Source organism: Cervus elaphus, chromosome 19 (assembly GCF_910594005.1).
Source record: "Cervus elaphus chromosome 19, mCerEla1.1, whole genome shotgun sequence".
NCBI classification, from domain to species: domain Eukaryota; kingdom Metazoa; phylum Chordata; class Mammalia; order Artiodactyla; family Cervidae; genus Cervus; species Cervus elaphus.
This window is the reverse complement of record NC_057833.1, coordinates 96,360,519-96,431,229: the sequence shown is the minus strand read 5'-3', so window position 1 is coordinate 96,431,229 and position 70,711 is coordinate 96,360,519.

Below are 70,711 nucleotides of genomic sequence, written 5' to 3'. Positions count from 1 at the left end.
CTAACCTCTCATCTCGAGCTGATTTTTGGTCCACGGAGCTCTTTCGTGTTGCTACAGTGACTTCAGGATCCCTCTAGCCTTGAAACAGTGTTCTTGGGTTTTCTCTGGAGTGCCATCAAGGAAATCAAGGCTCCTTTCATGTGTGATGTGCAACACGGAATTGCTTTGCACGCAGTGCAGGGGAATCGGGCCTCATCTCGCGGCGAGGGGGAAGTCTCATGCTTTTTCTCGAGTTGCGGCGGGAACCTGGGGTATATTCTCGAGTTACGACGGGGATGGCCCTTACACACACGTGTTTATTCAGCGACGGCAGGACTCCTGCCTAGTTGCGAGGGACAACTCGGGATTCTCCTCGAGGCTTGGCAGGGCAATTTGGACGCCTCTCCAGCTGAGGCGGGAGACCAAGGGTCCCTTTCCACGTGCCACAGGAATCCTGGGACTCCTATCAAGTTTCACGAGGAGTCAGGCATCGTCTCCTTTGGATGCACTGATCTCCGCGTACCTCTGGAGTTTTCAAAGGATATGAGGCCTCCGGTCGCCATGAGGTGCGGAACTAGGTCTTTCTCTGTGGTCTCCACAGGGGATTCAGACATCCTTTCATCTTGGGAGAATCAAGAAGAGCCTGCATTCAAGTCACTGCAGGGATATCCGGCCTTATTTCACGACAGTGCATCGCGGTGTCCATTCCACTTGAGGCCGCAAACTCAGGGTCCCTCTCACATACCTAGAGCTGAGAGAAGCCTCCTCTTGAGGTGCTTGTGGTAAGGTGGTATTCCTCTGGAGTCGAAGCCAGGGACTAACCTCTCATCTCGAGTTGATTTTTGGTCCACGGAGCTCTTTCGTGTTGCTACATTGACCTCAGGATCCCTCTAGCCTTGAAACAGTGTTCTTGGGGTTTCTCTGGAGTGCCATCAAGGAAATCAAGGCTCCTTTCATGTGTGAGGTGCAAGACGGAATTGCTCTGCACGCAGTGCAGGGGAATCGGGCCTCATCTCGCGGCGAGGGGGAGGTCTCATGGTTTTTCTCGACTTGCGGAGGGAACCTGGGGTATATTCTCGAGTTACGACGGGGATGGCCCTTCCACACACGTGTTTCTTCAGCGACGTCAGGACTCCTGCCTAGTTGCGAGGGACAACTCGGGATTCTCCTCGAGGCTTGGCAGGGCAATTGGGACGCCTCTCCAGCTGAGGCGGGAGACCAAGGGTCCCTTTCCACGTGCCACAGGAATCCTGGGACTCCTTTCAAGTTTCACGAGGAGTCAGGCATCGTCTCCTTTGGAGGCACTGATCTCCGCGTACCTCTGGAGTTTTCAAAGGATGTGAGGCCTCCGGTCGCGATGAGGTGGGGAACTAGGTCTTTCTCTGTGGTCTCCACAGGGGATTCAGACATCCTTTCGTCTTGGGAGATGCAAGACGAGCCTGCATTCAAGTCACTGCAGGGATATCCGGCCTTATTTCGCGTCAGGGCAGCGCGGTGTCCATTCCACTTGAGGCCGCAAACTCAGGGTCCCTCTCACATACCTAGAGCTGAGAGAAGGCTCCTCTTGAGGTGCTTGTGGTAAGGTGGTATTCCTCTGGAGTCGAAGCCAGGGACTAACCTCCCATCTCGAGTTGATTCTTGGTCCACGGAGCTCTTCGTGTTGCTACAGTGACCTCAGGATCCCTCTAGACTTGAAACAGTGTTCTTGGGGTTTCTCTGGAGTGCCATCAAGGATCTCAAGGCTCCTTTCATGTGTGATGTGCAACACGGAATTGCTCTGCACGCAGTGCAGGGGAATCGGGCCTCATCTCGCAGCGAGGGGGAAGTCTCATGGTTTTTCTCAAGTTGCGGCGGGAACCTGGGGTATATTCTCGAGTTAAGACGGGGATGGCCCTTCGAGCCACGTGTTTATTCAGCGACGTCAGGACTCCTGCCTAGTTGCGAGGGACAACTCGGGATTCTCCTCGAGGCTTGGCAGGGCAATTGGGACGCCTCTCCAGCTGAGGCGGGAGACCAAGTGTCCCTTTCCACGTGCCACAGGAATCCTGGGGCTCCTATCAAGTTTCACGAGGAGTCAGGCATCGTCTCCTTTGAAGGCACTGATCTCCGCGTACCTCTGGAGTTTTCAAAGGATGTGAGGCCTCCGGTCGCCATGAGGTGGGGAACTAGGTCTTTCTCTGTGGTCTCCACAGGGGATTCAGACATCCTTTCGTCTTGGGAGATGCAAGACGAGCCTGCATTCAAGTCACTGCAGGGATATCCGGCCTTATTTCGAGTCAGGGCATTGCGGTGTCCATTCCACTTGAGGCCGCAAAATCAGGGTCCCTCTCACATACCTAGAGCTGAGAGAAGCCTCCTCTTGAGGTGCTTGTGGTAAGGTGGTATTCCTCTGGAGTCGAAGCCAGGGACTAACCTCTCATCTCGAGTTGATTTTTGGTCCACGGAGCTCTTTCGTGTTGCTACATTGACCTCAGGTTCCCTCTAGCCTTGAAACAGTGTTCTTGGGGTTTCTCTGGAGTGCCATCAAGGAAATCAAGGCTCCTTTCATGTGTGATGTGCAACACGGAATTGCTCTGCACGCAGTGCAGGGGAATCGGGCCTCATCTCGCGGCGAGGGGGAGGTCTCATGGTTTTTCTCGAGTTGCGGCGGGAACCTGGGTTATATTCTCGAGTTACGACGGGGATGGCCCTTCCACACACGTGTTTCTTCAGCGACGGCAGGACTCCTGCCTAGTTGCGAGGGACAACTCGGGATTCTCCTCGAGGCTTGGGAGGGCAATTGGGACGACTCTCCAGCTGAGGCGGGAGACCAAGTGTCCCTTTCCACGTGCCACAGGAATCCTGGGGCTCCTATCAAGTTTCACGAGGAGTCAGGCATCGTCTCCGTTGGAGGCACTGATCTCCGCGTACCTCTGGAGTTTTCAAAGGATGTGAGGCCTCCAGTCGCGATGAGGTGTGGAACTAGGTCTTTCTCTGTGGTCTCCACAGGGGATTCAGACATCCTTTCGTCTTGGGAGATGCAAGACGAGCCTGCATTCAATTCACTGCAGGGATATCCGGCCTTATTTTGCGTCAGGGCATGTCAGTGTCTATTCCACTTGAGTCCGCAAAATCAGGGTCCCTCTCACATACCTAGAGCTGAGAGAAGCCTCCTCTTGAGGTGCTTGTGGTAAGGTGGTATTCCTCTGGAGTCGAAGCCAGGGACTAACCTCTCATCTCGAGTTGATTTTTGGTCCACGGAGCTCTTTCGTGTTGCTACAGTAAGCTCAGGATCCCTCTAGCCTTGAAACAGTGTTCTTGGGTTTTCTCTGGAGTGCCATCAAGGAAATCAAGGCTCCTTTCATGTGTGATGTGCAACACGGAATTGCTCTGCACGCAGTGCAGGGGAATCGGGCCTCATCTCGCGGCGAGGGGGAAGTCTCATGGTTTTTCTCGAGTTGCGGCGGGAACCTGGGGTATATTCTCGAGTTACAACGGGGACGGCCCTTCCACCCACGTGTTTGTTCAGAGACGTCAGGACTCCTGCCTAGTTGCGAGGGACAACTCGGGATTCTCCTCGAGGCTTGGCAGGGCAATTGGGATGCCTCTCCAGCTGAGGCGGGAGACCAAGGGTCCCTTTCCACGTGCCACAGGAATCCTGGGACTCCTATCAAGTTTCACGAGGAGTCAGGCATCGTCTCCTTTGGAGGCACTGATCTCCGCGTACCTCTGGAGTTTTCAAAGGATGTGAGGCCTCCGGTCGCGATGAGGTGGGGAACTAGATCTTTCTCTGAGGTCTCCACAGGGGATTCAGACATCCTTTCGTCTTGGGAGATGCAAGACGAGCCTGCATTCAAGTCACTGCAGGGATATCCGGCCTTATTTCGAGTCAGGGCATCGCGGTGTCCATTCCACTTGAGGCCGCAAACTCAGGGTCCCTCTCACATACCTAGAGCTGAGAAAAGCCTCCTCTTGAGGTGCTTCTGTTAAGGTGTTATTCCTCTGGAGTCGAAGCCAGGGACTAACCTCTCATCTCGAGTTGATTTTTGGTCCACGGAACTCTTTCGTGTGGCTACAGTGACCTCAGGATCCCTCTAGCCTTGAAACAGTGTTCTTGGGGTTTCTCTGGAGTGCCATCAAGGAAATCAAGGCTCCTTTCATGTGTGATGTGCAACACTGAATTGCTCTGCATGCAGTGCAGGGGAATCGGGCCTCATCTCGCGGCGAGGGAGAAGTCTCATGGTTTTCCTCGAGTTGCGGCGGAAACCTGGGGTATATTCTCGAGTTACGACGGGGATGGCCCTTCCAGCCACGAGTTTGTTCAGCGACGTCAGGACTCCTGCCTAGTTGCGAGGGACAACTCGGGATTCTCCTCGAGGCTTGGAAGGGCAATTGGGACGCCTCTCCAACTGAGGCGGGAGACCAACGGTCCCTTTCCACGTGCCACAGGAATCCTGGGACTCCTATCAAGTTTCACGAGGAGTCAGGCATCGTCTCCTTTGGAGGCACTGATCTCCGCGTCCCTCTGGAGTTTTCAAAGGATATGAGGCCTCCGGTCAATTTGAGGTGGGGAACTAGGTCTTTCTCTGTGGTCGCCACAGGGGATTCAGACATCCTTTCATCTTGGGAGATGCAAGACGAGCCTGCATTCAAGTCACTGCAGGGATATCCGGCCTTATTTCGAGTCAGGGCATGGCGGTGTCCATTCCACTTGAGGCCGCAAACTCAGGGTCCCTCTCACATACCTAGAGCTGAGAGAAGCCTCCTCTTGAGGTGCTTGTGGTAAGGTGGTATTCCTCTGGAGTCGAAGCCAGGGACTAACCTCTCTTCTCGAGTTGATTGTTGGTCCACGGAGCTCTTTCGTGTTGCTACAGTGACCTCAGGATCCCTCTAGCCTTGAAACAGTGTTCTTGGGGTTTCTCTGGAGTGCCATCAAGGAAATCAAGGCTCCTTTCATGTGTGATGTGCAAGACGGAATTGCTCTGCACGCAGTGCAGGGGATTCGGGCCTCCTCTCGCGGCGAGGGGGAAGTCTCATGGTTTTTCTCGAGTTGCGGCAGAAACCTAGGGTATATTCTCGAGTTACGACGGGGATGGGCCTTCCACACACGTGTTTGTTCAGCGACGGCAGGACTCCTGCCTAGTTGCGAGGGACAACTCGGGATTCTCCTCGAGGCTTGGGAGGGCAATTGGGACGACTCTCCAGCTGAGGCGGGAAACCAAGTGTCCCTTTCCACGTGCCACAGGAATCCTGGGGCTCCTATCAAGTTTCACGAGGAGTCAGGCATCGTCTCCGTTGGAGGCACTGATCTCCGCGTACCTCTGGAGTTTTCAAAGGATGTGAGGCCTCCGGTCGTGATGAGGTGGGAAACTAGGTCTTTCTCTGTGGTCTCCACAGGGGATTCAGACATCCTTTCTTATTGGGAGATGCAAGACGAGCCTGCATTCAATTCACTGCAGGGATATCCGGCCTTATTTTGCGTCAGGGCATGTCAGTGTCCATTCCACTTGAGTCCGCAAAATCAGGGTCCCTCTCACATACCTAGAGCTGAGAGAAGCCTCCTCTTGAGGTGCTTGTGGTAAGGTGGTATTCCTCTGGAGTCGAAGCCAGGGACTAACCTCTCATCTCGAGTTGATTTTTGGTCCACGGAGCTCTTTCGTGTTGCTACAGTAAGCTCAGGATCCCTCTAGCCTTGAAACAGTGTTCTTGGCGTTTCTCTGGTGTGCCATCAAGGAAATCAAGGCTTGTTTCATGTGTGATGTGCAACACGGAATTGCTCTGCACGCAGTGCAGGGGAATCGGGCCTCATCTCGCGGCGAGGGGGAAGTCTCATGGTTTTTCTCGAGTGGCGGCGGGAACCTGGGGTATATTCTCGAGTTACGACGGGGATGGCCCTTCCACCCACGTGTTTGTTCAGCGACGTCAGGACTCCTGCCTAGTTGCGAGGGACAACTCGGAATTCTCCTCGAGGCTTGGCAGGGCAATTGGGACGCCTCTCCAGCTGAGGCGGGAGACCAAGGGTCCCTTTCCACGTGCCACAGGAATCCTGGGACTCCTATCAAGTTTCACGAGGAGTCAGGCATCGTCTCCTTTGGAGGCACTGATCTCCGCGTACCTCTGGAGTTTTCAAAGGATGTGAGGCCTCCGGTCGCGATGAGGTGGGGAACTAGATCTTTCTCTGAGGTCTCCACAGGGGATTCAGACATCCTTTCGTCTTGGGAGATGCAAGACGAGCCTGCATTCAAGTCACTGCAGGGATATCCGGCCTTATTTCGAGTCAGGGCATCTCGGTGTCCATTCCACTTGAGGCCGCAAACTCAGGGTCCCTCTCACATACCTAGAGCTGAGAGAAGCCTCCTCTTGAGGTGCTTCTGTTAAGGTGTTATTCCTCTGGAGTCGAAGCCAGGGAGTAACCTCTCATCTCGAGTTGATTTTTGGTCCACGGAACTCTTTCGTGTGGCTACAGTGACCTCAGGATCCCTCTAGCCTTGAAACAGTGTTCTTGGGGTTTCTCTGGAGTGCCATCAAGGAAATCAAGGCTCCTTTCATGTGTGATGTGCAACACTGAATTGCTCTGCATGCAGTGCAGGCGAATCGGGCCTCATCTCGCGGCGAGGGAGAAGTCTCATGGTTTTCCTCGAGTTGCGGCGGAAACCTGGGGTATATTCTCGAGTTACGACGGGGATGGCCCTTCCAGCCACGAGTTTGTTCAGCGACGTCAGGACTCCTGCCTAGTTGCGAGGGACAACTCGGGATTCTCCTCGAGGCTTGGAAGGGCAATTGGGACTCCTCTCCAACTGAGGCGGGAGACCAAGGGTCCCTTTTCACGTGCCACAGGAATCCTGGGACTCCTATCAAGTTTCACGAGGAGTCAGGCATCGTCTCCTTTGGAGGCACTGATCTCCGCGTCCCTCTGGAGTTTTCAAAGGATATGAGGCCTCCGGTCAATTTGAGGTGGGGAACTAGGTCTTTCTCTGTGGTCGCCACAGGGGATTCAGACATCCTTTCATCTTGGGAGATGCAAGACGAGCCTGCATTCAAGTCACTGCAGGGATATCCGGCCTTATTTCGAGTCAGGGCATGGCGGTGTCCATTCCACTTGAGGCCGCAAACTCAGGGTCCCTCTCACATACCTAGAGCTGAGAGAAGCCTCCTCTTGAGGTGCTTGTGGTAAGGTGGTATTCCTCTGGAGTCGAAGCCAGGGACTAACCTCTTTCTCGAGTTGATTGTTGGTCCACGGAGCTCTTTCGTGTTGCTACAGTGACCTCAGGATCCCTCTAGCCTTGAAACAGTGTTCTTGGGGTTTCTCTGGAGTGCCATCAAGGAAATCAAGGCTCCTTTCATGTGTGATGTGCAAGACGGAATTGCTCTGCACGCAGTGCAGGGGAATCGGGCCTCCTCTCGCGGCGAGGGGGAAGTCTCATGGTTTTTCTCGAGTTGCGGCAGAAACCTAGGGTATATTCTCGAGTTACGACGGGGATGGGCCTTCCACACACGTGTTTGTTCAGCGACGGCAGGACTCCTGCCTAGTTGTGAGGGACAACTCGGGATTCTCCTCGAGGCTTGGGAGGGCAATTGGGACGACTCTCCAGCTGAAGCGGGAGACCAAGTGTCCCTTTCCACGTGCCACAGGAATCCTGGGGCTCCTATCAAGTTTCACGAGGAGTCAGGCATCGTCTCCGTTGGAGGCACTGATCTCCGCGTACCTCTGGAGTTTTCAAAGGATGTGAGGCCTCCGGTCGCCATGAGGTGTGGAACTAGGTCTTTCTCTGTGGTCTCCACAGGGGATTCAGACATCCTTTCTTATTGGGAGATGCAAGACGAGCCTGCATTCAATTCACTGCAGGGATATCCGGCCTTATTTTGCGTCAGGGCATGTCAGTGTCCATTCCACTTGAGTCCGCAAAATCAGGGTCCCTCTCACATACCTAGAGCTGAGAGAAGCCTCCTCTTGAGGTGCTTGAGGTAAGGTGGTATTCCTCTGGAGTCGAAGCCAGGGACTAACCTCTCATCTCGAGTTGATTTTTGGTCCACGGAGCTCTTTCGTGTTGCTACAGTAAGCTCAGGATCCCTCTAGCCTTGAAACAGTGTTCTTGGGGTTTCTCTGGAGTGCCATCAAGGAAATCAAGGCTTGTTTCATGTGTGATGTGCAACACGGAATTGCTCTGCACGCAGTGCAGGGGAATCGGGCCTCATCTCGCGGCGAGGGGGAAGTCTCATGGTTTTTCTCGAGTTGCGGCGGGAACCTGGGGTATATTCTCGAGTTACGACGGGGATGGCCCTTCCACCCACGTGTTTGTTCTGCGACGTCAGGACTCCTGCCTAGTTGCGAGGGACAACTCGGGATTCTCCTCGAGGCTTGGCAGGGCAATTGGGACGCCTCTCCAGCTGAGGCGGGAGACAAAGGGTCCCTTTCCACGTGCCACAGGAATCCTGGGACTCCTATCAAGTTTCACGAGGAGTCAGGCATCGTCTCCTTTGGAGGCACTGATCTCCGCGTACCTCTGGAGTTTTCAAAGGATGTGAGGCCTCCGGTCGCGATGAGGTGGGGAACTAGATCTTTCTCTGAGGTCTCCACAGGGGATTCAGACATCCTTTCGTCTTGGGAGATGCAAGACGAGCCTGCATTCAAGTCACTGCAGGGATATCCGGCCTTATTTCGAGTCAGGGCATCGCGGTGTCCATTCCACTTGAGGCCGCAAACTCAGGGTCCCTCTCACATACCTAGAGCTGAGAGAAGCCTCCTCTTGAGGTGCTTCTGTTAAGGTGTTATTCCTCTGGAGTCGAAGCCAGGGACTAACCTCTCATCTCGAGTTGATTTTTGGTCCACGGAACTCTTTCGTGTGGCTACAGTGACCTCAGGATCCCTCTAGCCTTGAAACAGTGTTCTTGGGGTTTCTCTGGAGTGCCATCAAGGAAATCAAGGCTCCTTTCATGTGTGATGTGCAACACTGAATTACTCTGCATGCAGTGCAGGCGAATCGGGCCTCATCTCGCGGCGAGGGAGAAGTCTCATGGTTTTCCTCGAGTTGCGGCGGAAACCTGGGGTATATTCTCGAGTTACGACGGGGATGGCCCTTCCAGCCACGAGTTTGTTCAGCGACGTCAGGACTCCTGCCTAGTTGCGAGGGACAACTCGGGATTCTCCTCGAGGCTTGGAAGGGCAATTGGGACGCCTCTCCAACTGAGGCGGGAGACCAACGGTCCCTTTCCACGTGCCACAGGAATCCTGGGACTCCTATCAAGTTTCACGAGGAGTCAGGCATCGTCTCCTTTGGAGGCACTGATCTCCGCGTCCCTCTGGAGTTTTCAAAGGATATGAGGCCTCCGGTCAATTTGAGGTGGGGAACTAGGTCTTTCTCTGTGGTCGCCACAGGGGATTCAGACATCCTTTCATCTTGGGAGATGCAAGACGATCCTGCATTCAAGTCACTGCAGGGATATCCGGCCTTATTTCGAGTCAGGGCATGGCGGTGTCCATTCCACTTGAGGCCGCAAACTCAGGGTCCCTCTCACATACCTAGAGCTGAGAGAAGCCTCCTCTTGAGGTGCTTGTGGTAAGGTGGTATTCCTCTGGAGTCGAAGCCAGGGACTAACCTCTCTTCTCGAGTTGATTGTTGGTCCACGGAGCTCTTTCGTGTTGCTACAGTGACCTCAGGATCCCTCTAGCCTTGAAACAGTGTTCTTGGGGTTTCTCTGGAGTGCCATCAAGGAAATCTAGGCTGCTTTCATGTGTGATGTGGAACACGGAAATGCTCTGCACGCAGTGCAGGGGAATCGGGCCTCATCTCGCGGCGAGGGGGAAGTCTCATGGTTTTTCTGGAGTTGCGGCGGGAACCTGGGGTATATTCTCGAGTTACGACGGGGATGACCCTTCCACCCACTTGTTTGTTCAGCGACGTCAGGACACCTGCCTAGTTGCGAGGGACAACTCGAGATTCTCCTCGAGACTTGGCAGGGCAATTGGGACGCCTCTCCAGCTGAGGCGGGAGACCAAGGGTCACTTTCCACGTGCCACAGGAATCCTGGGACTCCTATCAAGTTTCACGAGCAGTCAGGCATCGTCTCCTTTGGAGGCACTGATCTCCACGTACCTCTGGAGTTTTCAAAGGATGTGAGGCCTCCGGTCGCGATGAGGTGGGGAACTAGGTGTTTCTCTGTGGTCTCCACAGGGGATTCAGACATCCTTTCGTCTTGGGAGATGCAAGACGAGCCTGCATTCAAGTCACTGCAGGGATATCCGGCCTTATTTCGAGTCAGGGCATCGCGGTGTCCATTCCACTTGAGGTCGCAAATTCAGGGTCCCTCTCACATACCTAGAGCTGAGAGAAGCCTCCTCTTGAGGTGCTTGTGGTAAGGTGGTATTCCTCTGGAGTCGAAGCCAGGGACTAACCTCTCATCTCGAGGTGATTTTTGGTCCACGGAGCTCTTTCGTGTTGCTACAGTGACCTCAGGATCCCTCTAGCCTTGAAACAGTGTTCTTGGGGTTTCTCTGGAGTGCCATCAAGGAAATCAAGGCTCCTTTCATGTTTGATGTGCAACACGGAATTGCTCTTCATGCAGTGCAGGAGAATCGAGCCTCATCTCGCGGCGAGGGGGAAGTCTCATGGTTTTTCTCGAGTTGCGGCGGGACCCTGGGGTATATTCTCGAGTTATGAAGGGGATGGCCCTTCCAGCCACGTGTTTGTTCAGCGACGTCAGGACTCCTGCCTAGTTGCGAGGGACAACTCGGGATTCTCCTCGAGGCTTGGCAGGGCAATTGGGACGCCACTCCAGCTGAGGCGGGAGACCAAGTGTCCCTTTCCACGTGCCACAGGAATCCTGGGACTCCTATCAAGTTTCACGAGGAGTCAGGCATCTTCTCCTTTTTAGGCACTGATCTCCGCGTACCTCTGGAGTTTTCAAAGGATGTGAGGCCTCCGGTCGCGATGAGGTGGGGAACTAGATCTTTCTCTGAGGTCTCCACAGGGGATTCAGACATCCTTTCATCTTGGGAGATGAAGACGAGCCTGCATTCAAGTCACTGCAGGGATATCCGGCCTTATTTCGAGTCAGGGCATCGCGGTGTCCATTCCACTTGAGGCCGCAAACTCAGGGTCCCTCTCACACACCTAGAGCTGAGAGAAGCCTCCTCTTGAGGTGTTTCTGTTAAGGTGTTATTCCTCTGGAGTCGAAGCCAGGGACTAACCTCTCATCTCGAGTTGATTTTTCGTCCACGGAGCTCTTTCGTGTTGCTACAGTGACCTCAGGATCTCGCTAGCCTTGAAACAGTGTTCTTGGGGTTTCTCTAGAGTGCAATCAAGGAAATCTAGGCTGCTTTCATGTGTGATGTGCAACACGGAAATGCTTTGCACGCAGTGCAGGGGAATCGGGCCTCATCTCGCGGCGAGGGGGAAGTCTCATGGTTTTTCTCGAGTTGCGGCGGGAACCTGGGGTATATTCTCGAGTTACGACGGGGATGGCCCTTCCACCCACGTGTTTGTTCATCGACGGCAGGACTCCTGCCTAGTTGCGAGGGACAACTCCGGATTCTACTCGAGGCTTGGCAGGGCAATTGGGACGCCTCTCCAGCTGAGGCGGGAGACCAAGGGTCCCTTTCCACGAGCCACAGGAATCCTGGGACTCCTATCAAGTTTCACGAGGAGTCAGGCATCGTCTCCTTTGGACCACTGATCTCCGCGTACCTCTGGAGTTTTCAAAGGATGTGAGGCCTCAGGTCGCGATGAGGTGGGGAACTAGGTCTTTCTCTGTGGTCTCCACAGGGGATTCAGATATCCTTTCGTCTTGGGAGATGCAAGACGAGCCTGCATTCAAGTCACTGCAGATATATATGGCCTTATTTCGAGCCAGGGCATCGCGGTGTCCGATCCACTTGATGCCGCAAACTCAGGGTCCCTCTCACATAGCTAGAGCTGAGAGAAGCCTCCTCTTGAGGTGCTTGTGGTAAGGTGGTATTCCTCTGGAGTCGAAGCCAGGGACTAACCTCTCATCTCGAGTTGATTGTTGGTCCACGGATCTCTTTCGTGTTGCTACAGTGACCTCAGGATCTCGCTAGCCTTGAAATAGTGTTCTTGGGGTTTCTCTGGAGTGCCATCAAGGAAATCAAGGCTGCTTTCATGTGTGATGTGCAACACGGAATTGCTCTGCAGGCAGTGCAGGGGAATCGGGCCTCATCTCGCGGCGAGGGGGAAGTCTCATGGTTTTTCTCGAGTTGCGGCGGGAACCTGGGGTATATTCTCGAGTTACGACGGGGATGGCCCTTCCACCCACGTGTTTGTTCAGCGACGGCAGGACTCTTGCCTAGTTTCGAGGGACAACTCGGGATTCTCCTCGAGACTTGGCAGGGCAATTGGGACGCCTCTCCAGCTGAGGCGGGAGACCAAGGGTCCCTTTCCACGTGCCACAGGAATCCTGGGACTCCTATCAAGTTTCACGAGGAGTCAGGCATCGTCTCCTTTGGAGGCACTGATTTCCGCGAACCTCTGGAGTTTTCAAAGGATGTGAGGCCTCCGGTCGCGATGAGGTGGGGAACTAGGTCTTTCTCTGTGGCCTCCACAGGGGATTCAGACACCCTTTCGTCTTTGGAGATGCAAGACGAGCCTGCATTCAAGTCACTGCAGGGATATCCGGCCTTTATTTCGAGTCAGGGCATCGCGGTGTCCATTCCACTTGAGGCCGCAAACTCAGGATCCCTCTCACATACCTAGAGCTGAGAGAAGCCTCCTCTTGAGGTGCTTGTGGTAAGGTGGTATTCCTCTGGAGTCGAAGCCAGGGACTAACCTCTCATCTCGAGTTGATTTTTGGTCCACGGAGCTCTTTCGTGTTGCTACAGTGACCTCAGGATCCCTCTAGCCTTGAAACAGTGTTCTTGGGGTTTCTCTGGAGTGCCACCAAGGAAATCAAGGCTCCTTTCATGTGTGATGTGCAACACGGAATTGCTCTGCACGCAGTGCAGGGAAATCAGGCCTCATATCGCAGTGAGGGGGAAGTCTCATGGTTTTTCTCGAGTTGCGGCGGGAACCTCGGGTATATTCTCCAGTTACGACGGGGATGGCCCTTCCACACACGTGTTTCTTCAGCGACGGCAGGACTCCTGCCTAGTTGCGAGGGACAACTCGGGATTCTCCTCGAGGCTTGGCAGGGCAATTGGGACGCCTCTCCAGCTGAGGCGGGAGACCAAGGTTCCCTTTCCACGTGCCACAGGAATCCTGGGACTCCTATCATGTTTCACGAGGAGTCAGGCATCGTCTCCTTTGGAGGCACTGATCTCCGCGTACCTCTGGAGTTTTCAAAGGATGTGAGGCCTCCGGTCGCCATGAGGTGGGGAACTAGGTCTTTCTCTGTGGTCTCCACAGGGGATTCAGACATCCTTTCGTCTTGGCAGATGCAAGACGAGCCTCCATTCAAGTCACTGCAGGGATATCCGGCCTCATTTCGAGCCAGGGCATCGCGGTGTCCATTCCACTTGAGGCCGCAAAATCAGGGTCCCTCTCACATACCCAGAGCTGAGAGAAGCCTCCTCTTGAGGTGCTTGTGGTAAGGTGGTATTCCTCTGGAGTCGAAGCCAGGGACTAACCTCTCATCTCGAGTTGATTTTTGGGCCACGGAGCTGTTTCGTGTTGCTACAGTGACCTCAGGATCCCTCTAGCCTTGAAACAGTGTTCTTGGGGTTTCTCTGGAGTGCCACCAAGGAAATCAAGGCTCCTTTCATGTGTGATGTTCAACACTGAATTGCTCTGCACGCAGTGCAGGGGAATCGGGCCTCATCTCGCGGCGAGGGGGAAGTCTCATGGTTTTTCTCGAGTTGCGGCGGGAACCTGGGGTATATTCTCGAGTTACGACGGGGATGGCCCTTCCACCCACGTGTTTGTTCAGCGACGGCAGGACTCCTGCCTAGTTGCGAGGGACAACTCGGGATTCTCCTCGAGGCTTGGCAGGGCAATTGGGACGCCTCTCCAGCTGAGGCGGGAGACCAAGTGTCCCTTTCCACGAGCCACAGGAATCCTGGGACTCCTATCAAGTTTCACGAGGAGTCAGGCATCGTCTCCTTTGGAGGCACTGATCTCCACGTACCTCTGGAGTTTTCAAAGGATGTGAGGCCTCCGGTCGCGATGAGGTGGGGAACTAGGTCTTTCTCTGTGGTCTCCACAGGGGATTCAGATATCCTTTCGTCTTGGGAGATGCAAGACGAGCCTGCATTCAAGTCACTGCAGGGATAACACGCCTTATTTCGAGTCAGGGCATCGCGGTGTCCATTCCACTTGAGGCCGCAATCTCAGGGTCCCTCTCACATACCTAGAGCTGAGAGAAGCATCCTCTTGAGGTGCTTCTGTTAAGGTGTTATTCCTCTGGAGTCAAAGCCAGGGACTAACGTCTCATCTCGAGTTGATTTTTGGTCCACGGAGCTCTTTCGTGTTGCTACAGTAACCTCAGGATCCCTCTAGCCTTGAAACAGTGTTCTTGGGGTTTCTCTGGAGTGCCATCAAGGAAATCAAGGCTCCTTTCATGTGTGATGTTCAACACTGAATTGCTCTGCATGCAGTGCAGGGGAATCGGGCCTCATCTCGCGGCGAGAGAGAAGTCTCATGGTTTTCCTCGAGTTGCGGCGGAAACCTGGGGTATATTCTCGAGTTACAACGGGGATGGCCCTTCCAGCCACGAGTTTGTTCAGCGACGTCAGGACTCCTGCCTAGTTGCGAGGGACAACTCGGGATTCTCCTCGAGGCTTGGAAGGGAAATTGGGACGCCTCTCCAACAGAGGCGGGAGACCAACGGTCCCTTTCCACGTGCCACAGGAATCCTGGGACTCCTATCAAGTTTCACGAGGTGTCAGGCATCGTCTCCTTTGGAGGCACTGATCTCCGCGTCCCTCTGGAGTTTTCAAAGTATATGAGGCCTCCGGTCAATTTGAGGTGGGGAACTAGGTCTTTCTCTGTGGTCGCCACAGGGGATTCAGACATCCTTTCATCTTGGGAGATGCAAGACGAGCCTGCATTCAAGTCACTGCAGGGATATCCGGCCTTATTTCGAGTCAGGGCATCGCGGTGTCCATTCCACTTGAGGCTGCAAACTCAGGGTCCCTCTCACATACCTAGAGCTGAGAGAAGCCTCCTCTTGAGGTGCTTGTGGTAAGGTGGTATTCCTCTGGAGTCGAAGCCAGGGACTAACCTCTCTTCTCGAGTTGATTGTTGGTCCACGGAGCTCTTTCGTATTGCTACAGTGACCTCAGGATCCCTCTAGCCTTGAAACAGTGTTCTTGGGGTTTCTCTGGAGTGCCATCAAGGAAATCAAGGCTCCTTTCATGTGTGATGTGCAACACGGAATTGCTCTGCACGCAGTGCAGGGGAATCGGGCCTCATCTCACGGCGAGGGGGAAGTCTCATGGTTTTTCTCGAGTTGCGGCGGGAACCTGGGGTATATTCTCGAGTTACGACGGGGATGACCCTTCCACCCACTTGTTTGTTCTGCGACGTCAGGACACCTGCCTAGTTGCGAGGGACAACTCGAGATTCTCCTCGAGACTTGGCAGGGCAATTGGGACGCCTCTCCAGCTGAGGCGGGAGACCAAGGGTCCCTTTCCACGTGCCACAGGAATCCTGGGACTCCTATCAAGTTTCACGAGGAGTCAGGCATCGTCTCCTTTGGAGGCACTGATCTCCGAGTACCTCTGGAGTTTTCAAAGGATGTGAGGCCCCCGGTCGCGATGAGGTGGGGAACTAGGTCTTTCTCTGTGGTCTCCACAGGGGATTCAGACATCCTTTCGTCTTGGGAGATGCAAGACGAGCCTGCATTCAAGTCACTGCAGGGATATCCGGCCTTATTTCGAGTCAGGGCATCGCGGTGTCCATTCCACTTGAGGTCGCAAATTCAGGGTCCCTCTCACATACCTAGAGCTGATAGAAGCCTCCTCTTGAGGTGCTTGTGGTAAGGTGGTATTCCTCTGGAGTCGAAGCCAGGGACTAACCTCTCATCTCGAGGTGATTTTTGGTCCACGGAGCTCTTTCGTGTTGCTACAGTGACCTCAGGATCCCTCTAGCCTTGAAACAGTGTTCTTGGGGTTTCTCTGGAGTGCCATCAAGGAAATCAAGGCTCCTTTCATGTGTGATGTGCAAGACGGAATTGCTCTGCACGCAGTGCAGGGGAATCGGGCCTCATCTCGCGGCGAGGGGAAAGTCTCATGGTTTTTCTCGAGTTGCGGCGGGAACCTGGGGTATATTCTCGAGTTACGACGGGGATGGCCCTTCCACCCACGTGTTTGTTCAGCGACGGCAGGACTCCTGCCTAGTTGCGAGGGACAACTCGGGATTCTCCTCGAGGCTTGGCAGGGCAATTGGGACGCCACTCCAGCTGAGGCGGGAGACCAAGGCTCCCTTTCCACGTGCCAGAGGAATCCTGGGACTTCTATCAAGTTTCACGAGGAGTCAGGCATCGTCTCCTTTGGAGGCACTGATCTCCGCGTACCTCTGGAGTTTTCAAAGGATGTGTGCCCTCCGGTCGCCATGAGGTGGGGTACTAGGTCTTTCTCTGTGGTCTCCACAGGGGATTCAGACATTCTTTCATCTTGGGAGATGCAAGACGAGCCTGCATTCAAGTCACTGCAGGGATATCCGGCCTTATTTCGAGTCAGGGCATCGCAGTGTCCATTCCACTTGAGGCCGCAAACTCAGAACATAGCTAGAGCTGAGAGAAGCCTCCTCTTGAGGTGCTTGTGGTAAGGTGGTATTGCTCTGGAGTCGAAGCCAGGGACTAACCTCTCATCTCGAGTTGATTTTTGGTCCACGGAGCTCTTTCGTGTTGCTACAGTGACCTCAGGATCCCTCTAGCCTTGAAACAGTGTTCTTGGGGTTTCTCTGGAGTGCCATCAAGGAAATCAAGGCTCCTTTCATGTGTGATGTGCAACACGGAATTGCTCTGCACGCAGTGCAGGGGAATCGGGCCTCATCTCGCGGCGAGGGGGAAGTCTCATGGTTTTTCTCGAGTTGCGGCGGGACCCTGGGGTATATTCTCGAGTTACGACGGGGATGGCCCTTCCACCCACGTGTTTGTTCAGCGTCGGCAGGACTCTTGCCTAGTTTCGAGGGACAACTCGGGATTCTCCTCGAGGCTTGGCAGGGCAATTGGGACGCCTCTCCAGCTGAGGCGGGAGACCAAGGGTCCCTTTCCACGTGCCACAGGAATCCTGGGACTCCTATCAAGTTTCACGAGGAGTCAGGCATCGTCTCCTTTGGAGGCACTGATCTCCGCGTACCTCTGGAGTTTTCAAAGGATGTGAGGCCTCCGGTCGCGATGAGGTGGGGAACTAGGTCTTTCTCTGTGGTCTCCACAGGGGATTCAGACATCCTTTCGTCTTGGGAGATGCAAGACGAGCCTGCATTCAAGTCACTGCAGGGATATCCGGCCTTATTTCGAGTCAGGGCATCGCAGTGTCCATTCCACTTGAGGCCGCAAACTCAGGGTCCCTCTCACATACCTAGAGCTGAGAGAAGCCTCCTCTTGAGGTGCTTGTGGTAAGGTGGTATTCCTCTGGAGTCGAAGCCAGGGACTAACCTCTCATCTCGAGTTGATTCTTGGTCCACGGAGCTCTTTCGTGTTGCTACAGTGACCTCAGGATCCCTCTAGCCTTCAAACAGTGTTCTTGGGGTTTCTCTGGAGTGCCATCAAGGAAATCAAGGCTCCTTTCATGTGTGATGTGCAAGACGGAATTGCTCTGCACGCAGTGCAGGGGAATCGGGCCTCATATCGCGGCGAGGGGTAAGTCTCATGGTTTTTCTCCAGTTGCGGCGGGAACCTGGGGTATATTCTCGAGTTACGACGGGGATGGCCCTTCCACCCACGTGTTTGTTCAGCGACGGCAGGACTCTTGCCTAGTTCGAGGGACAACTCGGGATTCTCCTCGAGGCTTGGCAGGGCAATTGGGACGCCTCTCCAGCTGAGGCGGGAGACCTAGGGACCCTTTCCACGTGCCACAGGAATCCTGGGACTCCTATCAAGTTTCACGAGGAGTCAGGCACCGTCTCCTTTGGAGGCACTGATCTCCACGTACCTCTGGAGTTTTCAAAGGATGTGAGGCCTCAGGTCGCAATGAGGTGGGGAACTAGGTCTTTCTCTGTGGTCTTCACAGGGGATTCAGACATCCTTTCGTCTTGGGAGGTGCAAGACGAGCCTGCATTCAAGTCACTGCAGGGATATCCGGCCTTATTTCACGTCAGTTCATCGCGGTGTCCATTCCACTTGAGGCCGCAAACTCAGGGTCTCTCTAACATACCTAGAGCTGAGAGAAGCCTCCTCTTGAGGTGCTTGTGGTAAGGTGGTATTCCTCTGGAGTCGAAGCCAGGGACTCACCTCTCATCTCGAGTTGATTGTTGGTCCACGGAGCTCTTTCATGTTGCTACAGTGACCTCAGGATCTCGCTAGCCTTGAAACAGTGTTCTTGGGGTTTCTCTGGAGTGCCATCAAGGAAATCAAGGCTCCTTTCATGTGTGATGTGCAACACGGAATTGCTCTGCACGCAGTGCAGGGGAATCGGGCCTCATCTCGCGGCGAGGGGGAAGTCTCATGGTTTTTCTCGAGTTGCGGCGGGAACCTGGGGTATATTCTCGAGTTACGACGGGGATGGCCCTTCCACCCACGTGTTTGTTCAGCGACGGCAGGACTCTTGCCTAGTTTCGAGGGACAACTCGGGATTCTCCTCGAGGCTTTGCAGGGCAATTGGGACGCCTCTCCATCTGAGGCGGGAGACCAAGGCTCCCTTTCCACGTGCCAGAGGAATCCTGGGACTCCTATCAAGTTTCACGAGGAGTCAGGCATCGTCTCCTTTAGAGGCACTGATCTCCGCGTACCTCTGGAGTTTTCAAAGGATGTGAGGCCTCCGGTCGCGATGAGGTGGGGAACTAGGTCTTTCTCTGTGGTCTCCACAGGGGATTCAGACATCCTTTCATCTTGGGAGATGCATGACGAGCCTGCATTCAATTCACTGCAGGGATATCCGGGCTTATTTCGCGTCAGGGCATCGCAGTGTCCATCACACTTGAGTCCGCAAAATCAGGGTCCCTCTCACATACCTAGAGCTGAGAGAAGCCTCCTCTTGAGGTGCTTGTGGTAAGGTGGTATTCCTCTGGAGTCGAAGCCAGGAACTAACCTCTCATCTCGAGTTGATTTTTGGTCCACGGAGCTCTTTCGTGTTGCTACAGTAACCTCAGCATCCCTCTAGCCTTAAAACAGTGTTCTTGGGGTTTCTCTGGAGTGCCATCAAGGAAACCAAGGCTCCTTTCATGTTTGATGTGCAACACGGAATTGCTGTGCATGCAGTGCAGGAGAATCGAGCCTCATCTCGCGGCGAGGGGGAAGTCTCATGGTTTTTCTCGAGTTGCGGCGGGACCCTGGGGTATATTCTCGAGTTATGACGGGGATGGCCCTTCCAGCCACGTGTTTGTTCAGTGACGTCAGGACTCCTGCCTAGTTGCGAGGGACAACTCGGGATTCTCCTCGAGGCTTGGCAGGGCAATTGGGACGCCTCTCCAGCTGAGGCGGGAGACCAAGGGTCCCTTTCCACGTGCCACAGGAATCCTGGGACTCCTATCAAGTTTCACGAGGAGTCAGGCATCCTCTCCTTTGGAGGCACTGATCTCCGTGTACCTCTGGAGATTTCAAAGGATGTGAGGCCTCCGGTCGCGATGAGGTGGGGAACTAGATCTTCTCTGATGTCTCCACAGGGGATTCAGACATCCTTTCGTCTTGGGAGATGCAAGACGAGCCTGCATTCAAGTCACTGCAGGGATATCCGGCCTTATTTCGAGTCAGGGCATCGCGGTGTCCATTCCACTTGAGGCCGCAAACTCAGGGTCCCTCTCACATACCTAGAGCTGAGAGAAGCCTCATCTTGAGGTGCTTGTGGTAAGGTGGTATTCCTCTGGAGTCGAAGCCAGGGACTAACCTCTCATCTCGAGTTGATTTTTCGTCCACGGACCTCTTTCGTGTTGCTACAGTGACCTCAGGATCCCTCTATCCTTGAAACAGTGTTCTTGGGGTTTCTCTGGAGTGCCATCAAGGAAATCAAGGCTCCTTTCATGTTTGATGTGCAACACGGAATTGCTCTTCATGCAGTGCAGGAGAATCGAGCCTCATCTCGCGGCGAGGGGGAAGTCTCATGGTTTTTCTCGAGTTGCGGCGGGACCCTGGGGTATATTCTCGAGTTATGAAGGGGATGGCCCTTCCAGCCACGTGTTTGTTCAGCGACGTCAGGACTCCTGCCTAGTTGCGAGGGACAACTCGGGATTCTCCTCGAGGCTTGGCAGGGCAATTGGGACGCCACTCCAGCTGAGGCGGGAGACCAAGGGTCCCTTTCCACGTGCCACAGGAATCCTGGGACTCCTATCAAGTTTCACGAGGAGTCAGGCATCGTCTCCTTTTTAGGCACTGATCTCCGCGTACCTCTGGAGTTTTCAAAGGATGTGAGGCCTCCGGTCGCGATGAGGTGGGGAACTAGATCTTTCTCTGAGGTCTCCACAGGGGATTCAGACATCCTTTCATCTTGGGAGATGAAGACGAGCCTGCATTCAAGTCACTGCAGGGATATCCGGCCTTATTTCGAGTCAGGGCATCGCGGTGTCCATTCCACTTGAGGCCGCAAACTCAGGGTCCCTCTCACACACCTAGAGCTGAGAGAAGCCTCCTCTTGAGGTGTTTCTGTTAAGGTGGTATTCCTCTGGAGTCGAAGCCAGGGACTAACCTCTCATCTCGAGTTGATTGTTGGTCCACGGAGCTCTTTCGTGTTGCTACAGTGACCTCAGGATCTCGCTAGCCTTGAAACAGTGTTCTTGGGGTTTCTCTAGAGTGCAATCAAGGAAATCTAGGCTGCTTTCATGTGTGATGTGCAACACGGAAATGCTCTGCATGCAGTGCAGGGGAATCGGGCCTCATCTCGCGGCGAGGGGGAAGTCTCATGGTTTTTCTCGAGTTGCGGCGGGAACCTGGGGTATATTCTCGAGTTACGACGGGGATGGCCCTTCCACCCACGTGTTTGTTCAGCGACGGCAGGACTCCTGCCTAGTTGCGAGGGACAACTCGGGATTCTACTCGAGGCTTGGCAGGGCAATTGGGACGCCTCTCCAGCTGAGGCGGGAGACCAAGGGTCCCTTTCCACGAGCCACAGGAATCCTGGGACTCCTATCAAGTTTCACGAGGAGTCAGGCATCGTCTCCTTTGGACCACTGATCTCTGTGTACCTCTGGAGTTTTCAAAGGATGTGAGGCCTCAGGTCGCGATGAGGTGGGGAACTAGGTCTTTCTCTGTGGTCTCCACAGGGGATTCAGATATCCTTTCGTCTTGGGAGATGCAAGACGAGCCTGCATTCAAGTCACTGCAGATATATATGGCCTTATTTCGAGCCAGGGCATCGCGGTGTCCGATCCACTTGATGCCGCAAACTCAGGGTCCCTCTCACATAGCTAGAGCTGAGAGAAGCCTCCTCTTGAGGTGCTTGTGGTAAGGTGGTATTCCTCTGGAGTCGAAGCCAGGGACTAACCTCTCATCTCGAGTTGATTGTTGGTCCACGGAGCTCTTTCGTGTTGCTACAGTGACCTCAGGATCCCTCTAGCCTTGAAACAGTGTTCTTGGGGTTTCTCTGGAGTGCCATCAAGGAAATCAAGGCTCCTTTCATGTGTGATGTGCAACACGGAATTGCTCTGCACGCAGTGCAGGGGAATCAGGCCTCATCTCGCGGCGAGGGGGAAGTCTCATGGTTTTTTCCGAGTTGCGGCGGGAACCTGGGGTATATTCTCGAGTTACGACGGGAATGGCCATTCCACACACGTGTTTGTTCAGCGAAGTCAGGACTCCTGCCTAGTTGCGAGGGACAACTCGGGATTCTCCTCGAGGCTTGGCAGGGCAATTGGGATGCCTCTCCACCTGAGGCGGAAGACCAAGGGTCCCTATCCACGTGCCAGAGGAATCCTGGGACTTCTATCAAGTTTCACGTGGAGTCAGGCATCGTCTCCTTTGGAGGCACTGATCTCCGCGTACCTCTGGAGTTTTCAAAGGATGTGTGCCCTCCGGTCGCCATGAGGTGGGGAACTAGGTCTTTCTCTGTGGTCTCCACAGGGATTCAGACATTCTTTCATCTTGGGAGATGCAAGACGAGCCTGCATTCAAGTCACTGCAGGGATATCCGGCCTTATTTCGAGTCAGGGCATCGCAGTGTCCATTCCACTTGAGGCCGCAAACTCAGAACATAGCTAGAGCTGAGAGAAGCCTCCTCTTGAGGTGCTTGTGGTAAGGTGGTATTCCTCTGGAGTCGAAGCCAGGGACTAACCTCTCATCTCGAGTTGATTGTTGGTCCACGGAGCTCTTTCGTGTTGCTACAGTGACCTCAGGATCTCGCTAGCCTTGAAATAGTGTTCTTGGGGTTTCTCTGGAGTGCCATCAAGGAAATCAAGGCTGCTTTCATGTGTGATGTGCAACACGGAATTGCTCTGCAGGCAGTGCAGGGGAATCGGGCCTCATCTCGCGGCGAGGGGGAAGTCTCATGGTTTATCTCGAGTTGCGGCGGGAACCTGGGGTATATTCTCGAGTTACGACGGGGATGGCCCTTCCACCCACGTGTTTGTTCAGCGACGGCAGGACTCTTGCCTAGTTTCGAGGGACAACTCGGGATTCTCCTCGAGACTTGGCAGGGCAATTGGGACGCCTCTCCAGCTGAGGCGGGAGACCAAGGGTCCCTTTCCACGTGCCACAGGAATCCTGGGACTCCTATCAAGTTTCACGAGGAGTCAGGCATCGTCTCCTTTGGAGGCACTGATTTCCGCGAACCTCTGGAGTTTTCAAAGGATGTGAGGCCTCCGGTCGCGATGAGGTGGGGAACTAGGTCTTTCTCTGTGGCCTCCACAGGGGATTCAGACACCCTTTCGTCTTTGGAGATGCAAGACGAGCCTGCATTCAAGTCACTGCAGGGATATCCGGCCTTTATTTCGAGTCAGGGCATCGCGGTGTCCATTCCACTTGAGGCCGCAAACTCAGTGTCCCTCTCACATACCTAGAGCTGAGAGAAGCCTCCTCTTGAGGTGCTTGTGGTAAGGTGGTATTCCTCTGGAGTCGAAGCCAGGGACTAACCTCTCATCTCGAGTTGATTTTTGGTCCACGGAGCTCTTTCGTGTTGCTACAGTGACCTCAGGATCCCTCTAGCCTTGAAACAGTGTTCTTGGGGTTTCTCTGGAGTGCCACCAAGGAAATCAAGGCTCCTTTCATGTGTGATGTGCAACACGGAATTGCTCTGCACGCAGTGCAGGGAAATCAGGCCTCATATCGCAGTGAGGGGGAAGTCTCATGGTTTTTCTCGAGTTGCGGCGGGAACCTCGGGTATATTCTCCAGTTACGACGGGGATGGCCCTTCCACACACGTGTTTCTTCAGCGACGGCAGGACTCCTGCCTAGTTGCGAGGGACAACTCGGGATTCTCCTCGAGGCTTGGCAGGGCAATTGGGACGCCTCTCCAGCTGAGGCGGGAGACCAAGGGTCCCTTTCCACGTGCCACAGGAATCCTGGGACTCCTATCATGTTTCACGAGGAGTCAGGCATCGTCTCCTTTGGAGGCACTGATCTCCGCGTACCTCTGGAGTTTTCAAAGGATGTGAGGCCTCCGGTCGCGATGAGGTGGGGAACTAGGTCTTTCTCTGTGGTCTCCACAGGGGATTCAGACATCCTTTCGTCTTGGCAGATGCAAGACGAGCCTCCATTCAAGTCACTGCAGGGATATCCGGCCTCATTTCGAGCCAGGGCATCGCGGTGTCCATTCCACTTGAGGCCGCAAAATCAGGGTCCCTCTCACATACCCAGAGCTGAGAGAAGCCTCCTCTTGAGGTGCTTGTTGTAAGGTGGTATTCCTCTGGAGTCGAAGCCAGGGACTAACCTCTCATCTCGAGTTGATTTTTGGGCCACGGAGCTGTTTCGTGTTGCTACAGTGACCTCAGGATCCCTCTAGCCTTGAAACAGTGTTCTTGGGGTTTCTCTGGAGTGCCACCAAGGAAATCAAGGCTCCTTTCATGTGTGATGTTCAACACTGAATTGCTCTGCACGCAGTGCAGGGGAATCGGGCCTCATCTCGCGGCGAGGGGGAAGTCTCATGGTTTTTCTCGAGTTGCGGCGGGAACCTGGGGTATATTCTCGAGTTACGACGGGGATGGCCCTTCCACCCACGTGTTTGTTCAGCGACGGCAGGACTCCTGCCTAGTTGCGAGGGACAACTCGGGATTCTCCTCGAGGCTTGGCAGGGCAATTGGGACGCCTCTCCAGCTGAGGCGGGAGACCAAGTGTCCCTTTCCACGAGCCACAGGAATCCTGGGACTCCTATCAAGTTTCACGAGGAGTCAGGCATCGTCTCCTTTGGAGGCACTGATCTCCACGTACCTCTGGAGTTTTCAAAGGATGTGAGGCCTCCGGTCGCGATGAGGTGGGGAACTAGGTCTTTCTCTGTGGTCTCCACAGGGGATTCAGATATCCTTTCGTCTTGGGAGATGCAAGACGAGCCTGCATTCAAGTCACTGCAGATATATATGGCCTTATTACGAGCCAGGGCATCGCGGTGTCCACTCCACTTGAGGCCGCAAACTCAGGGTCCCTCTCACATAGCTAAAGCTGAGAGAAGCCTCCTCTTGAGGTGCTTGTGGTAAGGTGGTATTCCTCTGGAGTCGAAGTCAGGGACTAATCTCTCATCTCGAGTTGATTTTTGGTCCACGGAGCTCTTTCCTGTTGCTACAGTGACCTCAGGATCCCTCTAGCCTTGAAACAGTGTTCTTGGGGTTTCTCTGGAGTGCCATCAAGGAAATCAAGGCTCCTATCATATGTGATGTGCAACACGGAATTGCTCTGCACGCAGTGCAGGGGAATCGGGCCTCATCTCGCGGCGAGGGGGGAGTCTCATGGTTTTTCTCGAGTTGCGGCGGGAACCTGGGTATATTCTCGAGTTACGACGGGGATGGCCCTTCCACCCACGTGTTTTTTCAGCGACGTCAGGACTTCTGCCTAGTTGCGAGGGACAACTCGGGATTCTCCTCGAGGCTTGGCAGGGCAATTGGGACGCCTCTCCAGCTGAGGCGGGAGACCAAGGGTCCCTTTCCACGTGCCACAGGAATCCTGGGACTCCTATCAAGTTTCACGAGGAGTCAGGCATCGTCTCCTTTGAAGGCACTGATCTCCGAGTACCTCTGGAGTTTTCAAAGGATGTGAGGCCTCCGGTCGCGATGAGGTGGGGAACTAGATCTTTCTCTGATGTCTCCACAGGGGATTCAGACATCCTTTCGTCTTGGGAGATGCAAGACGAGCCTGCATTCAAGTCACTGCAGGGATAACACGCCTTATTTCGAGTCAGGGCATCGCGGTGTCCATTCCACTTGAGGCCGCAATCTCAGGGTCCCTCTCACATACCTAGAGCTGAGAGAAGCATCCTCTTGAGGTGCTTCTGTTAAGGTGTTATTCCTCTGGAGTCAAAGCCAGGGACTAACGTCTCATCTCGAGTTGATTTTTGGTCCACGGAGCTCTTTCGTGTTGCTACAGTAACCTCAGGATCCCTCTAGCCTTGAAACAGTGTTCTTGGGGTTTCTCTGGAGTGCCATCAAGGAAATCAAGGCTCCTTTCATGTGTGATGTTCAACACTGAATTGCTCTGCATGCAGTGCAGGGGAATCGGGCCTCATCTCGCGGCGAGAGAGAAGTCTCATGGTTTTCCTCGAGTTGCGGCGGAAACCTGGGGTATATTCTCGAGATACGACGGGGATGGCCCTTCCAGCCACGAGTTTGTTCAGCGACGTCAGGACTCCTGCCTAGTTGCGAGGGACAACTCGGGATTCTCCTCGAGGCTTGGAAGGGCAATTGGGACGCCTCTCCAACTGAGGCGGGAGACCAACGGTCCCTTTCCACGTGCCACAGGAATCCTGGGACTCCTATCAAGTTTCACGAGGTGTCAGGCATCGTCTCCTTTGGAGGCACTGATCTCCGCGTCCCTCTGGAGTTTTCAAAGGATATGAGGCCTCCGGTCAATTTGAGGTGGGGAACTAGGTCTTTCTCTGTGGTCGCCACAGGGGATTCAGACATCCTTTCATCTTGGGAGATGCAAGACGAGCCTGCATTCAAGTCACTGCAGGGATATCCGGCCTTATTTCGAGTCAGGGCATCGCAGAGTCCATTCCACTTGAGGCTGCAAACTCAGGGTCCCTCTCACATACCTAGAGCTGAGAGAAGCCTCCTCTTGAGGTGCTTGTGGTAAGGTGGTATTCCTCTGGAGTCGAAGCCAGGGACTAACCTCTCTTCTCGAGTTGATTGTTGGTCCACGGAGCTCTTTCGTATTGCTACAGTGACCTCAGGATCCCTCTAGCCTTGAAACAGTGTTCTTGGGGTTTCTCTGGAGTGCCATCAAGGAAATCAAGGCTCCTTTCATGTGTGATGTGCAACACGGAATTGCTCTGCACGCAGTGCAGGGGAATCGGGCCTCATCTCACGGCGAGGGGGAAGTCTCATGGTTTTTCTGGAGTTGCGGCGGGAACCTGGGGTATATTCTCGAGTTATGACGGGGATGACCCTTCCACCCACTTGTTTGTTCTGCGACGTCAGGACACCTGCCTAGTTGCGAGGGACAACTCGAGATTCTCCTCGAGACTTGGCAGGGCAATTGGGACGCCTCTCCAGCTGAGGCGGGAGACCAAGGGTCCCTTTCCACGTGCCACAGGAATCCTGGGACTCCTATCAAGTTTCACGAGGAGTCAGGCATCGTCTCCTTTGGAGGCACTGATCTCCACGTACCTCTGGAGTTTTCAAAGGATGTGAGGCCTCCGGTCGCCATGAGGTGGGGAACTAGGTCTTTCTCTGTGGTCTCCACAGGGGATTCAGACATCCTTTCGTCTTGGGAGATGCAAGACGAGCCTGCATTCAAGTCACTGCAGGGATATCCGGCCTTATTTCGAGTCAGGGCATCGTGGTGTCCATTCCACTTGAGGTCGCAAATTCAGGGTCCCTCTCACATACCTAGAGCTGAGAGAAGCCTCCTCTTGAGGTGCTTGTGGTAAGGTGGTATTCCTCTGGAGTCGAAGCCAGGGACTAACCTCTCATCTCGAGGTGATTTTTGGTCCACGGAGCTCTTTCGTGTTGCTACAGTGACCTCAGGATCCCTCTAGCCTTGAAACAGTGTTCTTGGGGTTTCTCTGGAGTGCCATCAAGGAAATCAAGGCTCCTTTCATGTGTGATGTGCAAGACGGAATTGCTCTGCACGCAGTGCAGGGGAATCGGGCCTCATCTCGCGGCGAGGGGAAAGTCTCATGGTTTTTCTCGAGTTGCGGCGGGAACCTGGGGTATATTCTCGAGTTACGACGGGGATGGCCCTTCCACCCACGTGTTTGTTCAGCGACGTCAGGACTCCTGCCTAGTTGCGAGGGACAACTCGGGATTCTCCTCGAGGTTTGGCAGGGCAATTGGGACGCCACTCCAGCTGAGGCGGGAGACCAAGGCTCCCTTTCCACGTGCCAGAGGAATCCTGGGACTTCTATCAAGTTTCACGAGGAGTCAGGCATCGTCTCCTTTGGAGGCACTGATCTCCGCGTACCTCTGGAGTTTTCAAAGGATGTGTGCCCTCCGGTCGCCATGAGGTGGGGTACTAGGTTTTTCTCTGTGGTCTCCACAGGGGATTCAGACATTCTTTCATCTTGGGAGATGCAAGACGAGCCTGCATTCAAGTCACTGCAGGGATATCCGGCCTTATTTCGAGTCAGGGCATCGCAGTGTCCATTCCACTTGAGGCCGCAAACTCAGAACATAGCTAGAGCTGAGAGAAGCCTCCTCTTGAGGTGCTTGTGGTAAGGTGGTATTCCTCTGGAGTCGAAGCCAGGGACTAACCTCTCATCTCGAGTTGATTCTTGGTCCACGGAGCTCTTTCGCGTTGCTACAGTGACCTCAGGATCCCTCTAGCCTTCAAACAGTGTTCTTGGGGTTTCTCTGGAGTGCCATCAAGGAAATCAAGGCTCCTTTCATGTGTGATGTGCAAGACGGAATTGCTCTGCACGCAGTGCAGGGGAATCGGGCCTCATCTCGCGGCGAGGGGGAAGTCTCATGGTTTTTCTCCAGTTGCGGCGGGAACCTGGGGTATATTCTCGAGTTACGACGGGGATGGCCCTTTCACCCACGTGTTTGTTCAGCGACGGCAGGACTCTTGCCTAGTTCGAGGGACAACTCGGGATTCTCCTCGAGGCTTGGCAGGGCAATTGGGACGCCTCTCCAGCTGAGGCGGGAGACCTAGGGACCCTTTCCACGTGCCACAGGAATCCTGGGACTCCTATCAAGTTTCACGAGGAGTCAGGCATCGTCTCCTTTGGAGATACTAATCTCTGCGTACCTCTGGAGTTTTCAAAGGATGTGAGGCCTCAGGTCGCAATGAGGTGGGGATCTAGGTCTTTCTCTGTGGTCTCCACAAGGGATTCAGACATCCTTTCATGTTGGGAGATGCAAGACGATCCTGCATTCAAGTCACTGCAGGGATATCCGGCCTTTATTTCGAGTCAGGGCATCGCGGTGTCCATTCCACTTGATGCCGCAAACTCAGGGTCCCTCTCACATACCTAGAGTTGAGAGAAGCCTCCTCTTGAGGTGCTTGTGGTAAGGTGGTATTCCTCTGGAGTCGAAGCCAGGGACTCACCTCTCATCTCGAGTTGATTGTTGGTCCACGGAGCTCTTTCGTGTTGCTACAGTGACCTCAGGATCTCGCTAGCCTTGAAACAGTGTTCTTGGGGTTTCTCTGGAGTGCCATCAAGGAAATCAAGGCTGCTTTCATGTGTGATGTGCAACACGGAATTGCTCTGCACGCAGTGCAGGGGAATCGGGCCTCATCTCGCGGCGAGGGGGAAGTCTCATGGTTTTTCTCGAGTTGCGGCGGGAACCTGGGGTATATTCTCGAGTTACGACGGGGATGGCCCTTCCACCCACGTGTTTGTTCAGCGACGGCAGGACTCTTGCCTAGTTTCGAGGGACAACTCGGGATTCTCCTCGAGGCTTGGCAGGGCAATTGGGACGCCTCTCCAGCTGAGGCGGGAGACCAAGGGTCCCTTTCCACGTGCCACAGGAATCCTGGGACTCCTATCAAGTTTCACGAGGAGTCAGGCATCGTCTCCTTTGGAGGCACTGATCTCCACGTACCTCTGGAGTTTTCAAAGGATGTGAGGCCTCCGGTCGCGATGAGGTGGGGAACTAGGTCTTTCTCTGTGGTCTCCACAGGGGATTCAGACATCCTTTCGTCTTGGGAGATGCAAGACGAGCCTGCATTCAAGTCACTGCAGGGATATCCGGCCTTATTTCGAGTCAGGGCATCGCGGTGTCCATTCCACTTGAGGTCGCAAATTCAGGGTCCCTCTCACATACCTAGAGCTGATAGAAGCCTCCTCTTGAGGTGCTTGTGGTAAGGTGGTATTCCTCTGGAGTCGAAGCCAGGGACTAACCTCTCATCTCGAGGTGATTTTTGGTCCACGGAGCTCTTTCGTGTTGCTACAGTGACCTCAGGATCCCTCTAGCCTTGAAACAGTGTTCTTGGGGTTTCTCTGGAGTGCCATCAAGGAAATCAAGGCTCCTTTCATGTGTGATGTGCAAGACGGAATTGCTCTGCACGCAGTGCAGGGGAATCGGGCCTCATCTCACGGCGAGGGGAAAGTCTCATGGTTTTTCTCGAGTTGCGGCGGGAACCTGGGGTATATTCTCGAGTTACGAAGGGGATGGCCCTTCCACCCACGTATTTGTTCAGCGACATCAGGACTTCTGCCTAGTAGCGAGGGACAACTCGGAATTCTGCTCGAGGCTTGGCAGAGCAATTGGGATGCCTCTCCAGCTGAGGCGGGAGACCAAGGGTCTCTTTCCACGTGCCACGGGAATCCTGGGACTCCTATCAAGTTTCATGAGGAGTCAGGCATCGTCTCCTTTGGAGGCACTGATCTCCGCGTACCTCGGAAGTTTTCAAAGGATGTGAGGCCTCCGGTCTCGATGAGGTGGGGAACTAGGTGTTTCTCTGTGGTCTCCACAGGGGATTCAGACATCCTTTCGTCTTGGGAGATGCAAGACGAGCCTGCATTCAAGTCACTGCAGGGATATCCGGCCTTATTTCGCGTCAGGGCTATCGCAGTTTCCATTACACTTGAGTCCGCAAAATCAGGGTCCCTCTCACATACCTAGAGCTGAGAGAAGCCTTCACTTGAGGTGCTTGTGGTAAGGTGGTATTCCTCTGGAGTCGAAGCCAGGGACTAACCTCTCATCTCGAGTTGATTTTTGGTCCACGGACCTCTTTCGTGTTGCTACAGTAACCTCAGGATCCCTCCAGCCTTGAAACAGTGTTCTTGGGGTTTCTCTGGAGTGCCATCAAGGAAATCAAGGCTCCTTTCATGTTTGATGTGCAACACGGAATTGCTCTACATGCAGTGCAGGAGAATCGAGCCTCATCTCGCGGCGAGGGGGAAGTCTCATGGTTTTTCTCGAGTTGCGGCGGGAACCTGGGGTATATTCTCGAGTTATGACGGGGATGGCCCTTCCAGCCACGTGTTTGTTCAGCGACGTCAGGACTCCTGCCTAGTTGCGAGGGACAACTCGGGATTCTCCTCGAGGCTTGGCAGGGCAATTGGGACGCCACTCCAGCTGAGGCGGGAGACCAAGGCTCCCTTTCCACGTGCCAGAGGAATCCTGGGACTTCTATCAAGTTTCACGAGGAGTCAGGCATCGTCTCCATTGGAGGCACTGATCTCCCCGTACCTCTGGAGTTTTCAAAGGATGTGTGCCCTCCGGTCGCCATGAGGTGGGGAACTAGGTCTTTCTCTGTGGTCTCCACAGGGGATTCAGACATTCTTTCATCTTGGGAGATGCAAGACGAGCCTGCATTCAAGTCACTGCAGGGATATCCGGCCTTATTTCGAGTCAGGGCATCGCGGTGTCCATTCCACTTGAGGCCGCAAACTCAGAACATAGCTAGAGCTGAGAGAAGCCTCCTCTTGAGGTGCTTGTGGTAAGGTGGTATTGCTCTGGATTCGAAGCCAGGGACTAACCTCTCATCTCGAGTTGATTTTTGGTCCACGGAGCTCTTTCGTGTTGCTACAGTGACCTCAGGATCCCTCTAGCCTTGAAACAGTGTTCTTGGGGTTTCTCTGGAGTGCCATCAAGGAAATCAAGGCTCCTTTCATGTGTGATGTGCAACACGGAATTGCTCTGCACGCAGTGCAGGGGAATCGGGCCTCATCTCGCGGCGAGGGGGAAGTCTCATGGTTTTTCTCGAGTTGCGGCGGGAACCTGGGGTATATTCTCGAGTTACGACGGGGATGGCCCTTCCACCCACGTGTTTGTTCAGCGTCGGCAGGACTCTTGCCTAGTTTCGAGGGACAACTCGGGATTCTCCTCGAGGCTTGGCAGGGCAATTGGGACGCCTCTCCAGCTGAGGCGGGAGACCAAGGGTCCCTTTCCACGTGCCACAGGAATCCTGGGACTCCTATCAAGTTTCACGAGGAGTCAGGCATCGTCTCCTATGGAGGCACTGATCTCCGCGTACCTCTGGAGTTTTCAAAGGATGTGAGGCCTCCGGTTGCAATGAGGTGGGGAACTAGGTCTTTCTCTGTGGTCTCCACAGGGGATTCAGACATCCTTTCGTCTTGGGAGATGCAAGACGAGCCTGCATTCAAGTCACTGCAGGGATATCCGGCCTTATTTCGAGTCAGGGCATCGCAGTGTCCATTCCACTTGAGGCCGCAAACTCAGGGTCCCTCTCACATACCTAGAGCTGAGAGAAGCCTCCTCTTGAGGTGCTTGTGGTAAGGTGGTATTCCTCTGGAGTCGAAGCCAGGGACTAACCTCTCATCTCGAGTTGATTCTTGGTCCACGGAGCTCTTTCGTGTTGCTACAGTGACCTCAGGATCCCTCTAGCCTTGAAACAGTGTTCTTGGGGTTTCTCTGGAGTGCCATCAAGGAAATCAAGGCTCCTTTCATGTGTGATGTGCAAGACGGAATTGCTCTGCACGCAGTGCAGGGGAATCGAGCCTCATATCGCGGCGAGGGGGAAGTCTCATGGTTTTTCTCCAGTTGCGGCGGGAACCTGGGGTATATTCTCGAGTTACGACGGGGATGGCCCTTCCACCCACGTGTTTGTTCAGCGACGGCAGGACTCTTGCCTAGTTCGAGGGACAACTCGGGATTCTCCTCGAGGCTTGGCAGGGCAATTGGGACGCCTCTCCAGCTGAGGCGGGAGACCTAGGGACCCTTTCCACGTGCCACAGGAATCCTGGGACTCCTATCAAGTTTCACGAGGAGTCAGGCACCGACTCCTTTGGAGGCACTGATCTCCACGTACCTCTGGAGTTTTCAAAGGATGTGAGGCCTCAGGTCGCGATGAGGTGGGGAACTAGGTCTTTCTCTGTGGTCTCCACAGGGGATTCAGACATCCTTTCGTCTTGGGAGGTGCAAGACGAGCCTGCATTCAAGTCACTGCAGGGATATCCGGCCTTATTTCACGTCAGTTCATCGCGGTGTCCATTCCACTTGAGGCCGCAAACTCAGGGTCCCTCTAACATACCTAGAGCTGAGAGAAGCCTCCTCTTGAGGTGCTTGTGGTAAGGTGGTATTCCTCTGGAGTCGAAGCCAGGGACTAACCTCTCATCTCGAGTTGATTTTTGGTCCACGGAGCTCTTTCGTGTTGCTACAGTGACCTCAGGATCTCGCTAGCCTTGAAACAGTGTTCTTGGGGTTTCTCTGGAGTGCCATCAAGGAAATCAAGGCTCCTTTCATGTGTGATGTGCAGCACGGAATTGCTCTGCACGCAGTGCAGCGGAATCGGGCCTCATCTCGCGGCGAGGGGGAAGTCTCATGGTTTTTCTCGAGTTGCGGCGGAACCTGGGGTATATTCTCGAGTTACGACGGGGATGGCCCTTCCACCCACGTGTTTGTTCAGCGACGGCAGGACTCTTGCCTAGTTTCGAGGGACAACTCGGAATTCTCCTCGAGGCTTGGCAGGGCAATTGGGACGCCTCTCCATCTGAGGCGGGAGACCAAGGGTCCCTTTCCACGTGCCACAGGAATCCTGGGACTCCTATCAAGTTTCACGAGGAGTCAGGCATCGTCTCCTTTGGAGGCACTGATCTCCGCGTCCCTCTGGAGTTTTCAAAGGATGTGAGGCCTCCGGTCGCGATGAGGTGGGGATCTAGGTCTTTCTCTGTGGTCTCCACAAGGGATTCAGACATCCTTTCATGTTGGGAGATGCAAGACGATCCTGCATTCAAGTAACTGCAGGGATATCCGGCCTTTATTTCGAGTCAGGGCATCGCGGTGTCCATTCCACATGAGGCCGCAAACTCAGGGTCCCTCTCACATACCTAGAGCTGAGAGAAGCCTCCTCTTGAGGTGCTTGTGGTAAGGTGGTATTCCTCTAGAGTCGAAGCCAGGGACTATCCTCTCATCTCGAGTTGATTTTTGGTCCACGGAGCTCTTTCGTGTTGCAACAGTGACCTCAGGATCCCTCTAGCCTTGAAACAGTGTTCTTGGGGTTTCTCTGGAGTGCCATCAAGGAAATCAAGGCTCCTTTCATGTGTGATGTGCAACACGGAATTGCTCTGCACGCAGTGCACGGGAATCAGGCCTCATCTGGCGGCGAGGGGGAAGTCTCATCGTTTTTCTCGAGTTGCGGCGCGAACCTGGGGTATATTGTCGAGTTACGACGGGGATGGCCATTCCACCCACGAGTTTGTTAGCGAAGTCAGGACTCCTGCCTAGTTGCGAGGGACAACTCTAGATTCTCCTCGAGGCTTGGCAGGGCAATTGGGACGCCTCTCCAGCTGAGGCGGAAGACCAAGGGTCCCTATCCACGTGCCAGAGTAATCCTGGGACTTCTATCAAGTTTCACGAGGAGTCAGGCATCGTCTCCTTTGGAGGCACTGATCTCCGCGTACCTCTGGAGTTTTCAAAGGATGTGAGGCCTCCGGTCGCCAAGAGGTGGGGAACTAGGTCTTTCTCTGTGGTCTCCACAGGGGATTCAGACATTCTTTCATCTTGGGAGATGCAAGACGAGCCTGCATTCAAGTCACTGCAGGGATATCCGGCCTTATTTCGCGTCAGGGCATCGCAGTGTCCATTCAAATTGAGGCCGCAAACTCAGGGTCCCTCTCACATACGTAGAGCTGAGAGAAGCCTCCTCTTGAGGTGCTTGTGGTAAGGTGGTATTCCTCAAGTCGAAGTTAGGGACTAACCTCTCATCTCGAGTTGATTTTTGGTCCACGGAGCTCTTTCGTGTTGCTACAGTGACCTCAGGATCCCTCTAGCCTTGAAACAGTGTTCTTGGGGTTTCTCTGGAGTGCCATCAAGGAAATCAAGGCTCCTTTCATGTGTGATGTGCAACACGGAATTGCTCTGCACGCAGTGCAGGGGAATCGGGCCTCATCTCGCGGCGAGGGGGAAGTCTCATGGTTTTTCTCGAGTTGCGGCGGGAACCTGGGGTATATTCTCGAGTTACGACGGGGATGGCCCTTCCACCCACGTGTTTGTTCAGCGAGGGCAGGACTCTTGCCTAGTTTCGAGGGACAACTCGGAATTCTCCTCGAGGCTTGGCAGGGCAATTGGGACGCCTCTCCATCTGAGGCGGGAGACCAAGGGTCCCTTTCCACGTGCCACAGGAATCCTGGGACTCCTATCAAGTTTCACGAGGAGTCAGGCATCGTCTCCTTTGGAGGCACTGATCTCTGCGTACCTCTGGAGTTTTCAAAGGATGTGAGGCCTCCGGTCGCGATGAGGTAGGGATCTAGGTCTTTCTCTGTGGTCTCCACAAGGGATTCAGACATCCTTTCATGTTGGGAGATGCAAGACGATCCTGCATTCAAGTCACTGCAGGGATATCCGGCCTTTATTTCGAGTCAGGGCATCGCGGTGTCCATTCCACATGAGGCCGCAAACTCAGGGTCCCTCTCACATACCTAGAGCTGAGAGAAGCCTCCTCTTGAGGTGCTTGTGGTAAGGTGGTATTCCTCTAGAGTCGAAGCCAGGGACTATCCTCTCATCTCGAGTTGATTTTTGGTCCACGGAGCTCTTTCGTGTTGCAACAGTGACCTCAGGATCCCTCTAGCCTTGAAACAGTGTTCTTGGGGTTTCTCTGGAGTGCCATCAAGGAAATCAAGGCTCCTTTCATGTGTGATGGGCAACACGGAATTGCTCTGCACGCAGTGCAGGGGAATCAGGCCTCATCCGGCGGCGAGGGGGAAGTCTCATGGTTTTTCTCGAGTTGCAGCGCGAACGTGGGGTATATTGTCGAGTTACGACGGGGATGGCCATTCCACCCACGAGTTTGTTAGCGAAGTCAGGACTCCTGCCTAGTTGCGCGGGACAACTCGAGATTCTCCTCGAGGCTTGGCAGGGCAATTGGGACGCCTCTCCAGCTGAGGCGGAAGACCAAGGGTCCCTATCCACGTGCCAGAGTAATCCTGGGACTTCTATCAAGTTTCACGAGGAGTCAGGCATCGTCTCCTTTGGAGGCACTGATCTCCGCGTACCTCTGGAGTTTTCAAAGGATGTGAGGCCTCCGGTCGCCAAGAGGTGGGGAACTAGGTCTTTCTCTGTGGTCTCCACAGGGGATTCAGACATTCTTTCATCTTGGGAGATGCAAGACGAGCCTGCATTCAAGTCACTGCAGGGATATCCGGCCTTATTTCGCGTCAGGGCATCGCAGTGTCCATTCAAATTGAGGCCGCAAACTCAGGGTCCCTCTCACATACGTAGAGCTGAGAGAAGCCTCCTCTTGAGGTGCTTGTGGTAAGGTGGTATTCCTCAAGTCGAAGTTAGGGACTAACCTCTCATCTCGAGTTGATTTTTGGTCCACGGAGCTCTTTCGTGTTGCTACAGTGACCTCAGGATCCCTCTAGCCTTGAAACAGTGTTCTTGGCGTTTCTCTGGAGTGCCATCAAGGAAATCAAGGCTCCTTTGATGTGTGATGTGCAACACGGAATTGCTCTGCACGCAGTGCAGGGGAATCGGGCCTCATCTCGCGGCGAGGGGGAAGTCTCATGGTTTTTCTCGAGTTGCGGGGGGAATCTGGGGTATATTCTCGAGTTACGACGGGGATGGCCCTTCCAACCACGTGTTTGTTCAGCGACGTCAGGACTCCTGCCTAGTTGCGAGGGACAACTCGGGATTCTCCTCGAGGCTTGGCAGGGCAATTGGGACGCCTCTCCAGCTGAAGCGGGAGACCAAGGGTCCCTTTCCACGTACCACAGGAATCCTGGGACTCCTATCAAGTTTCACGAGGAGTCAGGCATCGTCTCCTTTGGAGGCACTGATCTCCGCGTACCTCTGGAGTTTTCAAAGGATGTGAGGCCTCCGGTCGCGATGAGGTGGGGAACTAGGTCTTTCTCTGTGGTCTCCACAGGGGATTCAGACATCCTTTTGTCTTGGGAGATGCAAGACGAGCCTGCATTCAAGTCACTGCAGGGATATCCGGCCTTATTTCGAGTCAGGGCATCGCAGTGTCCATTCCACTTGAGGCCGCAAACTCAGGGTCCCTCTCACATACCTAGAGCTGAGAGAAGCCTCCTCTTGAGGTGCTTTTGGTAAGGTGGTATTCCTCTGTAGTCGAAGCCAGGGACTAACCTCTCATCTCGAGTTGATTCTTGGTCCACGGAGCTCTTTCGTGTTGCTACAGTGACCTCAGGATCCCTCTAGCCTTCAAACAGTGTTCTTGGGGTTTCTCTGGAGTGCCATCAAGGAAATCAAGGCTCCTTTCATGTGTGATGTGCAAGACGGAATTGCTCTGCACGCAGTGCAGGGGAATCGGGCCTCATCTCGCGGCGAGGGGGAAGTCTCATGCTTTTTCTCGAGTTGCGGCGGGAACCTGGGGTATATTCTCGAGTTACGACGGGGATGGCCCTTCCACCCACGTGTTTGTTCAGCGACGGCAGGACTCTTGCCTAGTTTCGAGGGACAACTCGAGATTCTCCTCGAGGCTTGGCAGGGCAATTGGGATGCCTCTCTAGCTGAGGCGGGAGACCTAGGGACCCTTTCCACGTGCCACAGGAATCCTGGGACTCCTATCAAATTTCACGAGGAGTCAGTCATCGTCTCCTTTGGAGGCACTGATCTCCGCGTTCCTCTGGAGTTTTCAAAGGATGTGAGGCCTCCGGTCGCGATGAGGTGGGGAACTAGGTCTTTCTCTGTGGTCTCCACAGAGGATTCAGACATCCTTTCATCTTGGGAGATGCATGACGAGCCTGCATTCAATTCACTGCAGGGATATCCGGGCTTATTTCGCGTCAGGGCATCGCAGTGTCCATCACACTTGAGTCCGCAAAATCAGGGTCCCTCTCACATACGTAGAGCTGAGAGAAGCCTCCTCTTGAGGTGCTTGTGGTAAGGTGGTATTCCTCTGGAGTCGAAGCCAGGGACTAACCTCTCATCTCGAGTTGATTTTTGGTCCACGGAGCTCTTTCGTGTTGCTACAGTGACCTCAGGATCCCTCTAGCCTTGAAACAGTGTTCTTGGGGTTTCTCTGGAGTGCCATCAAGGAAATCAAGGCTCCTTTCATGTGTGATGTGCAAGACGGAATTGCTCTGCACGCAGTGCAGGGGAATCGGGCCTCATCTCACGGCGAGGGGAAAGTCTCATGGTTTTTCTCGAGTTGCGGCGGGAACCTGGGGTATATTCTCGAGTTACGACGGGGATGGCCCTTCCACCCACGTATTTGTTCAGCGACATCAGGACTTCTGCCTAGTAGCGAGGGACAACTCGGAATTCTGCTCGAGGCTTGGCAGAGCAATTGGGATGTCTCTCCAGCTGAGGCGGGAGACCAAGGGTCCCTTTCCACGTGCCACAGGAATCCTGGGACTCCTATCAAGTTTCATGAGGAGTCAGGCATCGTCTCCTTTGGAGGCACTGATCTCCGCGTACCTCGGAAGTTTTCAAAGGATGTGAGGCCTCCGGTCGCGGTGAGGTGGGGAACTAGGTCTTTCTCTGTGGTCTCCACAGGGGATTCAGACATCCTTTCGTCTTGGGAGATGCAAGACGAGCCTGCATTCAAGTCACTGCAGGGATATCCGGCCTTATTTCGCGTCAGGGCTATCGCAGTTTCCATTACACTTGAGTCCGCAAAATCAGGGTCCCTCTCACATACCTAGAGCTGAGAGAAGCCTTCACTTGAGGTGCTTGTGGTTAGGTGGTATTCCTCTGGAGTCGAAGCCAGGGACTAACCTCTCATCTCGAGTTGATTTTTGGTCCACGGAGCTCTTTCGTGTTGCTACAGTGACCTCAGGATCCCTTTAGCCTTGAAACAGTGTTCTTGGGGTTTCTCTGGAGTGCCATCAAGGAAATCAAGGCTCCTTTCATGTGTGATGTGCAACACGGAATTGCTCTGCACGCAGTGCAGGGGAATCGGGCCTCATCTCGCGGCGAGGGGGAAGTCTCATGGTTTTTCTCGAGTTGCGGCGGGAACCTGGGGTATATTCTCGAGTTACGACGGGGATGGCCCTTCCACCCACGTGTTTGTTCAGCGTCGGCAGGACTCTTGCCTAGTTTCAAGGGACAACTCGGGATTCTCCTCGAGGCTTGGCAGGGCAATTGGGACGCCTCTCAAGCTGAGGCGGGAGACCAAGGGTCCCTTTCCACGTGCCACAGGAATCCTGGGACTCCTATCAAGTTTCACGAGGAGTCAGGCATCGTCTCCTTTGGAGGCACTGATCTCCGCGTACCTCTGGAGTTTTCAAAGGATGTGAGGCCTCCGGTTGCAATGAGGTGGGGAACTAGGTCTTTCTCTGTGGTCTCCACAGGGGATTCAGACATCCTTTCGTCTTGGGAGATGCAAGACGAGCCTGCATTCAAGTCACTGCAGGGATATCCGGCCTTATTTCGAGTCAGGGCATCGCAGTGTCCATTCCACTTGAGGCCGCAAACTCAGGGTCCCTCTCACATACCTAGAGCTGAGAGAAGCCTCCTCTTGAGGTGCTTGTGGTAAGGTGGTATTCCTCTGGAGTCGAAGCCAGGGACTAACCTCTCATCTCGAGTTGATTCTTGGTCCACGGAGCTCTTTCGTGTTGCTACAGTGACCTCAGGATCCCTCTAGCCTTCAAACAGTGTTCTTGGGGTTTCTCTGGAGTGCCATCAAGGAAATCAAGGCTCCTTTCATGTGTGATGTGCAAGACGGAATTGCTCTGCACGCAGTGCAGGGGAATCGGGCCTCATATCGCGGCGAGGGGGAAGTCTCATGGTTTTTCTCCAGTTGCGGCGGGAACCTGGGGTATATTCTCGAGTTACGACGGGGATGGCCCTTCCACCCACGTGTTTGTTCAGCGACGGCAGGACTCTTGCCTAGTTCGAGGGACAACTCGGGATTCTCCTCGAGGCTTGGCAGGGCAATTGGGACGCCTCTCCAGCTTAGGCGGGAGACCTAGGGACCCTTTCCACGTGCCACAGGAATCCTGGGACTCCTATCAAGTTTCACGAGGAGTCAGGCACCGTCTCCTTTGGAGGCACTGATCTCCACGTACCTCTGGAGTTTTCAAAGGATGTGAGGCCTCAGGTCGCGATGAGGTGGGGAACTAGGTCTTTCTCTGTGGTCTTCACAGGGGATTCAGACATCCTTTCGTCTTGGGAGGTGCAAGACGAGCCTGCATTCAAGTCACTGCAGGGATATCCGGCCCTATTTCACGTCAGTTCATCGCGGTGTCCATTCCACTTGAGGCCGCAAACTCAGGGTCCCTCTAACATACCTAGAGCTGAGAGAAGCCTCCTCTTGAGGTGCTTGTGGTAAGGTGGTATTCCTCTGGAGTCGAAGCCAGGGACTAACCTCTCATCTCGAGTTGATTGTTGGTCCACGGAGCTCTTTCGTGTTGCTACAGTGACCTCAGGATCTCGCTAGCCTTGAAACAGTGTTCTTGGGGTTTCTCTGGAGTGCCATCAAGGAAATCAAGGCTCCTTTCATGTGTGATGTGCAACACGGAATTGCTCTGCAAGCAGTGCAGCGGAATCGGGCCTCATCTCGCGGCGAGGGGGAAGTCTCATGGTTTTTCTCGAGTTGCGGCGGGAACCTGGGGTATATTCTCGAGTTACGACGGGGATGGCCCTTCCACCCACGTGTTTGTTCAGCGACGGCAGGACTCTTGCCTAGTTTCGAGGGACAACTCGGAATTCTCCTCGAGGCTTGGCAGGGCAATTGGGACGCCTCTCCATCTGAGGCGGGAGACCAAGGGTCCCTTTCCACGTGCCACAGGAATCCTGGGACTCCTATCAAGTTTCACGAGGAGTCAGGCATCGTCTCCTTTGGAGGCACTGATCTCCGCGTCCCTCTGGAGTTTTCAAAGGATGTGAGGCCTCCGGTCGCGATGAGGTGGGGATCTAGGTCTTTCTCTGTGGTCTCCACAAGGGATTCAGACATCCTTTCATTTTGGGAAATGCAAGACGATCCTGCATTCAAGTCACTGCAGGGATATCCGGCCTTTATTTCGAGTCAGGGCATCGCGGTGTCCATTCCACATGAGGCCGCAAACTCAGGGTCCCTCTCACATACCTAGAGCTGAGAGAAGCCTCCTCTTGAGGTGCTTGTGGTAAGGTGGTATTCCTCTAGAGTCGAAGCCAGGGACTATCCTCTCATCTCGAGTTGATTTTTGGTCCACGGAGCTCTTTCGTGTTGCAACAGTGACCTCAGGATCCCTCTAGCCTTGAAACAGTGTTCTTGGGGTTTCTCTGGAGTGCCATCAAGGAAATCAAGGCTCCTTTCATGTGTGATGTGCAACACGGAATTGCTCTGCACGCAGTGCAGGGGAATCAGGCCTCATCTGGCGGCGAGGGGGAAGTCTCATGGTTTTTCTCGAGTTGCGGCGCGAACCTGGGGTATATTGTCGAGTTACGACGGGGATGGCCATTCCACCCACGAGTTTGTTAGCGAAGTCAGGACTCCTGCCTAGTTGCGAGGGACAACTCGAGATTCTCCTCGAGGCTTGGCAGGGCAATTGGGACGCCTCTCCAGCTGAGGCGGAAGACCAAGGGTCCCTATCCACGTGCCAGAGTAATCCTGGGACTTCTATCAAGTTTCACGAGGAGTCAGGCATCGTCTCCTTTGGAGGCACTGATCTCCGCGTACCTCTGGAGTTTTCAAAGGATGTGAGGCCTCCGGTCGCCAAGAGGTGGGGAACTAGGTCTTTCTCTGTGGTCTCCACAGGGGATTCAGACATTCTTTCATCTTGGGAGATGCAAGACGAGCCTGCATTCAAGTCACTGCAGGGATATCCGGCCTTATTTCGCGTCAGGGCATCGCAGTGTCCATTCAAATTGAGGCCGCAAACTCAGGGTCCCTCTCACATACGTAGAGCTGAGAGAAGCCTCCTCTTGAGGTGCTTGTGGTAAGGTGGTATTCCTCAAGTCGAAGTTAGGGACTAACCTCTCATCTCGAGTTGATTTTTGGTCCACGGAGCTCTTTCGTGTTGCTACAGTGACCTCAGGATCCCTCTAGCCTTGAAACAGTGTTCTTGGGGTTTCTCTGCAGTGCCATCAAGGAAATCAAGGCTCCTTTCATGTGTGATGTGCAACACGGAATTGCTCTGCACGCAGTGCAGGGGAATCGGGCCTCATCTCGCGGCGAGGGGGAAGTCTCATGGTTTTTCTCGAGTTGCGGCGGGAACCTGGGGTATATTCTCGAGTTACGACGGGGATGGCCCTTCCACCCACGTGTTTGTTCAGCGAGGGCAGGACTCTTGCCTAGTTTCGAGGGACAACTCGGAATTCTCCTCGAGGCTTGGCAGGGCAATTGGGACGCCTCTCCATCTGAGGCGGGAGACCAAGGGTCCCTTTCCACGTGCCACAGGAATCCTGGGACTCCTATCAAGTTTCACGAGGAGTCAGGCATCGTCTCCTTTGGAGGCACTGATCTCTGCGTACCTCTGGAGTTTTCAAAGGATGTGAGGCCTCCGGTCGCGATGAGGTAGGGATCTAGGTCTTTCTCTGTGGTCTCCACAAGGGATTCAGACATCCTTTCATGTTGGGAGATGCAAGACGATCCTGCATTCAAGTCACTGCAGGGATATCCGGCCTTTATTTCGAGTCAGGGCATCGCGGTGTCCATTCCACATGAGGCCGCAAACTCAGGGTCCCTCTCACATACCTAGAGCTGAGAGAAGCCTCCTCTTGAGGTGCTTGTGGTAAGGTGGTATTCCTCTAGAGTCGAAGCCAGGGACTATCCTCTCATCTCGAGTTGATTTTTGGTCCACGGAGCTCTTTCGTGTTGCAACAGTGACCTCAGGATCCCTCTAGCCTTGAAACAGTGTTCTTGGGGTTTCTCTGGAGTGCCATCAAGGAAATCAAGGCTCCTTTCATGTGTGATGTGCAACACGGAATTGCTCTGCACGCAGTGCAGGGGAATCAGGCCTCATCCGGCGGCGAGGGGGAAGTCTCATGGTTTTTCTCGAGTTGCAGCGCGAACCTGGGGTATATTGTCGAGTTACGACGGGGATGGCCATTCCACCCACGAGTTTGTTAGCGAAGTTAGGACTCCTGCCTAGTTGCGCGGGACAACTCGAGATTCTCCTCGAGGCTTGGCAGGGCAATTGGGACGCCTCTCCAGCTGAGGCGGAAGACCAAGGGTCCCTATCCACGTGCCAGAGTAATCCTGGGACTTCTATCAAGTTTCACGAGGAGTCAGGCATCGTCTCCTTTGGAGGCACTGATCTCCGCGTACCTCTGGAGTTTTCAAAGGATGTGAGGCCTCCGGTCGCCAAGAGGTGGGGAACTAGGTCTTTCTCTGTGGTCTCCACAGGGGATTCAGACATTCTTTCATCTTGGGAGATGCAAGACGAGCCTGCATTCAAGTCACTGCAGGGATATCCGGCCTTATTTCGCGTCAGGGCATCGCAGTGTCCATTCAAATTGAGGCCGCAAACTCAGGGTCCCTCTCACATACGTAGAGCTGAGAGAAGCCTCCTCTTGAGGTGCTTGTGGTAAGGTGGTATTCCTCAAGTCGAAGTTAGGGACTAACCTCTCATCTCGAGTTGATTTTTGGTCCACGGAGCTCTTTCGTGTTGCTACAGTGACCTCAGGATCCCTCTAGCCTTGAAACACTGTTCTTGGGGTTTCTCTGGTGTGCCATCAAGGAAATCAAGGCTCCTTTGATGTGTGATGTGCAACACGGAATTGCTCTGCACGCAGTGCAGGGGAATCGGGCCTCATCTCGCGGCGAGGGGGAAGTCTCATGGTTTTTCTCGAGTTGCGGGGGGAATCTGGGGTATATTCTCGAGTTACGACGGGGATGGCCCTTCCAACCACGTGTTTGTTCAGCGACGTCAGGACTCCTGCCTAGTTGCGAGGGACAACTCGGGATTCTCCTCGAGGCTTGGCAGGGCAATTGGGACGCCTCTCCAGCTGAAGCGGGAGACCAAGGGTCCCTTTCCACGTACCACAGGAATCCTGGGACTCCTATCAAGTTTCACGAGGAGTCAGGCATCGTCTCCTTTGGAGGCACTGATCTCCGCGTACCTCTGGAGTTTTCAAAGGATGTGAGGCCTCCGGTCGCGATGAGGTGGGGAACTAGGTCTTTCTCTGTGGTCTCCACAGGGGATTCAGACATCCTTTTGTCTTGGGAGATGCAAGACGAGCCTGCATTCAAGTCACTGCAGGGATATCCGGCCTTATTTCGAGTCAGGGCATCGCAGTGTCCATTCCACTTGAGGCCGCAAACTCAGGGTCCCTCTCACATACCTAGAGCTGAGAGAAGCCTCCTCTTGAGGTGCTTTTGGTAAGGTGGTATTCCTCTGTAGTCGAAGCCAGGGAATAACCTCTCATCTCGAGTTGATTCTTGGTCCACGGAGCTCTTTCGTGTTGCTACAGTGACCTCAGGATCCCTCTAGCCTTCAAACAGTGTTCTTGGGGTTTCTCTGGAGTGCCATCAAGGAAATCAAGGCTCCTTTCATGTGTGATGTGCAAGACGGAATTGCTCTGCACGCAGTGCAGGGGAATCGGGCCTCATCTCGCGGCGAGGGGGAAGTCTCATGCTTTTTCTCGAGTTGCGGCGGGAACCTGGGGTATATTCTCGAGTTACGACGGGGATGGCCCTTCCACCCACGTGTTTGTTCAGCGACGGCAGGACTCTTGCCTAGTTTCGAGGGACAACTCGGGATTCTCCTCGAGGCTTGGCAGGGCAATTGGGATGCCTCTCTAGCTGAGGCGGGAGACCTAGGGACCCTTTCCACGTGCCACAGGAATCCTGGGACTCCTATCAAGTTTCACGAGGAGTCAGTCATCGTCTCCTTTGGAGGCACTGATCTCCGCGTACCTCTGGAGTTTTCAAAGGATGTGAGGCCTCCGGTCGCGATGAGGTGGGGAACTAGGTCTTTCTCTGTGGTCTCCACAGGGGATTCAGACATCCTTTCATCTTGGGAGATGCAAGACGAGCCTGCATTCAAGTCACTACAGGGATATCCGGCCTTATTTCACGTCAGGGCATCGCGGTGTCCATTCCACTTGAGGCCGCAAACTCAGCACATAGCTAGAGCTGAGAGAAGCCTCCTCTTGAGGTGCTTGTGGTAAGGTGCTTTTCCTCGGGAGTCGAAGCCAGGGACTAACCTCTCATCTCGAGTTGATTGTTGGTCCACGGAGCTCTTTCGTGTTGCTACAGTGACCTCAGGATCCCGCTAGCCTTGAAACAGTGTTCTTGGGGTTTCTCTGGAGTGCCATCAAGGAAATCAAGGCTCCTTTCATGTGTGATGTGCAACACGGTATTGCTCTGCACGCAGTGCAGGGGAATCGGGCCTCATCTCGCGGCGAGGGGGAAGTCTAATGGTTTTTCGCGAGTTGCGGCGGGAACCTGGGGTATATTCTCGAGGTACGACGGGGATGTCCCTTTCAACCACGTGTTTGTTCAGCGACGTCAGGACTCCTGCCTAGTTGCGAGGGACAACTCGGGATTCTCCTCGAGGCTTGGCAGGGCAATTGGGACGCCTCTCCAGCTGAGGCGGGAGACCAAGGGTCCCTTTCCACGTGCACAGGAATCCTGGGACTCCTATCAAGTTTCACGAGGAGTCAGGCATCGTCTCCTTTGGAGGCACTGATCTCCGTGTTCCTCTGAAGTTTTCAAAGAATGTGAGGCCTCCGGTCGCGATGAGGTGGGAAAGTAGTTCTTTCTCTGTGATCTCCACAGGTGATTCAGACATCCTTTCGTCTTGGGAGATGCAAGACGAGCCTGCATTCAAGTCACTGCAGGGATATCCGGCCTTATTTCGAGTCAGGGCATCGCGGTGTCCATTCCACTTGAGGCCGCAAACTCAGGGTCCCTCTCACATACCTAGAGCTGAGAGAAGCCTCCTCTTGAGGTGCTTGTGGTAAGGTGGTATTCCTCTGGAGTCGAAGCCAGGGACTAACCTCTCATCTCGAGTTGATTTTTGGTCCACGGAGCTCATTCGTGCTGCTACAGTGACCTCAGGATCCCTCTAGCCTTGAAACAGTGTTCTTGGGGTTTCTCTGGAGTGCCATCAAGGAAATCAAGGCTCCTTTCATGTGTGATGTGCAACACTGAATTGCTCTGCACGCAGTGCAGGGGAATCGGGCCTCATCTCGCGGCGAGGGGGAAGTCTCATGGTTTTTCTCGAGTTGCGGCGGGAACCTGGGGTATATTCTCGAGTTACGACGGGGATGGCCCTTCCACACACGTGTTTGTTCAGTGACGTCAGGACTCCTGCCTAGTTGCGAGGGACAACTCGGGATTCTCCTCGAGGCTTGGCAGGGCAATTGGGACGCCTCTCCATCTGAGGCGGGAGACCAAGGGTCCCTTTCCACGTGCCACAGGAATCCTGGGACTCCTATCAAGTTTCACGAGGAGTCAGGCATCGTCTCCTTTGGAGGCACTGATCTCCGCGTACCTCTGGAGTTTTCAAAGGATGTGAGGCCTCCGGTCGCGATGAGGTGGGGAACTAGATCTTTCTCTGAGGTCTCCACAGGGGATTCAGACATCCTTTCGTTTTGGGAGATGCAAGACGAGCCTGCATTCAAGTCACTGCAGGGATATCCGGCCTTATTTCGAGTCAGGGCATCGCGGTGTCCATTCCATTTGAGGCCGCAAACTCAGCACATAGCTAGAGCTGAGAGAAGCCTCCTCTTGAGGTGCTTGTGGTAAGGTGGTATTCCTCTGGAGTCGAAGCCAGGGACTAACCTCTCATCTCGAGTTGATTTTTGGTCCACGGAGCTCTTTCGTGTTGCTACAGTGACCTCAGGATCCCTCTAGCCTTGAAACAGTGTTCTTGGGGTTTCTCTGGAGTGCCATCAAGGATATCAAGGCTCCTTTCATGTGTGATGTGCAACACGGAATTGCTCTGCATGCAGGGCAGGGGAATCAGGCCTCATCTCGCGGCGAGGGGGAAGTCTCATGGTGTTTCTCGACTTGCGGCGGGAACCTGGGGTATATTCTCGAGTTAAGACGGGGATGGCCGTTACACACACGTGTTTGTTCAGCGACGTATGGACTCCTCCCTAGTTGCGAGGGACAACTCGGGATTCTCCTCGAGGCTTGGCAGGGCAATTGGGATGCCTCTCCATCTGAGGCGGGAGACCAAGGGTCCCTTTCCACGTGCCACAGGAATCCTGGGACTCCTATTAAATTTCACGAGGAGTCAGACTTCGTCTCATTTGAAGGCACAGATCTCCGCGTACCTCTGGAGTTTTCAAAGGATGTGAGGCCTCCTGTCGCGATGAGGTGGGGAACTAGGTCTTTCTCTGTGGTCTCCACAGGGGATTCAGACAATCTTTCATCTTGGGAGATGCAAGACGAGCCTGCATTCAAGTCACTGCAGGGATATCCGGCCTTATTTCGCGTCAGGGCATCGCGGAGTCCATTCCACTTGAGTCCGCAAACTCAGGGTCCCTCTCACATACCTAGAGCTGAGAGAAGCCTCCTCTTGAGGTGCTTGTGGTAAGGTGGTATTCCTCTGGAGTCGAAGCCAGGGACTAACCTCTCATCTCGAGTTGATTTTTGGTCCACGGACCTCTTTCGCGTTGCTACAGTAACCTCAGGATCCCTCTAGCCTTGAAACAGTGTTCTTGGGTTTTCTCTGGAGTGCCATCAAGGAAATCAAGGCTCCTTTCATGTTTGATGTGCAACACGGAATTGCTCTGCATGCAGTGCAGGAGAATCGAGCATCATCTCGGGGCGAGGGGGAAGTCTCATGGTTTTTCTCGAGTTGCAGTGGGACCCTGGGGTATATTCTCGAGTTATGACGGGGATGGCCCTTCCAGCCACGTGTTTGTTCAGCGACGTCAGGACTCCTGCCTAGTTGCGACGGACAACTCGGGATTCTCCTCGAGGCTTGGCAGGGCAATTGGGACGCCTCTCCAGCTGAGGCAGGAGACCAAGGGTCTTTTTCCACGTGCCACCGGAATCCTGGGACTCCTATCAAGTTTCACGAGGAGTCAGGCATCGTCTCCTTTGGAGGCACTGATCTCCGCGTACCTCTGGAGTTTTCAAAGGATGTGAGGCCTCCGGTCGCGATGAGGTGGGGAACTAGATCTTTCTCTGAGGTCTCCACAGGGGATTCAGACATCCTTTCTTCTTGGGAGATGCAAGACGAGCCTGCATTCAAGTCACTGCAGGGATATCCGGTCTTATTTCGAGTCAGGGCATCGCGGTGTCCATTCCACTTGAGGCTGCAATCTCAGGGTCCCTCTCACAAACCTAGAGCTGAGAGAAGTCTCCTCTTGAGGTGCTTGTGGTGAGGTGGTATTCCTCTGGAGTCGAAGCCAGGGAATAACCTCTCATCTCAATTTGATTTTTGGTCCACGGAGCTCTTTCGTGTTGCTACAGTGACCTCAGGATCCCTCTAGCCTTGAAACAGTGTTCTTGGGGTTTCTCTGGAGTGCCATCAAGGAAATCAAGGCTCCTTTCATGTGTGATGTGCAACACGGAATTGCTCTGCTGCAGTGCAGGGGAATCGGGCCTCATCTCGCGGCGAGGGGAAGTCTCATGGTTTTTCTCGAGTTGTGGCGGGAACCTGGGGTATATTCTCGAGTTACGACGGGGATGGCCCTTCCACCCACGTGTTTGTTCAGCGACGTCAGGACTCTTGCCTTGTTGCGAGGACAACTCGGGATTCTCCTCGAGGCTTGGCAGGGCAATTGGGACGCCTCTCCAGCTGAGGCGGAAGACCAAGGGTCCCTTTCCACGTGCCACAGGAATCCTGGGACTCCTATCAAGTTTCACGAGGAGTCAGGCATCGTCTCTTTGGAGGCACTGATCTCCGCGTACCTCTGGGGTTTTCAAAGGATGTGAGGCCTCCGTTCGCGATGAGGTGGGGAACTAGGTCTTTCTCTGTGGTCTCCACAGGGGATTCAGACATCCTTTTGTCTTGGGAGATGCAAGACGAGCCTGCATTCAAGTCACTGCAGGGATATCTGGCCTTATTTCGAGTCAGGGCATCGCGGTGTCCATTCCACTTGAGGCCGCAAACTCAGGGTCCCTCTCACATACCTAGAGCTGAGAGAAGCCTCCTCTTGAGGTGCTTGTGGTAAGGTGGTATTCCTCTGGAGTCGAAGCCAGGGACTAACCTCTCATCTCGAGTTGATTTTTGGTCCACGGAGCTCTTTCGTGCTGCTACAGTGACGTCAGCATCCCTCTAGCCTTGAAACAGTGTTCTTGGGTTTTCTCTGGAGTGCCATCAAGAAAATCAAGGCTCCTTTCATGTGTGATGTGCAACACGGAATTGCTCTGCATGCAGTGCAGGGGAATCGGGCCTCATCTCGCGGCGAGGGGGAAGTCTCATGGTTTTTCTCGAGTTGCGGCGGGAACCTGGGGTATATTCTCGAGTTACGACGGGGATGGCCCTTCCAGCCACGTGTTTGTTCAGCGAAGGCAGGACTCCTGCCTAGTTGCGAGGGACAACTCGGGATTCTCCTCGAGGCTTGGCAGGGCAATTGGGACGCCTCTCCAGCTGAGGCGGGAGACCGAGTGTCCCTTTCCACGTGCCACAGGAATCCTGGGACTCCTATCAAGTTTCACGAGGAGTCAGGCATCGTCTCCTTTGGCGGCACTGATCTCCGCGTACCTCTGGAGTTTTCAAAGGATGTGAGGCCTCCGGGCGCGATGAGGTGGGGAACTAGGTCTTTCTCTGTGGTCTCCACAGGGGATTCAGACATCCTTTCGTCTTGGGAGATGCAAGACGAGCCTGCATTCAAGTCACTGCAGGGATATCCGGCCTTATTTCGAGTCAGGGCATCGCGGTGTCGACTCCACTTGAGGCCGCAAACTCAGGGTCCCTCTCACATACCTAGAGCTGAGAGAAGCCTCCTCTTGAGGTGCTTGTGGTAAGGTGGTATTCCTCTGGAGTCGAAGCCAGGGACTAACCTCTCATCTCGAGTTGATTTTTGGTCCACGGAGCTCTTTCGTGTTGCTACAGTGACCTCAGGATCCCTCTAGCCTTGAAACAGTGTTCTTGGGGTTTCTCTGGAGTGCCATCAAGGAAATCACGGCTCTTTTCATGTGTGATGTGCAACACGGAATTGCTCTGCACACAGTGCAGGGGAATCGGGCCTCATCTCGCGGCGAGGGGGAAGTCTCATGGTTTTTCTCGAGTTGCGGCGGGAACCTGGGGTATATTCTCGAGTTACGACGGGGATAGCCCTTCCACCCACGTGTTTGTTCAGCGACGTCAGGACTCCTGCCTAGTTGCGAGGGACAACTCGGGATTCTCCTCGAGGCTTGGCAAGGCAATTAGAACTCCTCTCCAGCTGAGGCGGGAGACCAAGGTTCCCTTTCCACGTGCCACAGGAATCCTGGGACTCCTATCAAGTTTCACGAGGAGTCAGGCATCGTCTCCTTTGGAGGCACTGATCTCCGCGTACCTCTGGAGTTTTCAAAGGATGTGAGGCCTCCGGTCGCGATGAGGTGGGGAACTAAGTCTTTCTCTGTGGTCTCCACAGGGGATTCAGATATCCTTTCATCTTGGGAGATGCAAGACGAGCCTGCATTCAAGTCACTGCAGGGATATCCAGCCTTATTTCGCGTCAGGGCATCGCAGTGTCCATTCCACTTGAGGCCGCAAACTCAGGGTCCCTCTCACATACCTAGAGCTGAGAGAAGCCTCCTCTTGAGGTGCTTGTGGTAAGGTGGTATTCCTCTGGAGTCGAAGCCAGGGACTAACCTCTCATCTCGAATTGATTTTTGGTCCACGGAGCTCTTTCTTGTTGCTACAGTGACCTCAGGATCCCTGTAGACTTGAAACAGTGTTCTTGGGGTTTCTCTGGAGTGCCATCAAGGAAATCAAGGCTCCTTTCATGTGTGATGTGCAACACGGAATTGCTCTGCACGCAGTGCAGGGGAATCGGGCCTCATCTCGCGGCTAGGGGGAAGTCTCATGGTTTTTCTCGAGTTGCGGCGGGAACCAGGGGTATATTCTCGAGTTACGACAGGGATGGCCCTTCCACCCACGTGTTTGTTCAGCGACGTCAGGACTCCTGCCTAGTTGCGAGGGACAACTCGGGATTCTCCTCGAGGCTTGGCAGGGCTATTGGGACGCCTCTCCAGCTGAGGCGGAAGACCAAGGGTCCCTTTCCACGTGCCACAGGAATCCTGGGACTCCTATCAAGTTTCACGAGGAGTCAGGCATCGTCTCCTTTGGAGGCACTGATCTCCGCGTACCTCTGGGGTTTTCAAAGGATGTGAGGCCTCCGGTCGCGATGAGGTGGGGAACTAGGTCTTTCTCTGTGGTCTCCACAGGGGATTCAGACATCCTTTCGTCTTGGGAGATGCAAGACGAGCCTGCATTCAAGTTACCGCAGATATATTCGGCCTTATTTCAAGCCAGGGCATCACGGTGTCGACTCCACTTGAGGCCGCAAAATCAGGGTCCCTCTCACATACCTAGAGCTGAGAGAAGCCTTCTCTTGAGGTGCTTGTGGTAAGGTGGTATTCCTCTGGAGTCGAAGCCAGGGACTAACCTCTCAAATCGAGTTGCTTTTTGGTCCACGGAGCTCTTTCGTGTTGCTACAGTGACCTGAGGATCCCTCTAGCCTTGAAATAGTGTTCTTGGGGTTTCTCTGGAGTGCCATCAAGGAAATCAAGGCTCCTTTCACGTGTGATGTGCAACACGGAATTGCTCTGCACGCAGTGTAGGTTAATCAGGCCTCATCTCGCGGCGAGGGGGAAGTCTCATGGTTTTTCTCGAGTTGCGGCGGGAACCTGGGGTATATTCTCGAGTTACGACGGGGATGGCCCTTCCACACACGTGTTTGTTCACCGACGTCAGGACTCCTGCCTAGTTGCGAGGGACAACTCGGGATTCTCCTCGAGGCTTGGCAGGACAATTGGGACGCCTCTCCAGCTGAGGCGGGAGACCAAGGGTCCCGATCCACGTGCCACAGGAATCCTGGGACTCCTATCAAGTTTCACGAGGAGTCAGGCATCGTCTCCTTTGGAGGCACTGATCTCCGCGTACCTCTGGAGTTTTCAAAGGATGTGAGGCCTCCGGTCGCCATGAGGTGGGGAACTAGGTCTTTCTCTGTGGTCTCCACAGGGGATTCAGACATCCTTTCATCTTGGGAGATGCAAGACGAGCCTGCATTCAAGTCACTGCAGGCATATCCGGCCTTATTACGCGTCAGGGCATCGCAGTGTCCATTCCACTTGAGGCCGCAAAATCAGGGTCCCTCTCACATACCTAGAGCTGAGAGAAGCCTCCTGTTGAGGTGCTTGTGGTAAGGTGGTATTCCTCTGGAGTCGAAGCCAGGGACTAACCTCTCATCTCGAGTTGATTTTTGGTCCACGGAGCTCTTTCGTGTTGCTACAGTGACCTCAGGATCCCTCTAGCTTTGAAACAGTGTTCTTGGGGTTTCTCTGGAGTGCCATCAAGGAAATCAAGGCTCCTTTCATATGTGATGTGCAACACGGAATTGCTCTGCACGCAGTGCAGGGGAATCGGGCCTCATCTCGCGGCGAGGGGGAAGTCTCATGGTTTTTCTCGAGTTGCGGCGGGAACCTGGGGTATATTCTCGAGTTACGACGGGGATGGCCCTTCCACCCACGTGTTTGTTCAACGACGTCAGGACTCCTGCCTAGTTGCGAGGGACAACTCGGGATTCTCCTCGAGGCTTGGCAGGGCAATTGGGACGCCTCTCCAGCTGAGGCGGAAGACCAAGGGTCCCTTTCCATGTGCCACAGGAATCCTTGGACTCCTATCAAGTTTCACGAGGAGTCAGGCTTCATCTCATTTGGAGGCACTGATCTCCGCCTACCTCTGGAGTTTTCAAAGGATGTGAGGCCTCCGGGCGCGATGAGGTGGGGAACTAGGTCTTTCTCTGTGTTCTCCACAGGGGATTCAGACATCCTTTCGTCTTGGAAGATGCAAGACGAGCCTGCATTCAAGTCACTGCAGGGATATCCGGCCTTATTTCGAGTCAGGGCATGGCGGTGTCCATTCCACTTGAGGCCGCAAACTCAGGGTCCCTCTCACATACCTAGAGCTGAGAGAAGCCTCCTCTTGAGGTGCTTGTGGTAAGGTGGTATTCCTCTGGAGTCGAAGCCAGGGACTAACCTCTCATCTCGAGTTGATTTTTGGTCCACGGAGCTCTTTCGTGTTGCTACAGTGACCTCAGGTTCCCTCTAGCCTTGAAACAGTGTTCTTGGGGTTTCTCTGGAGGGCCATCAAGGAAATCAAGGCTCCTTTCATGTGTGATGTGCAGCACGGAATTGCTCTGCACGCAGTGCAGGATATCGGGCCTCATTTTGCGGCGAGGGGGAAGTCTCATGGTTTTTCTCGAGTTGCGGCGGGAACCTGGGGTATATTCTCGAGTTACGACGGGGATGGCCCTTCCACCCACCTGTTTGTTCAGCGACGTCAGGACTCCTGCCTAGTTGCGAGGGACAACTCGGGATTTTCCTCGAGGCTTGGCAAGGCAATTGGGACGCCTCTCCAGCTGAGGCGGGAGACCAAGGGTCCCTTTCCACGTGCCACAGGAATCCTGGGACTCCTATCATGTTTCACGAGGAGTCAGGCATCGTCTCCTTTGGAGGCACTGATCTCCGCGTCCCTCTGGAGTTTTCAAAGGATGTGAGGCCTCCGGTCGCGATGAGGTGGGGAACTAAGTCTTTCTCTGTGGTCTCCACAGGGGATTCAGACATCCTTTTGTCTTGGGAGATGCAAGACGAGCCTGCATTCAAGTCACTGCAGGGATATCCAGCCTTATTTCGTGTCAGGGCATCGCAGTGTCCATTTCACTTGAGGCCGCAAACTCAGGGTCCCTCTCACATACCTAGAGCTGAGAGAAGCCTCCTCTTGAGGTGCTTGTGGTAAGGTGGTATTCCTCTGGAGTCGAAGCCAGGGACTAACCTCTCATCTCGAGTTGATTTTTGGTCCACGGAGCTCTTTCTTGTTGCTACAGTGACCTCAGGATCCCTCTAGCCTTGAAACAGTGTTCTTGGCGTTTCTCTGGAGTGCCACCAAGGAAATCAAGGCTCCTTTCATGTGTGATGTGCAACACGGAATTGCTCTGCACGCAGTGCAGGGGAATCGGGCCTCATCTCGCGGCGAGGGGTAAGTCTCATGGTTTTTCTCGAGTTGCGGCGGGAACCTGGGGTATATTCTCGAGTTACGACGGGGATGGCCCTTCCACCCACGTGTTTGTTCAGCGACGTCAGGACTCCTGCCTAGTTGCGAGGGACAATTCGGGATTCTCCTCGAGGCTTGGCAGGGCAATTGGGACGCCTCTCCAGCTGAGGCGGGAGACAAAGGGTCCCTTTCCACGTGCCACAGGAATCCTGGGACTCCTATCAAGTTTCACGAGGAGTCAGGCATCGTCTCCTTTGGAGGCACTGATCTCCGCATACCTCTGGAGTTTTCAAAGGATGTGAGGCCTCCGGTCGCGATGAGGTGGGGAACTAGGTCTTTCTCTGTGGTCTACACAGGGGATTCAGACATCCTTTCGTCTTGGGAGATGCAAGACGAGCCTGCATTCAAGTCACTGCAGGGATATCCGGCCTTATTTCGAGTCAGGGCATCGCGGTGTCCATTCCACTTGAGGCCGCAAACTGAGGGTCCCTCTCACATACCTAGAGCTGAGAGAAGCCTCCTCTTGAGGTGCTTGTGGTGAGGTGGTATTCCTCTGGAGTCGAAGCCAGGGACTAACCTCTCATCTCGATTTGATTTTTGGTCCACGGAGCTCTTTCGTGTTGCTACAGTGACCTCAGGATCCCTCTAGCCTTGAAACAGTGTTCTTGGGGTTTCTCTGGAGTGCCATCAAGGAAATCAAGGCTCCTTTCATGTGTGATGTGCAACACGGAATTGCTCTGCCGCAGTGCAGGGGAATCGGGCCTCATCTCGCGGCGAGGGGGAAGTCTCATGGTTTTTCTCGAGTTGCGGCGGGAACCTGGGGTATATTCTCGAGTTACGACGGGGATGGCCCTTCCACCCACGTGTTTGTTCAGCGACGTCAGGACTCCTGCCTAGGTGCGAGGGACAACTCGGGATTTTCCTCGAGGCTTGGCAGGGCAATTGGGACGCCTCTCCAGCTGAGGCGGAAGACCAAGGGTCCCTTTCCACGTGCCACAGGAATCCTGGGACTCCTATCAAGTTTCACGAGGAGTCAGGCATCGTCTCCTTTGGAGGCACTGATCTCCGCGTACCTCTGGGGTTTTCAAAGGATGTGAGGCCTGTGGTCGCGATGAGGTGGGGAACTAGGTCTTTCTCTGTGGTCTCCACAGGGGATTCAGACATCCTTTCGTCTTGGGAGATGCAAGACCAGCCTGCATTCAAGTCACTGCAGGGATATCTGGCCTTATTTCGAGTCAGGGCATCGCGGTGTCCATTCCACTTGAGGCCGCAAACTCAGGGTCCCTCTCACATACCTAGAGCTGAGAGAAGCCTCCTGTTGAGGTGCTTGTGGTAAGGTGGTATTCCTCTGGAGTCGAAGCCAGGGACTAACCTCTCATCTCGAGTTGATTTTTGGTCCACGGAGCTCTTTCGTGTTGCTACAGTGACCTCAGGTTCCCTCTAGCCTTGAAACAGTGTTCTTGGGGTTTCTCTGGAGGGCCATCAAGGAAATCAAGGCTCCTTTCATGTGTGATGTGCAGCACGGAATTGCTCTGCACGCAGTGCAGGATATCGGGCCTCATTTTGCGGCGAGGGGGAAGTCTCATGGTTTTTCTCGAGTTGCGGCGGGAACCTGGGGTATATTCTCGAGTTACGACGGGGATGGCCCTTCCACCCACGTGTTTGTTCAGCGACGTCAGGACTCCTGCCTAGTTGCGAGGGACAACTCGGGATTTTCCTCGAGGCTTGGCAGGGCAATTGGGACGCCTCTCCAGCTGAGCCGGGAGACCAAGGTTCCCTTTCCACGTGCCACAGGAATCCTGTGACTCCTATCATGTTTCACGAGGAGTCAGGCATCTTCTCCTTTGGAGGCACTGATCTCCGCGTACCTCTGGAGTTTTCAAAGGATGTGAGGCCTCCGGTCGCGATGAGGTGGGGAACTAAGTCTTTCTCTGTGGTCTCCACAGGGGATTCAGACATCCTTTCGTCTTGGGAGATGCAAGACGAGCCTGCATTCAAGTCACTGCAAGGATATCCAGCCTTATTTCGTGTGAGGGCATCGCAGTGTCCATTCCACTTGAGGCCGCAAACTCAGGGTCCCTCTCACATACCTAGAGCTGAGAGAAGCCTCCTCGTGAGGTGCTTGTGGTAAGGTGGTATTCCTCTGGAGTCGAAGCCAGGGACTAACCTCTCATCTCGAGTTGATTTGTGGTCCACGGAGCTCTTTCATGTTGCTACAGTGACCTCAGGATCCCTCTAGCCTTGAAACAGTGTTCTTGGGGTTTCTCTGGAGTGCCACCAAGGAAATCAAGGCTCCTTTCATGTGTGATGTGCAACACGGAATTGCTCTGCACGCAGTGCAGGGGAATCGGGCCTCATCTCGCGGCGAGGGGGAAGTCTCATGGTTTTTCTCGAGTTGCGGCGGGAACCTGGGGTATATTCTCGAGTTACGACGGGGATGGCCCTTCCACCCACGTGTTTGTTCAGCGACGTCAGGACTCCTGCCTAGTTGCGAGGGACAACTCGGGATTCTCCTCGAGGCTTGGCAGGGCAATTGGGACGCCTCTCCAGCTGAGGCGGGAGACAAAGGGTCCCTTTCCACGTGCCACAGGAATCCTGGGACTCCGATCAAGTTTCACGAGGAGTCAGGCATCGTCTCCTTTGGAGGCACTGATCTCCGCATACCTCTGGAGTTTTCAAAGGATGTGAGGCCTCCGGTCGCGATGAGGTGGGGAACTAGGTCTTTCTCTGTGGTCTACACAGGGGATTCAGACATCCTTTCGTCTTGGGAGATGCAAGACGAGCCTGCATTCAAGTCACTGCAGGGATATCCGGCCTTATTTCGCGTCAGGGCATCGCAGTGTCCATTCTACTTGAGGCCGCAAACTCAGGGTCCCTCTCACATACCTAGAGCTGAGAGAAGCCTCCTCTTGAGGTGCTTGTGGTAAGGTGGTATTCCTCTGGAGTCGAAGCCAGGGACTAACCTCTCATCTCGAGTTGATTCTTGGTCCACGGAGCTCTTTCTTGTTGCTACAGTGACCTCAGGATCCCTGTAGACTTGAAACAGTGTTCTTGGGGTTTCTCTGGAGTGCCATCAAGGAAATCAAGGCTCCTTTCATGTGTGATGTGCAACACGGAATTGCTCTGCACGCAGTGCAGGGGAATCGGGCCTCATCTCGCGGTGAGGGGGAAGTCTCATGGTTTTTCTCGAGTTGCGGCGGGAACCTGGGGTATATTCTCGAGTTACGACAGGGATGGCCTTTCCACTCACGTGTTTGTTCAGCGACGACAGGACTCCTGCCTAGTTGCGAGGGACAACTCGGGATTCTCCTCGAGGCTTGGCAGGGCAATTGGGACGCCTCTCCAGCTGAGGCGGGAGACCAAGGGTCCCTTTCCACGTGGCACAGGAATACTGGGACTCCTATCAAGCTTCATGAGGAATCAGGCATCCTCTCCTTTGGAGGCACTTATCGCCGCGTACCTCTGAAGTTTTCAAAGGATGTGAGGCCTCCGGTCGCGATGAGGTGGGGAACTAGGTCTTTCTCTGTGGTCTCCACCGGGGATTCAGACATCCTTTCGTCTTGGGAGATGCAAGACGAGCCTGCATTCAAGTTACCGCAGATATATCCGGCCTTATTTCAAGCCAGGGCATCACGGTGTCGACTCCACTTGAGGCCGCAAACTCAGGGTCCCTCTCACATACCTAGAGATGAGAGAAGCCTCCTCTTGAGGTGCTTGTGGTAAGGTGGTAGTCCTCTGGAGTCGAAGCCAGGGACTAACCTCTCAAATCGAGTTGCTTTTTGGTCCACGGAGCTCTTTCGTGTTGCTACAGTGACCTCAGGATCCCTCTAGCCTTGAAATAGTGTTCTTGGGGTTTCTCTGGAGTGCCATCAAGGAAATCAAGGCTCCTTTCACGTGTGATGTGCAACACGGAATTGCTCTGCACGCAGTGTAGGTTAATCAGGCCTCATCTCGCGGCGAGGGGGAAGTCTCATGGTTTCTCTCGAGTTGCGGCGGGAACCTGGGGTATATTCTCGAGTTACGACGGGGATGGCCCTTCCAAACACGTGTTTGTTCAGCGACGTCAGGACTCCTGCCTAGTTGCGAGGGACAACTCAGGATTCTCCTCGAGGCTTGGCAGGGTAATTGGGACGCCTCTCCAGCTGAGGCGGGAGACCAAGGGTCCCGATCCACGTGCCACAGGAATCCTGGGACCCCTATCAAGTTTCACGAGGAGTCAGGCATCGTCTCCTTTGGAGGCACTGATCTCCACGTACCTCTGGAGTTTTCAAAGGATATGAGGCCTCCGGTCGCCATGAGGTGGGGAACTAGGTCTTTCTCTGTGGTCTCCACAGGGGATTCAGACATCCTTTCGTCTTGGGAGATGCAAGACGAGCCTGCATTAAAGTCACTGCAGGGATATCCGGCCTTATTTCGAGTCAGGGCATGGCGGTGTCCATTCCACTTGAGGCCGCAAACTGAGGGTCCCTCTCACATACCTAGAGCTGAGAGAAGCCTCCTGTTGAGGTGCTTGTGGTAAGGTGGTATTCCTCTGGAGTCGAAGCCAGGGACTAACCTCTCATCTCGAGTTGATTTTTGGTCCACGGAGCTCTTTCGTATTGCTACAGTGACCTCAGGTTCCCTCTAGCCTTGAAACAGTGTTCTTGGGGTTTCTCTGGAGTGCCATCAAGGAAATCAAGGCTCCTTTCATGTGTGATGTGCAGCACGGAATTGCTCTGCACGCAGTGCAGGATATCGGGCCTCATTTTGCGGCGAGGGGGAAGTCTCATGGTTTTTCTCGAGTTGCGGCCGGAACCTGGGGTATATTCTCGAGTTACGACGGGGATGGCCCTTCCACCCACGTGTTTGTTCAGCGACGTCAGGACTCCTGCCTAGTTGCGAGGGACAACTCGGGATTTTCCTCGAGGCTTGGCAGGGCAATTGGGACGCCTCTCCAGCTGAGGCGGGAGACCAAGGTTCCCTTTCCACGTGCCACAGGAATCCTGGGACTCCTATCATGTTTCACGAGGAGTCAGGCATCGTCTCCTTTGGAGGCACTGATCTCCGCGTACCTCTGGAGTTTTCAAAGGATGTGAGGCCTCCGGTCGCGATGAGGTGGGGAACTAAGTCTTTCTCTGTGGTCTCCACAGGGGATTCAGACATCCTTTCGTCTTGGGAGATGCAAGACGAGCCTGCATTCAAGTCACTGCAGGGATATCCAGCCTTATTTCGCGTCAGGGCATCGCAGTGTCCATTCCACTTGAGGCCGCAAACTCAGGGTCCCTCTCACATACCTAGAGCTGAGAGAAGCCTCCTCTTGAGGTGCTTGTGGTAAGGTGGTATTCCTCTGGAGTCGAAGCCAGGGACTAACCTCTCATCTCGAGTTGATTTGTGGTCCACGGAGCTCTTTCATGTTGCTACAGTGACCTCAGGATCCCTCTAGCCTTGAAACAGTGTTCTTGGGGTTTCTCTGGAGTACCACCAAGGAAATCAAGGCTCCTTTCTTGTGTGATGTGCAACACGGAATTGCTCTGCACGCAATGCAGGGGAATCGGGCCTCATCTCGCGGCGAGGGGGAAGTCTCATGGTTTTTCTCGAGTTGCGGCGGGAACCTGGGGTATATTCTCGAGTTACGACGGGGATGGCCCTTCCACCCACGTGTTTGTTCAGCGACGTCAGGACTCCTGCCTAGTTGCGAGGGACAACTCGGGATTCTCCTCGAGGCTTGGCAGGGCAATTGGGACGCCTCTCCAGCTGAGGCGGGAGACAAAGGGTCCCTTTCCACGTGCCACAGGAATCCTGGGACTCCTATCAAGTTTCACGAGGAGTCAGGCATCGTCTCCTTTGGAGGCACTGATCTCCGCATACCTCTGGAGTTTTCAAAGGATGTGAGGCCTCCGGTCGCGATGAGGTGGGGAACTAGGTCTTTCTCTGTGGTCTACACAGGGGATTCAGACATCCTTTCGTCTTGGGAGATGCAAGACGAGCCTGCATTCAAGTCACTGCAGGGATATCCGGCCTTATTTCGCGTCAGGGCATCGCAGTGTCCATTCCACTTGAGGCCGCAAACTCAGGGTCCCTCTCACATACCTAGAGCTGAGAGAAGCCTCCTCTTGAGGTGCTTGTGGTAAGGTGGTATTCCTCTGGAGTCGAAGCCAGGGACTAACCTCTCATCTCGAGTTGATTCTTGGTCCTCGGAGCTCTTTCTTGTTGCTACAGTGACCTCAGGATCCCTGTAGACTTGAAACAGTGTTCTTGGGGTTTCTCTGGAGTGCCATCAAGGAAATCAAGGCTAATTTCATGTGTGATGTGCAACACGGAATTGCTCTGCACGCAGTGCAGGGGAATCGGGCCTCATCTCGCGGTGAGGGGGAAGTCTCATGGTTTTTCTCGAGTTGCGGCGGGAACCTGGGGTATATTCTCGAGTTACGACAGGGATGGCCTTTCCACTCACGTGTTTGTTCAGCGACGACAGGACTCCTGCCTAGTTGCGAGGGACAACTGGGGAATCTCCTGGAGGCTTGGCAGGGCAATTGGGACGCCTCTCCAGCTGAGGCGGGAGACCAAGGGTCCCTTTCCACGTGGCACAGGAATACTGGGACTCCTATCAAGCTTCATGAGGAATCAGGCATCCTCTCCTTTGGAGGCACTTATCGCCGCGTACCTCTGAAGTTTTCAAAGGATGTGAGGCCTCCGGTCGCGATGAGGTGGGGAATAGGTCTTTCTCTGTGGTCTCCACAGGGGATTCAGACATCCTTTCGTCTTGGGAGATGCAAGACGAGCCTGCATTCAAGTCACTGCAGGGATATCCGGCCTTATTTCGAGTCAGGGCATCGCGGTGTCCACTTCAATTGAGGCCACAAACTCAGGGTCCCTCTCACATACCTAGAGCTGAGAGAAGCCTCCTCTTGAGGTGCTTGTGTTAAGGTGGTATTCCTCTGGAGTCGAAGCCAGGGACTAGCCTCTCATCTCGAGTTGATTTTTGGTCCACGGAGCTCTTTCGTGTTGCTACAGTGACCTCAGGTTCCCTCTAGCCTTGAAACAGTGTTCTTGAGGTTTCTCTGGAGGGCCATCAAGGAAATCAAGGCTCCTTTCATGTGTGATGTGCAGCACGGAATTGCTCTGCACGCAGTGCAGGATAACGGGCCTCATTTTGCGGCGAGGGGGAAGTCTCATGGTTTTTCTCGAGTTGCGGCGGGAACCTGGGGTATATTCTCGAGTTATGACGGGGATGGCCCTTCCACCCACGTGTTTGTTCAGCGACGTCAGGACTCCTGCCTTGTTGCGAGGGACAACTCAGGATTCTCCTCGAGGCTTGGCAGCGCAATTGGGACGCCTCTCCAGCTGAGGCGGGAGACCAAGGGTCCCTTTCCACGTGCCACAGGAATCCTGGGACTCCTATCAAGTTTCACGAGGAGTCAGGCATCGTCTCCTTTGGAGGCACTGATCTCCGCATACCTCTGGAGTTTTCAAAGGATGTGAGGCCTCCGGTCGCGATGAGGTGGGGAACTAGGTCTTCTCTGTGGTCTACACAGGGGATTCAGACATCCTTTCGTCTTGGGAGATGCAAGAGGAGCCTGCATTCAAGTCACTGCAGGGATATCCGGCCTTATTTCGCGTCAGGGCATCGCAGTGTCCATTCCACTTGAGGCCGCAAACTCACGGTCCCTCTCACATACCTAGAGCTGAGAGAAGCCTCCTCTTGAGGTGCTTGTGGTAAGGTGGTATTCCTCTGGAGTCGAAGCCAGGGACTAACCTCTCATCTCGAGTTGATTTTTGATCCACGGAGCTCTTTCGTGTTGCTAGAGTGACCTCAGGATCCCTCTAGCCTTGAAACAGTGTTCTTGGGCTTTCTCTGGAGTGCCCTCAAGGAAATCAAGGCTCCTTTCCTGTGTGATGTGCAGCACGGCATTGCTCTGCACGCAGTGCAGGGGAATCGGGCCTCATCTCGCGGCGAGGGGGAAGTCTCATGATTTTTCTCGAGTTGCGGCGGGAACCTGGGGTATATTCTCGAGTTACGACGGGGATGGCCCTTCCACACACGTGTTTGTTCAGCGACGTCAGGACTCCTGCCTAATTGCGAGGGACAACTCGGGATTCTCCTCGAGGCTTGGCAGGGCAATTGGGACGCCTCTCCAGCTGAGGCGGGAGACCAAGGGTCCCTTTCCACGTGCCACAGGAATCCTGGGACTCCTATCAAGTTTCATGAGGAGTCAGGCATCGTCTCCATTGGAGGAACTGATCTCCGCGTCCCTCTGGAGTTTTCAAAGGATGTGAGGCCTCCGGTCGCGATGAGGTGGGGAACTAGGTCTTTCTCTGTGGTCTCCACAGGGGATTCAGCCATCCTTTCGTCTTGCGAGATGCAAGACGAGCCTGCATTCAAGTCACTGCAGGGATATCCGGCCTTATTTCGGGTCAGGGCATCGTGGTGTCCATTCAACTTGAGGCCTCAAACTCAGGTTCCCTCTCACATACCTAGAGCTGAGAGAAGCCTCCTCTTGAGGTGCTTGTGGTAAGGTGGTATTCCGCTGGAGTCGAAGACAGGGACTAACCTCTCATCTCGAGTTGATTTTTGGTCCATGGAGTTATTTCGTGTTGCTACAGTGACCTCAGGATCCCTCTAGCCTTGAAACAGTGTTCTTGGGCTTTCTCTGGGGTGCCATCAAGGAAATCAAGGCTTCTTTCCTGTGGGATGTGCAACAAGGCATTGCTCTACACGCAGTGCATGGGAATCGGGCCTCATCTCGTGGAGAGGGGGAAGTCTCATGGTTTTTCTCGAGTTGCGGCGGGAACCTGGGGTATATTCTCGAGTTACGACGGGGATGGCCCTTCCACACACGTGTTTGTTCAGCGACGTCAGGACTCCTGCCTAGTTGCGAGGGACAACTCGGGATTCTCCTCGAGGCTTGGCAGGGCAATTGGGACGCCTCTCCAGCTGAGGCGGAAGACAAAGTGTCCCTTTCCACGTGCCACAGGTATCCTGGGACTCCTATCAAGTTTCATGAGGAGTCAGGCATCGTCTCCTTTGGAGGCACTGATCTCCGCGTCCCTCTGGAATTTTTAACGGATGTGAGGCCTCTGGTCGGGATGAGGTGGGGAACTAGGTCTTTCTCTGTGGTCTCCACAGGGGATTGAGACATACTTTCGTTATGGGAGATGCAAGACGAGCCTGCATTCAAGTCACTGCAGGGATATTCGTCCTTATTTCGAGTCAGGGCATCGTGGTGTCCATTCCACTTGAGGCCGCAAACTCAGGGTCCCTCTCACATACCTAGAGCTGAGAGAAGCCTCCTCTTGAAGTGCTTGTGGTAAGGTGGTATTCCTCTGGAGTCGAAGCCAGGGACTAACCTCTCATCTCGAGTTGATTTTTGGTCCACGGAGCTCTTTCGTGTTGCTACAGTGACCTCAGGATCCCTCTAGCCTTGAAACAGTGTTCTTGGGCTTTCTCTGGAGTGCCATCAAGGAAATCAAGGCTCCTTTCCTGTGTGATGTGCAGCACGGAATTGCTCTGCACGCAGTGCAGGGGAATCGGGCCTGATCTCGGTGCGAGGGGGAAGTCTCATGGTTTCTCTCGAGTTGCGGCGGGAAACTGTGGTATATTCAAGAGTTAGGACGGGGATGGCCCTTCCACACACGTGTTTGTTCAGCGACGTCAGGACTCCTGCCTAGTTGCGAGGGACAACTCGGGATTCTCCTCGAGGCTTGGCAGGGCAATTGGGACGCCTCTCCAGCTGAGGCGGGAGACCAAGGGTCCCTTTCCACGTGCCACAGGAATCCTGGGACTCCTATCAACTTTCACGAGGAGTCAGGCATCGTCTCCTTTGGAGGCACTGATCTCCGCATCCCTCTGCAGTTTTTCAAGATTGTGAGGTCTCCGGTCGCGATGAGCTGGGGAACTAGGTCTTTCTCTGTGGTCTCCACATGAGATTCAGACATCCTTTCATCTTGGGAGATGCAAGACGAGCCTGCATTCCAGTCACTGCAGGGATATCCGGCCTTATTTCGAGTCAGGGCATCCCGGTGTCCATTCCACTTGAGGCCGCAAAATCAAGGTCTCTCTCACATACATAGAGTTGAGAGAAGCCTCCTCTTGAGGTGCTTGTGGTAAGGTGATATTCCTCTGGAATCGAAGCCAGGGACTAACCTCTCATCTCGAGTTGATTTGTGGTCCACGGAGCTCTTTCGTGTTGCTACAGTGACTTCAGTATCCCGCTAGCCTTGAAACAGTGTTCTTGGGGTTTCTCTGGAGTGCCATCAAGGAAATCAAGGCTCCTTTCCTGTGTGATGTGCAACACGGAATTGCGCTGCACGCAGTGCAGGGGAATCGGGCCTCATCTCGCGGCGAGGGGGAAGTCTCATGGTTTTTCTCGAGTTGCGGCGGGAACCTGGGGTATATTCTCGAGTTACGACGGGGATGGCCCTTCCACACACGTGTTTGTTCAGCGACGTCAGGACTCCTGCCTAGTTGCGAGGGACAACTCGGGATTCTCCTCGTGGCTTGGCAGGGCAAATGGGACGCCTCTCCAGCTGAGGTGGGAGACAAAGAGTCCCTTTCCACGTGCCACAGGAATCCTGGGACTCCTATCAAGTTTCACGAGGAGTCAGGCATCGTATCCTTTGGAGGCACTGATCTCCGCGTCCCTCTGGAGTTTTCAAAGGATGTGAGGCCTCCCTTCGCGATTAGGTGGGGAACTAGGTTTTTCTCTGTGGTCTCCACAGGGGATTCAGACATCCTTTCATCTTGGGAGATGCAAGACGAGCCTGCATTCAAGTCACTGCAGGGATATCCGGCCTTATTTCGAGTCAGGGGATCGCGGTGTCCATTCCACTTGAGGCCGCAAACTCAGGGTCCCTCTCACATACCTAGAGCTGAGAGAAGCCTCCTCTTGACGTGCTTGTGGTAAGGTGGTATTCCTCTGGAGCTGAAGCCAGGGACTAACCTATCATCTCGAGTTGATTTGTGGTCCACGGAGCTCTTTCGTGTTGCTACAGTGACCTCAGGATCCCTCTAGCCTTGAAACAGTGTTCTTGGGCTTTCTCTGGAGTGCCATCAAGGAAATCAAGACTCCTTTCCTGTGTGATGTGCAACACGGCATTGCTCTGCACGCAGTGCAGGGGAATCTGGCCTCATCTTGCGGCGAGAGGGAAGTCTCATGGTTTTTCTCGAGTTGCGGCGGGAACCTGGGGTATATTCTCGAGTTACGACGGGGATGGCCCTTCCACACACGTGTTTGTTCAGCGACGTCAGGACTCCTGCCTAGTTGCGAGGGACAACTCGGGATTCTCCTCGAGGCTTGGCAGGGCAATTGGGACGCCTCTCCAGCTGAGGCGGGAGATCAAGTTTCCCTTTCCACGTGCCACAGGAATCCTGGGACTCCTATCAAGTTTCACGAGGAGTCAGGCATCGTCTCCTTTGGAGGCACTGATCTCCGCGTCCCTCTGGAGTTTTCAAAGGATGTGAGGCCTCAGGTCGCGATGAGGTGGGGAACTAGGTCTTTCTCTGTGGTCTCCACAGGGGATTCAGACATCCTTTCATCTTGGGAGATGCAAGACGAGCCTGCATTCAAGTCACTGCAGGCATATCCGGCCTTATTTCGAGTCAGGGCATCGCGGTGTCCTTTCCACTTGAGGCCGCAAACTCAGGGTCCCTCTCACATACCTAGAGCTGAGAGAAGCCTCCTCTTGAGGTGCTTGTGGTAAGGTGGTATTCCTCTGGAGTCGAAGCCAGGGACTAACCTCTCATCTCGAGTTGATTTGTGGTCCATGGAGCTCTTTCGTGTTGCTACAGTGACCTCAGGATCCCTCTAGCCTTGAAACAGTGTTCTTTGGGTTTCTCTGGAGTGCCATCAAGGAAATTAAGGCTCCTTTCATGTGTGATGTGCAACACGGAATTGCTCTGCACGCAGTGCAGGGAAATCGGGCCTCATCTCCCGGCGAGGGGGAAGTCTCATGGTTTTTCTCGAGTTGCGGCGGGAACCTCGGGTATATTCTCGAGTTATGACGGGGATGGCTCTTCCACCCACGTGTCTGTTCAGCCACGTCAGGACTCCTGCCTAGTTGCGAGGGACAACTCGGGATTCTCCTCGAGGCTTGGCAGGGCAATTGGGACGCCTCTCCAGCTGAGGCGGGAGACCAAGGGTCTCTTTCCACGTGGCACAGGAATCCTGGGACTCCTATCAAGTTTCACGAGGAGTCAGGCATCGTCTCCTTTGGAGGCACTGATCTCCGCGTACCTCTGGAGTTTTCAAAGGATGTGAGGCCTCCGGTCGCGATGAGGTGGGAACTAGGTCTTTCTCTGTGGTCTCCACAGGGGATTCAGACATCCTTTCGTCTTGGGAGATGCAAGACGAGCCTGCATTCAAGTCACTGCAGGGATATCCGGCCTTATTTCGAGTCAGGACATCGCGGTGTCCATTCCACTTGAGGCCGCAAACTCAGGGTCCCTCTCACATTCCTAGAGCTGAGAGAAGCCTCCTCTTGAGGTGCTTGTGGTGAGGTGGTATTCCTCTGGAGTCGAAGCCAGGGACTAACCTCTCATCTCGAGTTGATTTTCGGTCCTCGGAGCTCTTTCGTGTTGCTACAGTGACCTCAGGATCCCTCTATCCTTGAAACAGTGTTCTTGGGGTTTCTCTGGAGTGCCACCAAGGAAATCAAGGCTCCTTTCATGTGTGATGTGCAACACGGAATTGCTCTGCACGCAGTGCAGGGGAATCGGGCCTCATCTCGCGGCGAGGGGGAAGTCTCATGGTTTTCCTCGAGTTGCGGCGGGAACCTGGGGTATATTCTCGAGTTACGACGGGGATGGCCCTTCCACCCACGTGTTTGTTCAGCGACGGCAGGACTCCTGCCTAGTTGCGAGGGACAACTCGGTATACTCCTCGAGGCTTCGCAGGGCAATTGGGACGCCTCTCCAGCTGAGGCGGGAGACCAAGGGTCCCTTTCCACGTGCCACAGGAATCCTGGGACTCCTATCAAGTTTCACGAGGAGTCAGGCATCGTCTCCTTTGGAGGCACTGATCTCCACGTACCTCTGGAGTTTTCAAAAGATGTGAGGCCTCCGGTCGCGATGAGGTGGGGAACGAGGTCTTTCTCTGTGGTCTCCACAGGGGATTCAGACATCCTTTCATCTTGGGAGATGGAAGACGAGCCTGCATTCAAGTCACTGCAGGGATATCCGGCCTTATTTCGAGTCAGGGCATAGCGGTGTCCATTCCACTTGAGGCCGCAAACTCAGGGTCCCTCTCACATACCTAGAGCTGAGAGAAGCCTCCTCTTGAGGTGCTTGTGGTAAGGTGGCATTCCTCTGGAGTCGAAGCCAGGGACTAACCTCTCATCTCGAGTTGCTTTTTGGTCCACGGAGCTCTTTCGTGTTGCTACAGTGACCTCATGATTGCTCTAGCCTTGAAACAGTGTTCTTGGGGTTTCTCTGGAGTGCCACCAAGGAAATCAAGGCTCCTTTCATGTGTGATGTGCAACACGGAGTTGCTCTGCACGCAGTGCAGGGGAATCGGGCCTCATCTCGCGGCGAGAGTGAAGTCTCATGGTTTTTCTCGAGTTGCGGCGGGAACCTAGGGTATATTCTCGAGTTACGACGGGGATGGCCCTTCCACCCACGTGTTTGTTCAGCGACGTCAGGACTCCTGCCTAGTTGCGAGGGACAACTCGGGATTCTCCTCGAGGCTTGGCAGGGCAATTGGGACGCCTCTCCAGCTGAGGCGGGAGACCAAGGGTCCCTTTCCACGTGCCACAGGAATTCTGGGACTCCTATCATGTTTCACGAGGAGTCAGGCATCGTCTTGTTTGGATGCACTGATCTCCGCGTACCTCTGGAGTTTTCAAAGGATTTGAGGCCTCCGATCGCGATGAGGTGGGGAACTAGGTCTTTCTCTGTGGTCTCCACAGGGGATTCAGACATCCTTTCGTCTTGGGAGATGCAAGACGAGCCTGCATTCAAGTCACTGCAGGGATATCCGGCCTTATTTCGAGCCAGGGCATCGCGGTGTCGACTCCACTTGAGGCCGCAAACTCAGGGTCCCTCTCACATACCTAGAGCTGAGAGAAGCCTCCTCTTGAGGTGCTTGTGGTAAGGTGGTATTCCTCTGGAGTCGAAGCCAAGGACTAACCTCTCAAATCGAGTTGCTTTTTGGTCCACGGAGCTCTTTCGTGTTGCTACAGTGACCTCAGGATCCCTCTAGCCTTGAAACAGTGTTCTTGGGGTTTCTCTGGAGTGCCATCAAGGAAATCAAGGCTCCTTTCACGTGTGATATGCAACACGGAATTGCTCTGCACGCAGTGTAGGGGAATCAGGCCTCATCTCGCGGCGAGGGGGAAGTCTCATGGTTTTTCTCGAGTTGCGGCGGGAACCTGGGGTATATTCTCGAGTTACGACGGGGATGGCCCTTCCACACACGTGTTTGTTCAGCGACGTCAGGACTCCTGCCTAGTTGCGAGGGACAACTAGGGATTCTCCTCGAGGCTTGGCAGGGCAATTGGGACGCCTCTCCAGCTGAGGCGGGAGACCAAGGGTCCATATCCACGCGCCACAGGAATCCTGGGACTCCTATCAAGGTTTATGAGGAGGCAGGCATCGTCTCCTATGGAGGCACTGATCTCCGCGTCCCTCGGGAATTTTCAAAGGATGTGAGGCCTAAGGTCGCGAGGAGGTGGGGAAGTAGGTCTTTCTCTGTGGTCTCCACAGGGGATTCAGACATCCTTTCGTCTTGGGAGATGCAAGACGAGCCTGCATTCAAGTCACTGCAGGGATATCCGGCCTTATTTCGCGTCAGGGCATCGCGGTGTCCATTCCACTTGAGGCCGCAAACTCAGGGTCCCTCTCACATACCTAGAGCTGAGAGAAGCCTCCTCTTGAGGCGCTTGCAGTAAGGTTGTATTCCTCTGGAGTCAAAGCCAGGGACTAACCTCTCATCTCGAGTTGATTTTTGGTCCACGGAGCTCTTTCATGTTGCTATAGTGACCTCAGGATCCCTCTAGCCTTGAAACAGTGTTCTTGGGGTTTCTCTGGAGTGCCATCAAGGAAATCAAGGCTCCTTTCCTTTGTGATGTGCAGCAAGGCACTGCTCTGCATGTAGTGCAGGGGAATCGGGCCTCATCTCGCGGCGAGGGGGAAGTCTCATGGTTTTTCTCGAGTTGCGGCGGGAACCTGGGGTATATTCTCGAGTTACGACGGGGATGGACCTTCCACACACGTGTTTGTTCAGCGACGGCAGGCCTCCTGCCTAGTTGCGAGGGACAACTCGGGATTCTCCTCGAGGCTTGGCAGGGCAATTGGGACGCCTCTCCAGCTGAGGCGGGAGACCAAGGGTCCCTTTCCACGTGCCACAGGAATCCTGGGACTCCTATCAAGTTTCACGAGGAGTCAGGCATCGTCTCCTTTGGAGGCATTGATCTCCGCGTCCCTCTGGAGTTTTCAAAGGATGTGAGGCCTCCGGTCGCGATGAGGTGGGGAACTAGGTCTTTCTCTGTGGTCTCCACAGGGGATTCAGACATCCTTTCTTCTTGGGAGATGCAAGACGAGCGTGCATTCAAGTCACTGCAGGGATATCCGGCCTTATTTCGGGTCAGGGCATCGTGGTGTCCATTCAACTTGAGGCCTCAAACTCAGGTTCCCTCTCACATACCTAGAGCTGAGAGAAGCCTCCTCTTGAGGTGCTTGTGGTAAGGTGGTATTCCTCTGGAGTCGAAGCCAGGGACTAAACTCTCATCTCGAGTTGATTTTTGTTCCACGGAGGTTTTTCGTCTTGCTACAGTGACCTCAGGATCCCTCTAGCCTTGAAACAGTGTTCTTGGGCTTTCTCTGGAGTGCGATCCAGGAAATCAAGGCTCCTTTCCTGTGTGATGTGCAACACGGTATTGCTCTGCACGCAGTGCAGGGGAATCGGGCCTCATCTCGCGGCGAGGGTTAAGTCTCATGGTTTTTCTCGAGTTGCGGCGGGAACCTGGGGTATATTCTCGAGTTACGACGGGGATGGCCGTTCCAGACACGTGTTTGTTCAGCGACGGCAGGACTCCTGCCTAGTTGCGAGGGACAACTCGGGATTCTCCTCGAGGCTTGGCAGGGCAATTGGGACGCCTCTCCAGCTGAGGCGGGAGACCAAGGGTCCCTTTCCACGTGCCACAGGAATCCTGGGACTCCTATCAAGTTTCACGAGGAGTCAGGCATCGTCTCCTTTGGAGGCACTGATCTCCGCATCCCTCTGGAGTTTTCAAAGGATGTGAGGCCTCCGGTCGTGATGAGGTGGGGAACTAGGTCTTTCTCTGTGGTCTCCACAGGGGATTCAGACATCCTTTCGTCTTGGGAGATGCAAGACGAGCCTGCATTCAAGTCACTGCAGGGATATCCGGCCTTATTTCTAGTCACGGCATCGCGGTGTCCGTTCCACTTGATGCCGCAAACTCATAGTCCCTCTCACATACCTAGAGCTGAGAGAAGTCTCCTCTTGAGGTGCTTGTGGTAAGGTGGTATTCCTCTGGAGTCGAAGCCAGGGACTAACCTCTCATCTCGAGTTGATTTGTGGTCCACAGAGCTCTTTCGTGTTGCTCCAGTGACCTCAGGATCCCTCTAGCCTTGAAACAGTGTTCTTGGGGTTTCTCTGGAGTGCCATCAAGGAAATCAAGGCTCCTTTCCTGTGTGATGTGCAACACGGCATTGCTCTGCACGCAGTGCAGGTGAATTGGGCCTCATCTCGCGGCGAGGGGGAAGTCTCATGGTTTTTCTCGAGTTGCGGCGGGAACCTTGGGTATATTCTCGAGTTACGACGGGGATGGCCCTTCCAACCACGTGTTTCTTCAGCGACGTCAGGACTCCTGCCTGGTTGCGAGGGACAACTCGGGATTCTCCTCGAGGCTTGGCAGGGCAATTGGGACGCCTCTCAAGCTGAGGCGGGACACCAAGGGTCCCTTTCCACATGCCACAGGAATCCTGGGACTTCTATCAAGTTTCACGACTAGTCAGGCATCGTCTCCTTTGGAGGCACTGATCTCCGCGTCCCTCTGGAGTTTTCAAAGGATGTGAGTCCTCTGGTCGCGATGAGGTGGGGAACTAGGTCTTTCTCTGTGGTCTCCACAGGGGATTCAGACATCCTTTCGTCTTCGGAGATGCAAGACGAGCCTGCATTCAAGTCACTGCAGGCATATCCGGCCTTATTTCTAGTCAGGGCATCGCGGTGTCCATTCAACTTGATGCCGCAAACTCATGGTCCCTCTCACATACCTAGAGCTGAGAGAAGCCTCCTC